Consider the following 72,089-nt stretch of genomic DNA (forward strand, 5'->3'; position numbering starts at 1 on the left):
TCGCAGCTACAGTATAAGGGCAATGTAAATTATGAATATGTAGCTTTTTGGTGTTGTCAACAAGATTGTATTCGATCACACGTACTCCACATTCAAACATTTAGAAAACAACGTATATAGGCTGAAAACGCGATCGGTATTTCATCTAAACTAAATGTTGTCATTCTTTTGGTTATGTTGTAACAATTCGCCCTTAGCAACTCAATCAAGGGGAAAAGGTACAATACGCTAAAAAAAAAGGGAATGGGCGGATCTGCGAGTTCTGGTGTTAACTCTCTGCTCAAATGGTCGTAAAAGAAAAACACACAGTCGATATGCGGAAACCCAAATGTTATTATATTAAATCAAATTCAATGCATCTGCAAGCCCCCAAAATGAACACATACACAAAAAAATCAAACCCACTCAAAACGAAGTATAATCCCCGGATCCTGACAGTCCCCAAAGTCTTTGCAGTCCCCCAAAACAAAAGTAAATGACTGCACGTGCACGCGCCCCCCACTCCCCCCAAAAGCCGGCAAACAGCTGACCGACCAGGCGGAAACGTGGCGAGGCGCCGCGTTCAATCCCCGCGCTACTTCACCCTAGTCCGGTAGGTGCTGGGCCAGTTCACAGTGTTCCTGCGCAGTCTTCGTATTAGTGATCCCGCCCGTTGGTATAAATCCAAAATAGAAACAGTCGCCGGATTGCTGCCGTTCTGAATCCGCTCACAAGCCTGTCAGCGCGCTCCAAACAAAAACAAACCTTGCGTCACCTCGCCCTCGTCACCTTTTATAACCCGTGACACGTACAAATAATAACAATAATAATTATAATACAGGACAACACATGATCCCAACTCAATACAAGTGCTGTCATTTACTTTTGTTTGGAGGGACTGCAAAGACTTTGGGGACTGTCGGGATCCGGGGATTATACTTCGTTTTGAGTGGGTTTGATTGTTTGTAGTGTATGTGTTCATTTTGGGGGCTTCAGATGCATTGAATTTGATTTAATAATAACATTTGGGTTTCTGCATATCGACTGTGTGTTTTTCTTTTACGACCATTTGAGCAGAGAGTTAACACCAGAACTCGCAGATCCGCCCGTTCCCTTTTTTATTAGCGTATTATACCTTTTCCCCTTGATTGAGTTGCTAAGGGCAAATTGTTACAACATAACCAAAAGAATGACAACATTTAGTTTAGATGAAATACCGATCGCGTTTTCAGCCTATATACTGTACGTTGTTTTCTAAATGTTTGAATGTGGAGTACGTGTGATCGAATACAATATTGTTGACAACACCAAAAAGCTACATAAAAATGCTACCCTTATCCTGTAGCTGCGAGCGTGGAGTGGCACTATATGACATTGCGTAATCACTGCCAGAAAGCAGGTCGAAGTACATCCGCCCCGGAGCGGGCGGCTCCAGAATCCTACATAGCGGAGTTATTTCCCCACAGACCCCCGATGGCAATGGCGGAGCCGCAAATCGCCATATTAAAAGTCATTGTAGCGGCACAATTTTTTTCAAGCTGTTATTTTAAGGTACAATTGTTACATAATGTTACTTTAAATACCTCAAACTGAAGGGGGCGCTAAAAGGGAAAAACTACATAATGGGGCTTTAAAAACAGCCAACATGACAATGCAGAAAAGTTTTATTGTTATTAAAAACAAAACAAAATACATCAGAGTTTACAAAAACACTCACTCAGTCTCACCCACTGACCTGCAGTGGAATACGTGCTCCGGGTTTTGGATCATAGTTATGTGCAAAAAGTGTTTCACACACACAAAAACAAAAAAAACATTTCCAGGCAAAATATTTCTGTTTTTAAATGCCTAAATTAACATTTTGATAGAACATTAAAGACATCGGTAAATATCCGTCCTGTGAATCGAGAAGCTTTTATCTAAATGAGGAACCCATCAACGTGTTCATCTGTCAAACAGAACAGGCATGACGCAAGTTAATCTGCCACAGTTTATTTTCTGCAATAGTAAAAAAATAAAAAACGCCATTTTCTTTTATTTGAGGGAACCAATGTGACGTAAATTTCGGAGTCGGCTCTTAAAAGCTTCTGGCTGCTGTTAACGAAGTCGACGGCGCCAGAGAGAAAGTTAATCAGCCGAGAAGAAGAAGTCTTGATGTGTAGGAAAATGTCCTTTAGCGTTGCGTCACGTATCACGTGAAAGGTCGTCGAGAAGCCTCCGCTCGCTGCTAGCTTGACTGCTAACAACAGCCATGTCTGTTGTTTATTCAAGATGAGAATTTGTAGGGGCGTGGCCTGAAGGGACTGGCGGCTAACATTAGCCATTATGCTAATGCCAGCTGCCAGAAACAAACGTTGATGAATCATCGTGCATTTTGAGGTCCAGGGCACTCATTATTGGTGTCCCTCTTTGGGGGACCATGAAAGTCCATAAAGTTCCATAACAACATTTTGGGGGTTTCTTTGGCTCCAATAACAAACAACGATAACGAAAGGTCTCCTCCTTAAAGAAGCACGTGCAGAGCCAAAACTACAACCGATGCAAAGACAGAATACAGTTCACTGTAACCACGGCAACAAACAGGAAGTGACCACATCAATGTAGTGCAAAACCATAACGACGGGCCTGTTGGCAATGGGCTAATACGAGAAGGTTTTTGGCTGAGAATGCAAAAAGGCATAAAAAGAAATAAAAACGTCCGCTTGATGTTTAGAGACCAAAGAGTTCTGAACCCAAAACATTCATCACACTCAAAAAAATGAAAAGCAGCTCAACAACCTCATTCTACAGAAAGCGTCTGTATTCCATATAGACTTTGGGCCGAAGTGTTCGCACACACACACACACACACACACACACACACACACACACACACACACACACACACACACACACACACACACACACACACACACACTCAGGCTGAGTTCGGGCACCAGCTGGTCTCTGGGTAGAGGAGGCAGTGCACCGTCTTGAACCTGCAGGAGAGGACGGGAGGAGTATCAGAGGTGTACGGTATTGACTTCCCAGAATGCAGTGCAGTGTGAGGAGCACCAGGAGGGCCACATTACTCCCATCAGGGTCTCATTCATTACCTCGTGGGGTCATCAGCCAATGAAAACCCTCCAACAATGCTGACCACATTTCTTCTGTTCTCGAAGCCTCCAAAGCTTAGAGTGACCTGTTGAGAGCGTACAGCCATCAGTTTCAGTGGAGAGAAACAACAACAACAACAACATTTAGGATTACACTTTCTATATGATCGCACCAGGAGCAATTAACTATCTACATATTTTACTGAAAAGGATGACAGACCAACATTACAGTTGCTTTCATTGCAAAAATCACATATACCATGCTTCCTCATCAATAAATAATGTTTACATGCTGCACACACACACGCACACACACCCACACCCACACACACACACACACACACACACACACACCCACACACACACACACACACACACACACACCTGCTCCAGCACAGTGTCGGTGGGCAGCTTCTGCAGCTTCTCCAGGTGGGAGTGGAAGAGGTGTGTGTGCGTCAGGGTGACCTCCAGCAGCGCTTCGATGATGTAGCCGATGGTGCAGTCGTCCGGTAGTCGGATCTTTTCGGCCGTGCTGATGAAATTACCCAAACTGAAACCAAAGGAAAGCGTTTCAGCCGACAAGGCGTGTTTCCACATTACCGGCAGCCATTTTTTAAACTTACTATCTTTCAAAGTAAGTGAAATATGTCATTTTTAGTAAAAACCTTTTTTCTTTGTTCGTTATTTTAAGCACTACGTGTCGATCTACACTGTAGATTCTACAGTGTGTCAACATTTATAAATAGATGGTGAGGAACCAGAGGCCAACCACAGGTTCTGCAGAGTGAAGTGCCTTAGAACAGTCTGGTTGTATAGAAGTCTATGCTTCATGTGTTAAAGCTGCATTCTCTCTCCTGACCACCAGGGGGCGACTCCTCTGGTTGTATAGAAGTCTATGCTTCATGTGTTAAAGCGGCATTCTCTCTCCTGACTACCAGGGGCGACTCCTCTGGTTGTATAGAAGTCTATATAATGACTACTTCTCTCTTGATGTATTCCCTCAGTAAACATGAGTTTATGTCTCAGTCTCTAGTTTCAATTCTTCTATACAGCATGATGTCATCATTTAGTACATTGTGGTCATTTAGAGATACACGGACCATAAAGCAGGGGATGCTTTAGGGGCGGGGCTAGTGAGAATGATCTGAGGGTTATCTGACAGCTTAAAGTGGCTCTAGCTGTCCATATAAAGTTAGTACTTCAGTGCTCCAGGAGGTACGACAGGTGAGTCCATGACCTACCTGGCCCACGGGCTCATTTTCAGCGCCAGGCCTCTGCTGATACAGAAACCTGCTCCACCTGTGGCAAACCAGAACTTGACGGACACCTGAAACGAGACCGCCAGATGTGGAATAGTCATTTTCCTTCTTCACAGTTTTCAGTCCGACCCCCCTGGAGCCTGGATGTGTGTGCGTCAGCCAGTGGAGCCAGAACCTCCCGATCAAAGAGGGAGGCAGACTGACCGATCCGTCACTCTTGACCCTCTCTGCAGCCTCGATAGCATGGTCCAGACTGGGCCGGCCCAGGTAGACATCCTGGCTGTGGTGGTAGGAGGAGAGCAGCCCCAGCAGGCTGGGCAGGATGACGTAGTTATCGTCATCCACGTGGCAGAACCACCTGCAACACACACGGTCAGCATTGGACCTTAGTGACAGACACGCGGTCATTCTTGTCTCTTCAGACCCCTCCACACTCACTTCTTCTGAGACTCGATGAATTTATCGTACTCCACCGACATCTTGCAGCACAGGGCCTGGCGGGTGTGAGCCGCCGAGCAGTTGGTGTTGATGAGGTTCACTCCTGGTGGAGAGATGATGGAGCACAGTTCAGCTCCATGGGCATACGACCCGGTAGCGGCTGATACAGGCGTTAACATTCATTCTTATCCTATCGGAACTTTCTCCGACAAGCGGCCGGCTTCTTACCCGTTCTCGTCTGCAGCTCCTTGTCCTCGCCGTCGGTAAATATGAACGTCTGAAACGGACAAAGACGCGACTGTGAGAAGGTGCCAGCGTATGTTCACGCTCTCCTTCCATCGCCACCTCTCATGGAGGAGCAAAGACGACACAACAAGCACCGGAAAAAGAGATATAAAAGAGATGGGGAAAGAGCACTTCGGCTAGCAGGCGCGGCGTGGAAAACTTGATCAAACGAGTGGTGAATAGTTAGCGTCACACTTTGACCTCAGTTAGCGTCACATACTTTGACCTCAGTTAGCGTCACATACTTTGACCTCAGTTAGCATTACATACTTTGACCTCAGTTAGCGTCACATACTTTGACCTCAGTTAGCGTCACATACTTTGACCTCAGTTAGCATCACATACTTTGACCTCAGTTAGCGTCACATACTTTGACCTCAGTTAGCGTCACATACTTTGACCTCAGTTAGCGTCACATACTTTGACCTCAGTTAGCTTCACATACTTTGACCTCAGTTAGCGTCACACTTTGACCTCAGTTAGCGTCACATACTTTGACCTCAGTTAGCATCACATACTTTGACCTCAGTTAGCGTCACATACTTTGACCTCAGTTAGCTTCACATACTTTGACCTCAGTTAGCATTACATACTTTGACCTCAGTTAGCATCACATACTTTGACCTCAGTTAGCGTCACATACTTTGACCTCAGTTAGCATCACATACTTTGACCTCAGTTAGCTTCACATACTTTGACCTCAGTTAGCGTCACATACTTTGACCTCAGTTAGCGTCACATACTTTGACCTCAGTTAGCGTCACATACTTTGACCTCAGTTAGCTTCACATACTTTGACCTCAGTTAGCGTCACACTTTGACCTCAGTTAGCGTCACATACTTTGACCTCAGTTAGCGTCACATACTTTGACCTCAGTTAGCGTCACATACTTTGACCTCAGTTAGCATCACATACTTTGACCTCAGTTAGCGTCACATACTTTGACCTCAGTTAGCGTCACATACTTTGACCTCAGTTAGCGTCACATACTTTGACCTCAGTTAGCATCACATACTTTGACCTCAGTTAGCGTCACATACTTTGACCTCAGTTAGCTTCACATACTTTGACCTCAGTTAGCATTACATACTTTGACCTCAGTTAGCATCACATACTTTGACCTCAGTTAGCGTCACATACTTTGACCTCAGTTAGCTTCACATACTTTGACCTCAGTTAGCGTCACATACTTTGACCTCAGTTAGCGTCACATACTTTGACCTCAGTTAGCGTCACACTTTGACCTCAGTTAGCATCACACTTTGACCTCAGTTAGCGTCACATACTTTTACCTCAGTTAGCGTCACATACTTTGACCTCAGTTAGCATCACATACTTTGACCTCAGTTAGCGTCACATACTTTGACCTCAGTTAGCGTCACATACTTTGACCTCAGTTAGCGTCACATACTTTGGGGCTGTGAAGTCAGAGTACAGCAGCACACAGACCTGCACGCTCGGCCTCTTCACGGCCTTTTACCATCTGTTTAACTGGGCCTTCCTTTAAATAAACAGCGGCTGCCCCTTAATGTGAACACAGCTTCTCCACACGACTGCTCCGGTGGCACAGCTACACCGGCTTGTTTAAAGCAGCGTTCCAGTTTACAGGCAGCAGTAAATTGACTTTACCGACCTAAGAGCAGTAAAATTAAAACAGCAACAGGCCTGTAAAGCCCGCCGGTGTCTCAGTAATGCTTACAGACAGCACAGACTCACAGGGGAGCCCCTAACAGCAGACCCTGAGCGAGTTGGCTGGAACTCCTCCGTCCTCTCTGACGGGTACATTTGTGGGTGAAGTGGGAGCAGAGTGCCTCTGCGGTGAGAGCTCCTCCTCTCCACACTGACGCTCTTTGTCCGGCAGTGGGAGCCGACCGGTGGCTTTTAACAGCTCTCAGTACACAGCTGGTCACGGGGCTTCCTGTGAGGTCTTTGGGACTACTTTACAACCAAAAGCCTCTCTTATATTATATATATATATATATATAAGGTAGACAGGCGGGTAGACAGGCGGGTAGACAGGCGGGTAGACAGACGGGTAGACAGGCGGGTAGACAATTCAATTCAATTCAATTCAGTTTATTTGTATAGCCCAATTTCACAAATTACAAATTTGTCTCGGAGTGCTTTACAATCTGTACACATAGACATCCCTGCCCCAAAACCTCACATCGGACCAGGAAAAACTCCCAAATAACCCTTCAGGGGAAAAAGGAAGAAACCTGGAGGAGAGCAACAGAGGAGGATCCCTCTCCAGGATGGACAGATGCAATAGATGTAATGTGTACAGAAGGACAGATTTAGAGTTAAAATACATTCAATGAATATGACAGAGTGTATGAATAGTTCATAGTAGGCATATTCCACGATGGAGACCTCCACGATCCATCAGGCAGATGGCGGTGGGGAGGAGGAGGGCGGAGTCTCAACAGTAGGCGGAGTCTCAACAGGACAGTGGCGTAGTCAGAGCAGGAATTCCACGACCCAGACCTCAATGATCCATCAGGCAGATAGGATCTATGTCGTCTCATAGGGTCCGATGACCCCATGAGACGTGAAATCAAAAGGACTCCGGGGAGAAAGCAGAGTTAGTAACGTGTGATTGAGAGATGAAAATTCATCCTTAAGGAGAGAAAAAAAGAGGAGATAGGTACTCAGTGCATCCTAAAACGTCCCCCGGCAGCTATAAGCCTATAGCAGCATATCAAGGGGCTGGACCAGGGCAAACCTGATTCAGCCCTAACTATAAGCTCTGTCAAAGAGGAAGGTCTTAAGTCTACTCTTAAACGAGGTGACTGTGTCTGCCTCCCGGACTGAAATTGGAAGCTGGTTCCATAAAAGAGGAGCTTGATAACTAAAGGCTCTGGCTCCCATTCTACTTTTTAAGACTCTAGGAACTACAAGTAGTCCCGCATTTAGTGAGCGCAGCTCTCTAGTGGGGCAATATGGTACTACAAGCTCCTTAAGATATGATGGGGCATCACCAATCAAGGCTTTGTACGTTAAGAGAAGAATTTTAAAAGTGATTCTTGATTTTACTGGGAGCCAGTGCAGAGCAGCTAGTGCAGGAGTGATGTGATCTCTTTTCTTAGTTTTAGTGAGAACACGAGCTGCAGCATTCTGGATCAACTGGAGGGACCTAAGAGACTTATTAGAGCAGCCTGATAATAAGGAGTTGCAGTAATCCAGTCTCAAGTAACGAACGCGTGAACCAATTTTTCTGCAAATTTTGAGACAAGATGTGCCTGATTTTTGAAATATTACGTAGATGAAAGAATGCAGTCCTTGAGATTTGCTTTACGTGGGAGTTAAAGGACAAGTCCCGATCAAAGATAACGCCAAGATTCTTTACAGTGGTGTTGGATGCCAGGGCAATGCCGTCTACAGAATCCACATCACCAGATAATTGATCTCTGAGGTGCTCAGGGCCGATTAAAATTACTTGGTTTTGTCTGAGTTTAACATCAAGAAATTGCAGGTCATCCATGTTTTTATGTCTTTAAGACATGCTTGAATTTTACCGAGTTGGTTGCTCTCCTCTGGTTTTATCGATAAATATAGTTGAGTATCATCTGCATAACAATGAAAGTTTATGGAGTGTTTCCTGATAATATTGCCCAAAGGAAGCATGTATAAGGTAAATAAAATTGGTCCAAGCACAGAACCTTGTGGAACTCCGTGATTAACGTTAGTGGTTATCGAGGCGTCATCGTTTACAAATACAAACTGAGATCGATCTGATAAATAGGATTTAAACCAAATTAGTGCCGTGCCTGAAATGCCAATCGACTGCTCCAGTCTCTGTAACAGGATGTCATGGTCAATGGTGTCGAATGCAGCACTAAGGTCTAACAAGACCAGGACAGAGAGGAGTCCTTTATCTGCTGCCATTAAGAGGTCATTTGTAATTTTCACCAGTGCTGTCTCGGTGCTGTGGTGTTTTCTAAATCCTGATTGAAATTTCTCAAATAAACTATTATGATGTAGAAAGTCGCACAACTGATTTGCGACCACTTTCTCAAGGATCTTGGAGAGGAAGGTGAGGTTAGAGATCGGTCTGTAGTTAGCCAACACCTCTGGATCCAGAGTGGGCTTCTTCAGGAGAGGTTTAATAACAGCCACTTTGAAGGAGTGTGGTACGTGGCCTGTTAGCAGAGACACATTGATAATATCTAATAGAGAGCCGCCAATTAAAGGCAAAACGTCTTTAAGCAGCCTCGTCGGGATGGGGTCCAAGAGACAGGTAGACGTGTTCGAAGTAGAAACCGTTGAAGATAATTGGTCACGGTTGATGGGAGAAAAGCCCTCCAAATATACACCAGGGCATACAGCGGTTTCCAAGGCCATTCCACTTGAGGACAGATTGGCACTGGTTATGGGCAAGAGAATATTAATCTTGTCCCTAATAGTTAAAATCTTTTCATTAAAGAAGTTCATAAAGTCATTACCACTGAGGTTTATAGGAATGCTCGGCTCCACAGAGCTGTGACTCTCTGTCAGCCTGGCTACAGTGCTGAAGAGAAACCTGGGGTTGTTTTTATTTTTCTATTACTGATGAGTAATAGGCTGCTCTGGCATTACGGAGGGCCTTCTTATATGTTTTAAGACTATCTCGCCAAACTAAGCGGGATTCTTCGAGATTAGTTGAACGCCATATGCTCAAGCTTTCGTGACGCTTGCTTCAGTTTGCGGGTCTGAGGGTTATACCAGGAGCAAACCTCCTCTTCCTCACTGTCTTCTTCTTCAGAGGGCTATCGAGTCCAGTGTCATTCTCAGAGAGCCTATGGCACTGTCAACAAGATGATCAATCTGGGACGGACTAAAGTTAGACCAGGAGTCCTCTGTTATATTGAGACGTGGTATCGAATCAAAAACAGAAGGAATCGCTTCTTTAAATTTAGCTACAGCACTGTCAGTTAGACATCTGGTGTAGAAACTTTTGACTAACGGAGTACACTCCGTAGTATAAATTCAAAAGTTATGAGGTTGTGGTCTGACAGAAGAGGATTCTGTGGGAAGACGTTCAAATGCTCAATGTCAACGCCATAAGTAAGAACAAGATCAAGCGTGTGGCCAAAGCTGTGAGTGGGTTTCTGTACTCTCTGACAGAAGCCAATCGAGTCCAACAAGGAGATGAATGCAGCACTAAGGCAATCATTATCAACATCCACATGGATATTAAAATCTCCAACAATAATAACTTTATCGGTTTTAAGAACCAAACTTGATATAAATTCTGAGAATTCAGATATAAACTCTGAATATGGACCTGGTGGCGGTACAGAATCACAAATCGAATTGGCTGTAGTGTTTTCCAGGTTGGATGTGAAAGACTAAGAACAAGGCTTTCAAATGAGGTGTAGTGTAATTTTGGTTGAGGATTAATTAATAGGCTCGATTCAAAGATGGCTGCTACTCCACCTCCTCGACCGGTGCCTCGAGGAATGTGAGTATTAATATGACTTGGAGGAGTCGATTCATTCAGGCAGACATATTCTTCATGGCTCAGCCAGGTTTCAGTTAGGCAACATAAATCAATGTGATTATCTGATATTAAATCATTTACTAACACAGCTTTAGATGACAGAGATCTAATATTTAGGAGACCACATTTAATAGTCCTGTTTTGTTGCACTGCTGAAATAATGGTGTTAACTTGTATAAGGTTATTGTGTACGACTCCTCTTCTGCTTACTTTTGATTTATTTATTTGAAGTGGCCGTGGGACAGACACAGTCTCTACTCTAAAGTCATGGGTGGGTAACTGCTCGAATGGAAGAGCAGAGAAGGGTGTTAAACTACAACTCTGCTCCCGGTTCCTGATCTGAACCCTGGGTTGTCATAGATTAAGTCCGTGATCAACTTGGTCATATTCGCAGAAATGAGACGCTCCGTCCAAAGTGGGATGGATGCCGTCTCTCCTCATCAGATCAGGTTTTCCCCAGAAAGTCTTCCAGTTGTCTACGTAGCCCACATTATTCGCTGGGCACCACCTCGACAGCCAGCGGTTGAAAGACGACATTCGGCTATACAATTCGTCAGTCAGCAAATTTGGGAGAGGGCCAGAGAAAATTACAGTGTCCGACAATGTCTTGGCATAAGCACACACCGATTCCACATTAATTTTAGTGACTTCCGACCGACGGGCTCAGGCGTCATTACCACCGGCGTGTATTACAATCTGACTGTATCTCCGCTTATCCTTAACCAGCAGTTTCAAACAAGACTCCACGTCGCCCGCTCTGGCCCCCGGGAGGCACACGACTGGTCCGCGGCTTCGCTATTTTCACGTTCCTGACTATAGAGCTCCCGATAACCAGGGTGTGTTCCTCAGCGGGTGTGTCGCTGAGCAGGGAAAACTGGTTCAAACGTGAAGTGGTTGGTGCACAGCGGCTTCTGTGTAGACTTACTACTCCTGCGAACAGTTACCCACGATCCCGGCTGTTCGGGCACCACCGGGAACAGCTAGCAGCTGACTGTAGCTCAGCCCGACTACGGGAGAGGCGGGCTAACTAGCATAGCTGTCTGAGCTCGATATATATATCTAACCCACTTAGACCTGCCTCCAACCTAGCAAATAAACTACACTTGTTGCATGTATCGTTAGACAGGCGGGTAGACAGGCGGGTAGACAGGCGGGTAGACAGGCGGGTAGACAGCGGGTAGACAGGCGGGTAGACAGGCGGGTAGACAGGCGGGTAGACAGGCGGGTAGACAGCGGGTAGACAGGCGGGTAGACAGGCGGGTAGACAGGCGGGTAGACAGGCGGGTAGACAGGCGGGTAGACAGGCGGGTAGACAGGCGGGTAGACAGGCGGGTAGACAGGCGGGTAGACAGGCGGGTAGACAGGCGGGTAGACAGGCGGGTAGACAGGCGGGTAGACAGGCGGGTAGACAGGCGGGTAGACAGACGGGTAGACAGGCGGGTAGACAGGCGGGTAGACAGACGGGTAGACAGGCGGGTAGACAGGCGGGTAGACAGGCGGGTAGACAGACGGGTAGACAGGCGGGTAGACAGGCGGGTAGACAGGCGGGTAGACAGGCGGGTAGACAGGCGGGTAGACAGACGGGTAGACAGGCGGGTAGACAGGCGGGTAGACAGGCGGGTAGACAGGCGGGTAGACAGGCGGGTAGACAGGCGGGTAGACAGACGGTAGACAGGCGGGTAGACAGGCGGGTAGACAGACGGGTAGACAGGCGGGTAGACAGGCGGGTAGACAGGCGGGTAGACAGACGGGTAGACAGGCGGGTAGACAGGCGGGTAGACAGACGGGTAGACAGGCGGGTAGACAGGCGGGTAGACAGGCGGGTAGACAGGCGGGTAGACAGACGGGTAGACAGGCGGGTAGACAGGCGGGTAGACAGACGGGTAGACAGACGGTAGACAGGCGGGTAGACAGGCGGGTAGACAGGCGGGTAGACAGACGGGTAGACAGGCGGGTAGACAGGCGGGTAGACAGGCGGGTAGACAGGCGGGTAGACAGGCGGGTAGACAGGCGGGTAGACAGGCGGGTAGACAGGCGGGTAGACAGGCGGGTAGACAGACGGGTAGACAGACGGGTAGACAGGCGGGTAGACAGGCGGGTAGACAGGCGGGTAGACAGGCGGGTAGACAGGCGGGTAGACAGGCGGGTAGACAGGCGGGTAGACAGGCGGGTAGACAGGCGGGTAGACAGGCGGGTAGACAGGCGGGTAGACAGGCGGGTAGACAGGCGGGTAGACAGACGGGTAGACAGGCAGGTAGACAGGGGGTAGACAGGCGGGTAGACAATTCCTCCACCTCCCATAACTTTGAAGCAGCGTCCAAAGAAACGCACTCGTGAACTCTCCTCACCTGCTCCTTGTGTCTGGAGACCCAGGTCTGGATCAGCAGCTCCAGTCTGGACTTGTGGTACTTCCTGGTCGTCTTCACGGCAATAAAAATGTCCTTGAAGTCCAACGGTTTCCGGGACCTATAGCCTGAAGGTCCACCGGCCTTCCCTGTAGGGGGGGTAGCTCCTCTTCCAGGGCCCATGCCCCTCTTGGGACTAAGGGCATCAGGCCCGGTGCCTTCAGTCCGACTCAGCTCCGCACGGACAGACGCTCCTGGAACCCCGACCCGGTGCTGCAGGCCCGCCCGTGCCCGTCTGGCTTGGGGGCGGGGCTGGGGCAGGTCCACCTGGCGCGCCGGAGGCTGGAGGGCCGGGATGAGCAGGAGCAGGAGGCCGCAGAACGCCAGGGAGAACAGGAAGCAGAACTTGTTGACGCCCACCGGAGCTATGTGCATCCTGATTGGCCGACGGAGGCGGTGCATCAGCCTCCAGGGCTGCGGGCGCTTCCGACACCACGCTGACCCATCCTCACATCACACGGGGTCCTGCACAGACAACATCAACATGTACTCAACGGTATTCACCTTTATACCTTTTCTCTCTCTCGTCAACGTATGTTGTTTTGAGGAAACCGTTTAGATGAAGGAGAACTCATCACTAAACATATGAGCAATGTGACCATGCCCCCAGGCTCCTACGCTGACATACTAAAGGTGTGGTCAGAGAAGAATTCTTCTTCTTGGGTTTTTCTTGGAAAACTCATTGATCTCCAGTAGAACAAAAACACTGATAAACAAACGCTGCATTGTCAAAGTTTCTTCAGCTGGCCTTAAGACTGACAGTTGAACTGTTTTTAAAGGGTACCTGTAGTGCAAAACAATATGTAGCCAGATCAAAAGATAATGTGTTTCTAAAGGTTATTCATGCACTGACGGTCCAGTATTCAATAACAATACGTAGTTTAGGCTGTTCAAAGTCCTCAACTCCGACATGCAACATTGCACTGGAGCTTGAATATGTCGCGGGTGGTGTGACGTCAAATCGTTGAGAGATCGACAGCCAGCCACAGCGGATGTGTTCAGAAACCAATGTAAACAACATCGAGCGCTCGCAAACAAATGCTGAGAGATTGAGAATATGGACGATGAAAGATTGTCTGATTCAGCAACTGGATACTTGTTTGAACCTTTAAAAGCAGACTATCCCCATTTAGTGAATTGTGACAGCGATGATAGCGATGATTCAGATGAAGTTGATGCCGAAGGACCGCCGGTCCAGATGCTTCACCGTGCGGACCGTGCACGCAAGTCGGCGGACGTTTGGTGCAGTTGTGGGAAATGTGTGCCACAAAAAACAGACAGAGAGTGCATTTGTTGTAAAGAGCACGAACTTATGTCCGATGATATAGTGTCATTAGACCTCATCTGCTTCACACAAAAGCGTGAGCTTGATAGCTACATCGCGCATACGCCAGCGCTGGAGATGTCTTTCATTGATGCAATGTTCGGCCGACATGTTCGGGGGTGCTAGTGACTTTTCTTTGCTCCGTCCGTCCCGATGCGCGCAAACCGGTGTCGGAGCTCCGCGGCACACGAGACGGCGGGCAGAGGACTGTCAACGCAACACGTAGAGACAGAAATGACGTGCTGCTGCTGTAATGTGGCGCTATAGAGAAAGTGACAGGGGGGCGGCCCAATTTTTTTTAATGTCATGCGATCTACCAATACTACGCCGCGATCGACTGGCAGGTCGCCGCGATCGACGTATTGAGCACCCCTGATATAGATTGTGTAATTCTTGAGGCCACCGATCTATCCCAAGAAGCAACGCGTGTAGAAGTGGCTCCGGATTGGCTGAATTCCTTTCAACGACTCAACGTCATAGTTAGCTTTGAGCTGGAGTAAATAACTAGCAAAATGGCAGCGCCCACGGACTCGGAATGTTGACAAAGAAATGTAAATCCTCGGGCTATGCGTGACTTGTTGACAATAGCGGTGGGGTAAATATGATTTATTTGATGCGCCGAATGGATGTAGCACGTTGTTGTTTTGCACTACAGGTACCCTTTAAGGAGAGCAAATGTCCTGGAGCTGACCTCTGACCTCCACGTAGAACAATGATGGGAAGAGAAAGCTAAGAGCAATTACTTATTATAATACAACACGTGAACACAGCTCCAACGCATGTTGAGAATACCTGCGCCAGAATGACATCATGATGATAGTATCCTATTGTAAAGAACACACACACTTGTATCCCATAGTAAAGATTACACACACACACTTTTATCCCATAGTAAAGACTAGTCATACACACACACACACACTTTTATCCCATAGTTAAGACTAGTCACACACACACACTTGTATCCCATAGTTAAGACTAGTCACAGTCACACACACACACACACACACACTTTTATCCCATAGTTAAGCCTAGTCACAGTCACACACACACACAGTTTTATCCCATAGTAAAGACTAGTCACAGTCACACACAGTTTTATCCCAGACTAGTCACACACACACACTTTTATCCCATAGTTAAGACTCGTCACAGTCACACACACACACACTTTTATCCCAGAGTAAAGACTAGTCACACACACACTTTTATCCCAGAGTAAAGACTAGTCACACACACACACACACACACCCACCCACACACACACACAATGCTACTTCCGTTTAACTATACATACATCGGAGATGAACTTCTTCGTCCTCAATGTTACATCCCGGTTAGTTTAATTCTGTATTTAACAGTAAAGACTAGTCTCTCACACACAAACACACACATCCCGGTTAGTTTAATTTTGTATTTATATTTATATTCACATTTGGTCACCGCGTGTAATAAACAGTGACTACTGAGAGAAGTGAAGTTTCCATTAAACAAAGTTCTGCTTGTTCATTGAACTCAACGCCACGGCGGTGTGGAGAGCCGCGGTTTGACTCATCGCAGCTTCACGCTGGAGCTCCGCGGGATGCAGACGCCTCTGAACCGGAGGGCTCTGCGTGGAGTCCCGGGACCGGAGGGCAGCACTCACCGCGGCACCGAGGACACATTCCACCTCCTTCCCTCAGTATGGTGAGGAGGCGCGGAGCGTCAACCGGACTGGAAGCCCGTCTCGGTGGGGTGCGAACCGGGCTCAAAGGCACCGGATCCAGCGCGCGACTCGTCGTCCTTCTTCTTCTTGCTCCGACGTGACTTTACGGTACCGATAGTTATCTGGATGCTCTTCTGTCCTCTCGAGTCGGACTTCTTTAGGTGTTAAGAAAGTTCTGTGGGAGTCCTGAAGGCTCCAGCTCGAGCTACACAGAGAGCGAGACCACTTCTAGGTAACCAAACATTCCACAGACCACGAAAACCACCTCGCAAAGCTGTCCGCCATGACACAGTTGCTGTTCCGGTAGAGTCCTTCAAAATAAAAGATTAATGTAAGCCATGCATCGTCAGCAGGGGGTAAAGCAGGATGAGCTGGGGACATGCGTGGGATTTTCAGATGTAGGTTAAATAAAAGAAAATAGCAACCATTTGTAAAATGTGTAAAAAGCTAAAATAATTTCATCACATTGCTATATGTTTTCTGTCTTTATTATGATTGAAAAAAACAACAACACAATTATTAATGACACATATTCCAGTCAGCGTAATGAATTATGCCACATGCTATTAACAGCCATGTGCACCTGATCACGTTTGGTAATCGTTTACACATGAGACGTCACTCAACTTTTCATGTTAAAATGCGCTGCTTTTATCTTTACAACCCTAACTTACAGTTGGTGGAGCTGACTCCCGTCAACTTGATGCAGCTCTCAATCGCAGCATGATTGTTTGTTTCGGAAGTCTTCCAGTTGAAGCTCAGCGCCCTCTGCTGGTCGACACGATGCTTTGTTACTCAAACTGACTGAGGGTCCATCCGAAGTCTCTGTTCGACATGCACAGTGCTGCTGCTCGCCATGTTGGTGCCCTCAGCATAATTCCTTCATGATGCCCCCCTGAGATAGGAAAGTGACCCACGGCGAGCGTTGTCGACGGCGCCTAATATTTCTAGACTGAAATAATATCGGCATTATAATTATTATAACTGAGGATTTTTTTAGTTGCCTATTTTGTGGTGCCCCCTCAGGACTTGGTGCCCTACGCGCAGCGCGTAGTGCGCGTTATGGGAGCTGCGGCGCTGTACATGCATATTTATACAGCATGTTGGAGTCCAGACCCTTCATATCCTTTCCCACTGATTAGGCATCCCTTCACAAGCACTAACACGAACAACAAATATGTAATTTCCTATTATAAACCCACTGGACGGATCCTGGCGTGTCATTACATTTACAACCATCACCAGCCATCCAGTGCTGCCGACAGCTCATTTAATTGTCTAATGTGTTTGTCCTAATGTTCAGCACCGTCAATATATTTATGTTAATTTAATTTAAGCAATAAAAGGGGACAGAAATATACCGAAAAGTACTAATTTTAAGATTGCATAAGATTTTGGTTAGGAAGTTTGACCTCAGTGATTCTAAAACTCATACTCTGGCCCTGGTGCTGCGTGTTACTGTAATCAATCAGAGAGAGAGAGACAGACACAGATGAGTCCCCATGTCTCCGTTTATTATTCATCAAACACATTACCTTCCACATACACTGACCAACATACTCGTTGTTTCGAGGCTTTTCTTTTCTCCTGCAGTCTTTTGGCCTCCGGATGCAAATGAACCGAAACGCTTTGTCAAAAAACTAACTATGATTACTTCCATGGATCTTAACCTTGTTGAACTCTTACTGGGTTTGGCAACCAGATGGTCATTTGTTCAAAATGTTGCACATTGTAATTTTTAAAATCAAAGTGAAGATATGTTGGTCCTGAGGTCACACTTATGTCCCCAGCTATATTATTTCCTTACACTTCTGAAACAACTAGTAATTCCAAACAATTCACTTATTATTTTAGGCTTAATACATCATTTCAGTTCTTGTTTACCACATCGATTCACACACAGTGAGCACAGGGAAGTTACAGAGAACCAGACTGTGCTGCTCTCTATATAACACTGAGTCAATACATACATTTGATTCATAAACTCTAGTTTGATAAACTAGAGTTTATAGTAAAATGAAGAAAAAAAACAAATGGGATATGCGGATCAAATACTTGGAGGAATGATTTTTCTCTGTAGTCACATTACAAATATTGCACAATGTTGAATCACGGCCTGACAACTCCACATTATTTAATGTCATGGAAAACTGCACTTGACACGCTGCACGGGCAGCAACTTAAAGGATGATTCTAGTTTATCTCTGGTTTTTATTTTAGTGACTCCAGAGGTGCAGTTGAGGAAACACCGGGACTAGTTACAACAATAGTGTGACCATCCTCTGATGACAGCTGCGCTCATAATGTGCATTTTCATGAGCAGGATGAATCTTCAAAGGTTTTTACACTGCCTAACTGTTCCAAACTGGACATATGCACCAGCTCGGTGTCACGCTACGCTGTCACGTGTCACGCTACGCTGTCAACGCTACGCTGTCACGCTACGCTGTCACGCTACGCTGTCAACGTTACGCTGTCACGCTACGCTGTCACGTGTCGTGTCACGTTACGTTGCCTTAACATTGTCACGTTACGGTCTCACGTCACGGTGTCACGCTACGTTGTCACGTTACGGTGTCACATTTCATTGTCACATTACGTTGTCTTAACACTGTCACGTAATGTTGCCACTGGCTGTCACGTTGTTCTTAAACCTGGGTGAGTGAGGTGCCGCCGTAGTAAGAGCTGTTTGTCTTCTCCTTTAAACCAGAGTTGTCTACCATGACACAGACCTCGGCCAATACATGTGGTAATGTCGGTCTCTGAAGGAGAGCAGAGCAGATGTTATGAGAGCAGAGGAGAGCGCGGAGCACAATGACGGGACTGTGTCACAGCAAGAGGACCTCCAGCGTGGGTACAGCTTGGCACGTGTGCACTGGAAAAACCCTCCACAAGCACCACATTGTAGCACAAACACAATACGAGTTTCACAAATGACCACTAGAGGGCGACAGAGGGCTGCACTTGGGCTCATGCACACGCACACACACACACACACACCGACACATACACAAAAGAGAGGAGGGTAGGGGACTCCGCTGTCTCGTGCTGGAGGGGCTGGTCACTCGTCCAATCGTCCATCCAGGATGCTCTCGAATGAGAAGGGGAAGAACTTCAAGCCCTGGCCCGTGTAGAACTTGTTCTGGAACTCCACCCTGAGAGAGGACAGCGGTGGTGAGAACCGGGGCTGAATAAGCACGGTTCAATATTTCAACACCCAATGAAAATGGATGGCCGAGTCAGTGTCTCAGGTTGAATGTTATCAGGCTGAAGAGAGGAAGATAGAGTGATGTTTTTCCACGTTGGACCTTCTCCCCCCGCCCAGGTAGCATGACTCAAGGTGTCAGGTGTTTAGCAGTGTGGTCAGTGGTGAGCAGGCCCGTCTTTCATCAGGGCCTGTTGTTTTTGACAAATAAATGACTTTTAAAAACTCTTCTTGTTTGCCTACAGTTCGAGTTGAGCTTTCAAACCTTGACTTCATTTTATTTTGTGCTGCAATTTTTATTATTATTTCTATTTATTTGGTATTTTTTTGCTGAGATCTGGATCCTAGAACAAGTAAGGCATTGTTTGTACTCTGTATACAGTCTCAGTTTGATGGAGAGGAACCCACAGGAACCATCAGGAACCCAGAGGAACCCACAGGAACCTCTACAGGAGGTACCACAGAGTTCTGGCTCACTAGAGGAGGTACCACAGAGTTCTGGCTCACTAGAGGAGGTACCACAGAGTTCTGGTTCACTAGGGGAGGTACCACAGAGTACTGGTTCACTAGGGGAGGTACCACAAAGTACTGGTTCACGAGAGGAGGTACCACAGAGTACTGGTTCACTAGAGGAGGTACCACAGAGTACTGGTTCACTAGAGGAGGTACCACAGAGTACTGGTTAACTACAGGAGGTACCACAGAGTACTGGTTAACTACAGGAGGTACCACAGAGTACTGGTTAACTACAGGAGGTACCACAGAGTACTGGTTCACTAGGGGAGGTACCACAGAGTACTGGTTCACTAGGGGAGGTACCACAGAGTACTGGTTAACTACAGGAGGTACCACAAAGTACTGGTTCACTAGGGGAGGTACCACAGAGTACTGGTTCACTAGGGGAGGTACCACAGAGTACTGGTTCCCTCCAGCAGACGTCTTGTTTCCATGTGTTTCTGGGGTCTGAGGTTCTGAGCTGCTGATGAATCATAAATCAAGTACTTGGCCGCATGGATTGGACCGAAATATATTCATCAAGTTATTAATAATCCAAGTGGAACTCTTTCCACATGCAGGAACACACATGTTCTAGCAGACTGGAGGCTTACTGTCGAGCTAGCAGGACACCACGCCTTTTCAAACCCTTGATAAGGAAGCGGAGAGGAACCATGAGTAGAGAGAGACCGTAGCGACGAACCGTAAGTAGACAGGGACCGTAAGTACAAAGGAACCATAAATAGAAAAGAACCGTGAGTAGAAAGGAACCGCGAGTAGAGAAGAACCGCGAGTAGAAAGGAAGGTCGGGACCGTCAACAACTCGTGAATTCTCGGGAGCAGAAGCTCAGAGTGGATGTTCATCTGCTTCCTGGCCTCTGAGCCGAAGGGAGTGCCCAGGAATGTCTCCCAGTTGTGGCAAATATTTGGCCTGCCAGAAGGCAGCGCTCGAAAAGAGGAAAGAAATGAGAACCCCTCTCATCTCACCTGACACACACCAAACGTCACGGACTCTGGTGTGTGTGTGTGTGTGGGTACCTCATCATCATCATGTGTGCGTGAAGAGTGGACGGCAGAGCGGAGTCTTTCACTTTGAACATGAGTATTTCCATTCGCTCGCCTCTGTGAAAAAATCCTGCACTCCTCCTTCTGAGCCTTAGCGGCGAGCTGTGGAGCCGCCACGCCCAGTACCACCACGGCCTGGTTCTGTGGGCCCACTAGAGGCTCACTCATGGACCAATGAGAGACGAGATAGAACCACTAAGCTTACTTCTGTTTGTGTCCCTTGGGCTTGAGTGTTACACCCGACTAATACTACATTATTTTGAGTGATTTTGATGAATAAATCCTCTTTGAGCGTTGGTGATTCTTTGTATTTTCTTCTCTCCACTCGGTCTCATTGGTTTGGATGAAATCATTCCTGCTCTGATTCTGTCAAACCTCTCTGAGGAAACGTCCCTTGACTAAAGCATTACCTCTAGAATCGATCATTCTTATGCTTCTACCGTGCTTTAGTAATGCATAGATAATTCTATTTCTATTCATAATTCATCTGTTCATTTCTCTTGTTTGTGTACGTCTTTCTAAGGCACTTTAAAACCTGAAAAGTGCCACATAAATGAAGTTATGATGCATTATTATTACCGGGAATGTAAACCTTTACATTTAAAGATTTTAGATTTAAAAAATAAGGGGGTTCAGTAAATCCCGACAGCAGCTTGTCTCCGAGGTTTTCAAAGGTGTGTTGTGTAACGGAGGGCAGACTGGACACTCCACTGACTCACTGTCGCCCTCTACAGGTGCACGTGGTATTACAAGACGCTAGCTGGATATCTCTGTTACATGATACATAAACGTATTCAACAGTCAACACTGTAAGTTTTGTTAGTTTAGTGACTCAGTCTGTACACCTGCTGCCATGAAAAGCAGCCGAGGGCAACTTCTAAGGATACCCTCCAGGTATTACTTTGAGTTATTGTTGTTATACTACATTTCATTTAGCTGACGCTTTTTTTCAAAGCAACTCGCATTCATAAACCGTAGACACAGCTGCAGGGAGCAATTCAGGTTTAAGTGTCTTGCTCAAGGACACATTGACTAGGACGGGGACTGAATTATAAGGATCTCCTGGAGGTATTACTGCGAGTTATTGTTGTTGCCTCCACTTGTTTCAGGTTCTGCAGCGGCTGATTTGTAGGTGAGCCAATCTTTAGCTTTCCAATTGACTGGCTGTATTACTGTCCTGTGGTTCAGCAGCCTGGCCCATGGCCAAGCTCTGTGCAACAACACCTCCAGTCTGCCCATGTGTGAGGCAGAAAGGTTGCACAACACACACTGCAGCAGCAGGTTTCTTGGAAGAACAGAGCTGTCTGGATCAGAGACAGCTGGGCTCATAATGAGCAAGGTGGTCGGACTGCCTTCCACCGGTTCACAGAAACAGCGCTCAGATGTTCTCTCCCTGTCTTGGTCTGTCTCATAACCACGATGATGAAGGGATGCCGCAAATGTTTCAACGCCAGGCAACAGACCAGGCCTCTGAGTAGGGTCAGTCCTTTAATTCAACCCTCATATATCACATCAGTGTGTGTTTGTGCAGTGATGAAGGGTCTTAGAAGTGGGACAAATAAATGCGAATTTTTCCGGGGTTGGAAGTTCAGCAGGGGGATCCGTGGACCAGGCGGGAAAGTACCGAACCCGCAATGTTAGTACTAAAACAGATTTAAGGAGACACCAGTTCCTTTTAACTAAAACAACAGGAAAGCAACCAGGCATCCATCAGGCCGGCCGACGGGGAGAGTGGCTGTAAGGTCAAATAAAAGAGTCGAGGCCATCGCTGGGACGATAAGCAGAGAGCCAGGTGCGAAGAGAACAAGGGTCCTGCGTGGTCATCTTAGGCTTTTACAACCGGTGACCCTCTGTCTGAACTCACTCAGGGGCCCCACGTCGACACGAGATGTAAACATTGCACCTCTTGTGATATTCAAATGAAGACCCGTTTTAATTGTGTTTTCTGAGCCCATAGCCTAACCATATGGGCCCAAGGTGATGGTACTGCGGAGTGAATAAACACAAGCCTGAATGAATGTATGTTAACCTGCCTGTAGATCAATGTTCTTTCATATTATAATGTAATCTATGTCTCCCATATGTTCTGTATCCTTACCCAAGGTTATAGTGTGTTCTGGGTCACCGCCCAGGTGAAGTCTCACAAGGTCTGGAAGGAGCTGTAAAGAGGGTACTTCCCCCTAAGAGCCTGAGAGATTAGATGAGACACCCGGAGAAGAGTCACAAAGGTGACCAAGCTCACTTAAATCGGCTAAGACAACGGTCCTCCTCTTTGATGGGGAGCCAAAGAGTCTCCCCGGAACCTCTCAGGATAAGGGGGGGGGGGGGTGACCCCCATCAGCACCCAGAGGGGGACGTATGTCCGGTAAAAGTAGGATGAGCCAGAGGGTATAAAAGGGGACGAACAAGAGGAGCAAAAGGTTGGCTTCAGGCTTCCGTGAGAGAACTCGACTTGTACTTTGTTTATTTCTTCTTCCTGTTTTTGAATAAAATACTTGCTGCCTTGCAGTTTTAAAACTTTACACTCGGTTTGTGGACCTACTTTTTTTGTGACGCCTATTTCTTCACCTGTCGATCCACCCGAGGAGGCCGAGGCAGAGACCCGAGACCAGACCGTGCAGCCCCCGAGGTGAGTCTGAGCTACGTCCGCACGGCCACACCTACTGACCTCAGTTACCCAGGGCACATACTGATTCCTCACACACCTCCACTGACATTTTGTACTGAAGAGAGATATCGCTGCAGCTGGTAGACCTCCGGCTCTCGGCCGAACCGTGGTTGGTTCCGGGACCGAGAGAGGGACTCGTAACTCTCGAGTCCTCGTCGCGGAGTTTGTCCTAAAAATAAAATATTAATAAGTCCGAGTGTCTCCCGCCAACCGCTCTCCGAGCCTTGTACCCTCGAGTGTGTTGGGGTGAGACCAGATAATTGAATACCCAGTGTTTCTCTCCACGGAGATCGTTCCGACATCATCCCGGGTGTCGCGCCGAGCAGAGCAGCCTCCGCTGTCGATGTGCACGCGCGTCACTCATCAGGCCCGAACGGTCGCAGAATCAGATAGAGGGAGTTTTTGATCTCCGCCTCCCTCCCCCTTAGCACGGTCTTCGCCCTCGCTCGAGCTCCTCGTTCCCCCTCGACGAGCAAGGCGAGGATACCGTGGCCGGGGTGACCGTCAGACGAGAGGTCGGGCATCGTGACCCGTGTCCTCTCCGGAGCTCAGGTTGTCAGCGCGCGGTGAAGCTCTGTGCCTGTGCGTCGCCGACGTGCTTTTACGACAGTTTTCTGCACTTCTGTCCTTTAGAGCACGCTTATTCCCTCACAATAAAGTTACCGGTGTGAGCCGACTCGCACCTCAAACCTTCCCCCCCCCCGCTCCCCTCCCTTCCCCACACACGAGAATAAGCGGCGTCGCTTTTCTTTCCTCCTCCACCCGAGGCGATCGAATCGTTGCGCACGTCTTAACAAGGGACACCAGACACCGAGGGGATGTCAGAAGCTTTGTGCATCTGACGACTGGATTTCATTCCTTATCGTCACGGTTCTAGTCCTCAATGATTCTTCCTCCTTTGGTGTCTTTGCTACCTCTGACTTGCATCACCACCATGCACACTCCACTAGCAATCATTATATTCTATGATCTTCATCTGAATTGCACAGTACACTAAAGCCACTCTGATCCGACTCAGATAAACACTCCGAGCACTCGGCTCTGAACCAAAGCTCCTCCATCACTGCCCAATTCTGGTAAAGTATCATAAGAGTGGTTGGAATGACCTCATGAAATATGTGAGCTGGTGTTAAGAATAAATTAAAACCCATCCTCAGCACTGGGAGCAGAGGGCTGCTGGAAGCACTTCCACTTGAGGACCCAGGGATTGAACCAGCAACCTTGTGGATTGAGGGTGACCTATTGAGCCCGGAGAACGGACCAATCAGAGACCACCGAGGAGCTACTGGCAGCCGGGGGTGTGGCTTAGGTGTGGGAGACAACTTTAAACTGCGTTTTGAATTCGGCATTATAGATCTTGCAGTAACCAATTAAAATAATGGATGATTTACAAATTTACGTGACATGGAAGCTTTTTGAATATAGATGGAAAATATCACTTTGTCTCATTCTGTCATTGTGTGTATTATTAATTTGCCTGCACATGCAGCACCTCTTTGGTTTGTAATACAAATGTTATGAATATTACTTCTTACAGTCAGCTGTATAAATGAATGAGGATCAGTAATATACTTCAGTAATGTTGTATTTTATATGAATGAATGTGTCATAAAACCCATTTATTCGACCATCACATACTGAAATCCAATATATGATTATGTAATGTTAAAATAAATAACAGCAAGTTACTGTAGTTTCAGCTGCCACAATTTGTCCCTTATTTTACGGTGAAATTGTTTAGAGTGTCGTGAGAAATGTAAATGTAGTTCATTTTATTTTCTGATGGGCCAAACCTTTCGAGTCCCTCTTCCTCGCAGCTACCTTTTTTAACCCGATACCGAACAGTCTCTGACCGCGGGGCTCGTAACCACTGGAGCCGTACAGTAATGAGCTCCGTCCTAAACGGGATGTTTCCCTCTTGAGATCCTGAACATGGATCATGCATCACTCTCACAACTCCTCCTCCTCCTCCTCATGGCGTGTGCAGCCGCACTACACCGGTGTCCACGGCTGAAAACAGTGTTACTGTGTAAAGAATGTGCTAATTAACAGGATTCACGATCACAGCTGAGTCGAATGACTCCAGACAGCCGTTAATACATATCTATATATACAGTACCGTTCAAAAGTTTGGGATCACTTAGAAATGTCCTTATTTTTCAAAGAAAAGCATTGTTTTTTTCAATGAAGATAACATTAAATCAATCAGAAATACCCTCTATACATTGTTAATGTGGTAATTGACTATTCTAGGTGGAAACGTCTTGTTTTTAATGAAATATCTCCATAGGTGTATAGAGGCCCATTTCCAGCAACTATCACTCCAGTGTTCTAATGGTGCATTGTGTTTGCTAATCGCCTTAGAAGACTAATGGATGATTAGAAAACCCTTGAAAACCCTTGTGCAATTATGTTAGCACAGCTGAAAACTGTTTTGCTGATGAGAGAAGCTATAAAACTGGCCTTCCTTTGAGCTAGTTGATTATCTGGAGCATCACATTTGTGGGTTCGATAAGACTCTCAAAATGGCCAGAAAAAAAGAAGTTTCATGTGAAACTCGCCAGTCTATTCTTGTTCTTAGAAATGAAGGCTATTCCATGCGAGAAATTGCAAAGAAACTGAAAATGTCCTACAGCGGTGTGTACTACTCCCTTCAGAGAACAGAACAAACGGGCTCTAACCAGAGCAGAAAGAGAAGTGGGAGGCCCCGGTGCACAACTCAGCAAGAAGACAAGTACATTAGAGTCTCTAGTTTGAGAAATAGACGCCTCACAGGTCCTCAACTGGCAGCTTCTTTAAATGGTACCCGCAAAACGCCAGTGTCAACGTCGACAGTGAAGAGGCGACTCCGGGATGCTGGCCTTCTAGGCAGAGTGGCAAAGAAAAAGCCATATCTGAGACTGGCCAATGAAAAGAAAAGATTGGTATGGGCAAAAGAACACAGGCATTGGACAGAGGAAGATTGGAAAAAGGTGTTATGGACAGATGAATCCAAGTTTGAGGTGTTTGGATCACACAGAAGAACATTTGTGAGACGCAGAACAGGTGAAAAGATGCTGGAAGTGTGCCTGACACCATCTGTCAAGCATGGTGGAGGTCATGTGATGGTCTGGGGCTGCTTTGGTGCTGGTAAAGTGGGAGATTTGTACCAGGTAAAAGGGATTTTAAATAAGGAAGGCTATCACTCCATTTTGCAATGCCATGCCATACCCTGTGGGCAGCGCTTGATTGGAGCCAATGTCCTCCTCCAACAGGACAATGACCCAAAGCACACCTCCACATTGTGCAAGAACTATTTAGGGAAGAAGCAGGCAGCTGGTATGCTGTCTGTAATGGAGTGGCCAGCACAGTCACCAGATCTCAACCCCATTGAGCTGTTGTGGGAGCAGCTTGACCGTATGGTCCGCAAGAAGTGCCCATCAAGCCAATCCAACTTGTGGCAGGTGCTTCAGGAAGCGTGGGGTGAAATTTCAACAGATTACCTCAACAAATTAACAGCTAGAATGCCAAAGGTCTGCAATGCTGTAATTGCTGCAAAAGGAGCATTCTTTGACGAAAGCAAAGTTTGAAGAAAAAAAATTAATACTTCAAATACAAATCATTATTTCTAACCTTGTCAATGTCTTGACTATATTTTCTATACATTTTGCAACTCATTTGATAAATAAAAGTGTGAGTTTTCATGGAAAACACAAAATTGTCTGGGTGATCCCAAACTTTTGAACGGTAGTGTATATGAAGTATAATTACTGCTTGGCTCTAACAATGCCTGCGTGTCAGTGGAGTTTACTGGATCAGCAGGATGGGGGTGGTGCCAGGAGGCGATGGAGCTGCAGGGTGGGGAGGTTATCTGAAGGCCTGTGCGCTCTCAGTTTGGTGAAGCACTCTCCGGGTCTGGAATGTTTCATTTCGATAGCATTCCTCGCGTGTGCACGTAGACGAGAATAACGGCAGCTGTGGCTTTGGAGACGCTCGGTTCAGGAGGTGAGCGATGAGGCAGGCGGCTGTGTGCATGTTTTACATTAACACGGTGTTCATGCAGCCGGCATGGGAGCGACCTGCTGCAGGCGAGTGTGAGCATGTGCACATATCGCAAATACGCACATATATTATGCATTGTGTGTGTGTGTGTGTGTGTCTAACCAGTGCAGGCGCAGGGCGTGCAGGAAGGCCGACAGCCCCTCCATGATGAGCAGGATGGCAACAGTGAGGGTGGCGAAGGCCCCAAAGATGATGGACAGGACAAAGAAGCCGCCGCCGCTCCGGGAGGACAGACCCAGGTGCATCACCATGGTCCACAGCACCTCTGACAGCTCTACACACACACACACACACGCACACACACACACAGTGTTATGGCAACAGCAAGGTTCTCACATGTCAAGTATCTTGGAGTTCACTGTTATTAAATCGATGTTTCTATAGAGCGTTGCAGGGTTGAGGTCCTTCAGAAGGCCAACGCGGAAGTTAACTTAAAATATAGAAGGGTCTTTATCGGCAACCTGTTGTGTGTTTGTGTGTGTTTGTTTTGGGTCGTGTGTGCTGTGTGTGGTTGTGTGTGCAGGCTTTGACTCACGTGCATGAGCCAGGCTGAGGGCCCAGAGACGCAGGTAGGAGGCCGTGTTGGAGATGCAGCCCAGACAGTACTCTATGGTGTGGATGGCCTGGTGGACAGCGACGTCCCCAAAGTCAAACTGTGGAAAGACAAGATGGTTGGCACACACTGTGAAGTGTGTGTGTGTGTGCTTTTACATGTAGAGGCATTGAGCTGATGAGAGTTATTATAACTCCACGGTTACATGCAGGGAATCAAGCACCTGTCAGGGGCTCAGGACCCTTTAATCACTGCAGCCTCGCTCAAGGAACCCCAAAACACTGGATCCTACACTTCCCATAATGCAACTCACCAGCATCTCTCACTAGACCCTCCCTCCGTCCTTCAGAAACCACACCCGTGTGTTTCTCGTATCCCAACTCAGAGCTCAGTACCTGGTTCATGTCACAAAGAGCCCCCAGAGCCACAGGAAGCCACAGGAAACCGGTTTCATGACAACGACGGCAAGGAAATTGACTTTGACTTATGAAAGCGGGGGAAAGCACCTCCCAGGATATTGATTATTTCGTCTGCAGAATCAGGATGAATATTGCCGACGGGAGTGAGCTGAAGGAGTTTGTGTTTACTGCACCAGCAAACAGGGCAGGAACATTCTCCTGAGGCTGAAATCATTTTCTGGTGTTACGGACACGTCATCACAACTTATCAGCTGAAGCGTGTCAAACAAAGCTTTTCCACTTCCCACTCAGACGATTATCAACAGCCAGTAATAACAACTGTACAGTCAGCATGGCATGAACCGTGGAAACGACTTTATCTGAATGAGCGGCCGCTGTGACCTTTGACCCTTCGGGCCTTCGGCTTGGACCGGGCTCATATGGATTCCCCTTCTTTCTTCTTTGTTTCCCTCGCGTGATCACAGCGCCGTGACTTGTTTGTGTGTCGTGAAGGCAACAGAGTTCCTCCGATCTCTCCTTCCTGGAACAAGACGAGCCTTTCCTGTATGAAGTGGGCTGGGAGGGGGGTGACATGGGAGCCTATTGCTCCGACGGGCTCTTGTTGGGTTTGGCTTTGCGCTGGCCCGGTTTCCTCTTTCCATGCTTTTCTTTTGTCCTTGGAGTTCATGCAGGCAGCGCTCATTGTTTCCATTCAAAGGGTCTCCGACATGAGCGGCTAAAGAAAACAGCGCTGGCTAACACGCCGTCCTGTCCAGAAGAGGCCGGGGGCTCCGATCAGAAACGTTGTGGACGAACAGCTGAGCAGAGAGAGTTCCGGACCTCAGACGAGTGATGAAGCTAACAGCTTCTAGCATCCGCACAGTTCTTTTCGACTGATTTGCCAAAGTTCAACTCAAACATCCACCCTGTCACTTCTGTTTGTAAACAAACAAGATGGCGACCCCAAACCACCGGACTCAAGGCCGACGATCCGAAGAGTGGCGTCTCGGTGACTACGACCGCACCTTAGAATGCAGTGCAGGGTTCTGACTCCTCGTGGCCGTCAGTGTTGACCTTGTGAGTGTTTCTCTATAATCTGACAGTGTCTCAAAAGGCAAAAACACGAGCGAACACTAGCTACCACTGTTTCTTTAGTTCTAGACTCATTACGTCTCTCAGCAATCTCTTTTTGTGAGTGTATCTGCCAAAAATCCAAATGTATTAAAACTAAATGTCAAGAATTTCAAGGCTACTTCGTGCAGCGGTTCAACCGAGTCGGCCTCGTTTCCACATTTGACTCCAATGAAAAAACTGCACCGACGGACACTGACGGAACTGTTGCAGCTCCGCAGTTCAGAACTTTAATAACGAGTAACAGACGAGATACAGACGCCCGGTGCTGGAGAGAGAGATGGACTTCACAGGAGCACAGGAGGCTGACAGAGGACAGTAGGACCACCACCACAACCAACTCTACTGCGATACACACAAACAGACACGTACAGACATGCAGACAAGGAGATACCAAAACTCTGGTTCTTACCGGCTCTTCCTCTGGGTGCTTGAAAGTAAGCAAAAGGTCAAAGGTTAGTGTCAGAATTCAGAAACCGCACCCATCCATCAGTCTACATCAGGGGTGGGCAAACTTTTTGACTTGCGGGCCACAATCGGTTCTAAAATCTGACAGAGGAGCATTTGGACACACAATGTAATTTATTAAACCTGGATATTGCGTCTGATTTTTATACATTTCAATTGAAGGTGAAAAGTTAAAGAAATCAATATTTACTGGAAAAAGATCAATGGAAGCACTTTCAACATTCAAAACATATTATTACCCAACGAAATAATCAAGCTCAATAATTTCTAATTGTTTTAAACCCCACAAAATAATGGACGGATTGTCTCAGCTCTCTATATAATGAGGCACAATTGTCCTCAGGTTCAAGTGGAAAGAGAAAATATGGCCCTAAAGCTGAAAATTTAAGTTCGATTTTTAAAAATTCTTCATATCTCTTCTGAAAATACACCTTTACTCATGTGGACGAACTGTTTCTGTTTTTGAAATTGGTTTACCAAAGGTCATAGGTTCACAAAAGCAGTGAAATATCTGAATACAATGATAGATACATGTAAATAAATGTGGAAAACTACATTTTGTATTATCTTTTTTTGAGTCACATTCACCAAAATGATAAACATGGGACTGAGAAATTATACTGCAGATAAAGCTTCATGTGGTGTGTGCAAATAAAAAATGACCATTACATTTTTTCTTCTTCAAATAAATATGTATTGTACATCAATAAATAAAAATATCTACATTATATATACATGTTGAGAAATAGAAAACAAGTGTTGCCAGACTATTTACAATATGGCTTCACTATAATAACATCATGTCATCGTGTCACGAGACGTCTCTGCTGGCCGGGCAGGTGGAGCTGCAGGCGCTGGTGAATCCTCTCTGTAAAATACAATACTAGTCAGCACTGCGCACACCTTACGGACACCGTGACGGGACACGTAACGATGTAAAGACTCTTACCCGGTCCAAGTGGACCTCTTGTGGCTGCGTGTTCCTCCTCGTGGCTCTGCAGCTCCTCCAGGCTCCGCGCTGCTCGCCAAAATCACTGCGGCTGTTTCTAAATGAGCCTCACCTGTGTGATGGGCGGGTCCCTTGTGATTTACTGAGTGTTCATTGGTTGTTCTTTTCGCAAAATGTTGACAGACAAACGGATTGACAAATCATGGTGAAGGGTTTTGTGTGACGAGTACTTTCCGCGCCAACGCACACCGGAAGTAAACAAAGCTGCGATTTGGACAAGTTCGGCGGGCCGGATTAAAAAGCCTAACGGGCCGGATGTGGCCCGCGGGCCGTAGTTTGCCCATGTCTGGTCTACATCCTACTATAGCAGGTTATGAGATTTCTCGAGGTTCTGGGACCGGCCCTAGTAAAGATGTTGCGTGTCAGGTCTGGGTCATTTTGTTGGGTTCCCTTTTGCTTATTTGTGATTTAATGAAACATCTCTCTCTTTCACTCGTGTCACATAATATACATTAAATTATTATTTGCATAAGCCTGCTGAGCTCACAGTCAATAATGGATGAAATAAAGGTAAATTAAACGTCTCATGGTTTTCATATCTCTCATGTGAGATCTCTTTGGTCCGGTCGGGTTGGATCTTAAGAATCTGTTTTCTAGTTCATACGATAATCCCTCGTCGTATGTATGATTTGTGAGATCTCTGCCTTACACGAGCTTCAGCTGAACTTCAGAATGTGTTTGTGTGAGTTTGAGCCCCTCCAACTCTAAAGCGATCTTATCCAGCACAACTACATCTGAACATGTTTACATTCACAAATGAGCAGCGCTGCCAGAAACCAGTAGTTACAAGGTCACAGGTCAGTATGTGTCTGTGTCAGGGTACACAATCAGAGAACAGGAGAGGAGACCAGCATCCACCAATTCATCTGGATGTGTGTCCACTCTGACATTATGCAATATTAAATGACAGACGCCTGTTGTCATGGCCAAATGGAATATCATGCAGTCTTATAGCATTACGGTTATGTAATGTGTTATCGCTACGTAGTTGTACTATGCAGGAGACCTGGGAGACACTGGGCCTCTGAGTCACTCGGAGAAGAAAAAAAAAAACTGGCTGGAATTTTGAGAAATTCCAGCCGGCGGTTCTCATGAACACCACCTCGCTGTTTATGTCTCTGAAATGGAAAATCCATCTCTTATCTGCGCTTTGCCCACCCCGTCCTCGCCTCTGGCTCTCTGGCACATGAAGGCACAAGAGATTTACATTTAGAAATGTTTTGATTGGACGCTCTCTGCAGCTGCTGAACTCAAAGCCGTCATGTTCAGAACACGAATCTATCATCAAACCACAATTGTTATGGAGAAGTAACGTCTACCTGAGCAGAGAACGATGTCCCTCTCTCTGCTCTGACGTGCTCATCACTGATTGGCTAATGGCCGACCCGCTCAGTTCCTCTTCGCATCAACACCGCTAGCTGCCAGCTGACGACTGAGCCGCCTCCATGTTGAGAGCCATGTGGAGGCAATGGGAATGCTCTGAATTGTGTATCAAGCACCTTGAACTATCGTCCTCATTTAACTAATAGTATTGATCATAACACAACGTTAACTACTCAGACGTTTGAGAGGCGTGGCCACCCCGTGTCAAATGCATAAAGGTGCAATCTTAAATCCCGGAGCTATCAGAATCAGAGGTGATGCAACAATTGGTGGATGTTTGAGCACTTTGCTGCATTTTAATGTGCACACAAAAAGGCCCAATGCTGAGAGAGATGTCATTTTGTATTTCACATGTATAAAGCAACTATCAAAGGGATTCGTATGATGAGCTAACCATAATTATCTTGTCCGTCCTTCACTCGTGACATTTAGAGGAAGCTAGACAGCATTTAACAGTGAAGCATATTTCATGCTCTCACCTCATCTCCTTCCTCTGAGTGCTGGGAGAGGTGGTCGTGGTCCACGATGCCGGTCTCATCCTCGGTGGGCCCGTTGCCCACTCGCACCCCTCCGAACTTCTGTTTGCCCTGTTGGGTGAGCCCGGAGCATGATGAGGACACGCCTGTTTGCTCTAAAGACTGCTCTAGATTCTCTGCAGGGGTTTCTTCCCTTTTCTGGGACTAGACACAGAAGCCACAAACGCTGTGTCCATTAAAGCACGCCTTGGGAAGAACGCTTTCTTCTTCATTTGTTTGTTTGTTTACAGCAACAGGGCACCCGGTACAGTGAGTCCATGCCTCAAATGAAAGACTTCCACCACTTGTGACACACAACGCTGCTCACTGGTCGAGTTGAAGCTCAACAAACACAAATTAAGATTTTTTTTGTACAGCTTGTAACTGCAAAACTTTAATTCTGGTCTAAATTTGACACTGAAACACTTCCTGTGGGCTCATCGAGGGACCAGCAGCATCCTGATCCGGTCTAGTAGTGAACTGCTACTTCATGCTCAGACAGTAACTATGAGCTGTGTCATCCTAGAGAATGGTTGTTAACAAAAACTAAATAAAAAGGAAACCTTTGCAGAGAACAATGCTGCAGCAGGGTTGAGCGTAGTGGTCGTAAAGTTGAAAGTCACGTGACTTTATCAGTGGCTGAGATGTAAGAAAAGCTCATGAACTTTGGGCCGTCTTCGTAGCCGAGTGTTGAGGGCTCAACTAAATAAAATAAATATACACTTTTATTAATCCCCAAGGGGAAATTAGTTCTCTGCATTTAACCCATCCTTAGTTATTAAGGAGCAGTGGGCTGCAGTGAAGCGCCCGGGAAGCAACTGGGGGTTCAGTGCCTTGCTCAAGGACACTTCGACTTGCAACTAATGGGGAGAGCGGGGATCGAACCCACAACATTGCGGTTGCAGGACGGCCCTCTTACCCCACTGAGCTACAACCTTCGGACCGTCACTAGGACCGTGAATAGGTGCCAAAACTGACTGAGTTTATCTGTCGGACTCTAGAACACGGTAAAGACGAGCATAACTTTTTAAGTTGGGACTGATCTCTGGTCGAATGTGACTACAGTTCGTTGAGCTTTCAGACAACCAGTGAGAGCAAAGAGCTCCAGGCTCATATATCAGGTATTCACATTGTTTTGATATCAAGAATTCTGTCCTCAACAAGAGGATACAAGTTGCATATGGTGACTGTTCGGGTGCCCTAAGTCCAAATTTCCCGCCAAAATAAAAGCGTTTCCAAGGCAGGCTTCAAGCATATTTCATGGCGACACAACCAACCACAGAACACGATACAATGTGCATTGAAATGAAGAATAGAAGTGAGAGAAAACAAAACACAGGTTAAAAGGTGGCAGTAAGGTTACAGGTGGGATCAGATCCACATACCAGGTGCAGCTTCCACAGGTGCTGTTTGCGAAGCATCATCGTTTTCACAATCAGCATACAGGGTACACATGCAAGGGCAATCATCACCAACAAAATCTGGATCCCCATCTACAGATTCAAACAGAGAGAGGTTAGCAGGGTGCCGGTGAGGATGCTGATTCCCTCACTCAGGCCTCGCTCGCTCCGCTGCCACTTCTTTGTCTCCGGTTCCCCCAAATACAAGCTGTCCTGATCAAAGACACCATAGATGATCTGACTCATGTGGGAACCCTGAGGAAACAGGGTTGATTCTAACTAGCTGTTACAAGGTGAGTAAAAGAATGTTCTCTGTGGTTTCAACAACATACAATGTACATAACCGGATGAATTATTAAATATCTATTCCAGCTCTCACAGCACACTGACCCCTTGAAACCTGCACATTGACATTGGATGTTGTCAATTGTTGCTTTTTATATATGATTATATATCTGCATCTATTTTTTTGACCCACCCATAATAATAATTTGATGTGACTTCTTCTACCTTTGTTTGTTTGTTATCGTTGAGAATTCAATTCCTTGTATGTCTTCACATATTTGGTAAATAAAGCTGATTCTGATTCATCTGACAACAGAAACACCCACTGAATGGACGTGGTAGCATACAACTAACTCGCTCACTAACTAACTCACTCACTAACTTACTCACTAATTAACTCACTACCCAACTAACTAACTACCTAACTCACTCACTAACTCACTAACTAACTCACTAATTAACTCACTCACTAACTAATTACTTAACTAACTAACTAACTCACTAACTCACTAATTTACTAGCTCACTAACTAACTCACTCACTAACTCACTAATTTACTAGCTCACTAACTAACTCACTCACTAACTCACCAATTCACTAGCTCACTAACTAACTCTCTGGGCTGGGCGACAGCGTAACAACTACCTCAGTGTGCTGTTGATTGGTTGATGACGCACCAACAGCAAATCAATCACACTCCAGGAGCCAAACTATCTCTAACCAATCATAAGAAGAGCTGCCGTGTCACATGTCAGGCGGAGCTGGTTGAGCTGCTGAACCTGCTGCTGTTCCATCATCAGCGGATAAGAACGTCACACAACAGCAGTCACAACCAGCTGAAGGGTCCACGCTGCTGTGGTCAACCAGGTCAACCAGGTCAACAGCAGCTGGCTCTCGACCTGGCAGGTGAGATTCACAACTTAGACCAAACTAGGAAGACGGGCTGGAGTAGAGCCAGAAAACAGAGTTCACGATGAGCTGCTGTACACCTCACTACCAGGTGCAACGACACTAATGCATGAGTGAGGGGCGGTAGGGGGAGGAGCACCTGTCCCCTGTAGAGGGGCTTGTTGCTGGTGTCGCTGTAGTTGAAGAGACACATGTTGATGAAGTGGATGAGCAGGCTGGGCGCGTCCTTGGAGGTGAAGACGTCGTAGGCCGCCCACTTGTAGAACACCAGCAGGGCGAGGTAGCCGAACAGGCTCGCCATGAAGACGATCTCTGGGATGAAGCCCAGGAAGATGTTCAGCGGCTTCTTGAAGTACCTGCAGCGACATTCAGGCAGCAACACAAACAAAGCAGATCTTATAACCACGATGGAGAATCCTTCTGCTTGTGCTCGCCTGCAGTGAGAATAACTGCTTCACCACACTCTATCAGGGTTATTGTGTCCATATAGATTGAAATAATACCTTTGTTATCCTTGGGGGCAATGTGGGCGTAAGAAAACAAACAATCTCTGGCCTCTCCTCTCCTGCCTCTATACGTTCCTCTCCTTGCCTCCTCATATGTCCCTCCCTCCGTCCCTACGCTCAATCAATGTCCCCCTATCTGTATAGGTAAACTAACACTTAACAATTGTAAGAATTAGTGGAATTATTTAGTGATGGGAAGTCAGATTTGAAAATGTTCAGCCCAAAAACTGTCGCAAGAAAATCCAAGAAAATTATCTGCTTGTTTCATACCACCCACCGGTACACGTTTTTGGCAATTTAGATATTGGTAATATGTTAAAAACCTGTAAACATTCATGCTCAAACCATGAAGTATTATGAACAGAACACGTTTGTGTACCAATTGCATGCCAATCAATGGCCTTTCAGAGTAGTTTTAGGGCCTCTGTAGTCAGATAGTCCTCAAATAGCTTCTGTTTTGTGACTTTCCTGGGTTTGAACTCATCTCTCAAGCTTTCTTTTTTCATTCTTCTCACCGTTACTTCCACTTTCTGTGCAAACAAATGAGCTAAACAGTGACCAGAAGTGTGCCCAGTATTTCAGGACCGCTCCTGCCTGTGGAGAGTGAGACGTGAAAGGTGTTCACTTCCTGCAGTGCTGCTCAGTGACCTACGTACAGGTGGTTGAAGAGACTGAGAGACACTCCGAACAGCATGTGGATGACGCCCAGGATCACAGACATCTTCATCTTGAAGGAGTTGAGGAAGGTCAGCTTGTTGGTGGCAACGTTCCAGATCTGCAGAGGTCACACAAGGTCAAGGGTTTGACAACGTGTTGTTCGTGAGCCGTCTATAAAATGTTGCATGATGGTAACTAACGTAAACCAAATAAGTCTCTGCTCCTTTGAGTTCATTATTTTGGTGATTCAGCCGACTGGCTCATACAGACTCTGATCTGTAAAAACAGCTCTCAGATATACATTTTAATTTTACATTTTATTATCCAATCATCAAACCAACCATCCAACCATACATCCATCCAACCAGCCAACTATCCATCCAACAAACCATCCAACCATCCATCCGTCCGTCCATCCAACCATCCAACCAACTATCCATCCAACCATCGAACCAACCATCCAACTATCCATCCAACCAACTATCCATCCAACCAACCATCAAACCAACCATCCATCCAACCATCCATTCAACCATCCAACCAACCATCCAACTATCCATCCAAACAACTATCCATCCAACCAACCATACATCCAACCAACTATCCATCCAACCATCCATCCATTTATCCAATCATCCAACCAACCATCCATCCAACCAACCAACCATCTAACTATCCATCCAACCATCCATCCAACCAACTATCCATCCAACCAACCATCCATCCAACCAACTATCCATCCAACCATCAATCCATCCATCTATCCATCCAACCAAACATCCAACTATCCATCCAACCAACCATTCATCCATCCAACCATCCATCCATCTAACCATCCAACCAACCAACCATCCATTCATCCATCCAACTGTCCATTCATCCACTCAACCATTCATATATACATCCAACCATCCATCTAACCATCCATCCAACCAACCATACAGCCATTCATCCATCCATCCATCCAACCAACCATCCATCTAACTATCCATCCAACCATCCAACCAACTATCCATCCATCCAACTATCCATCCATCCAACCATCAATCCATCCAACCAAACATCCATCCATCTAACCAACCATCCATCCAACCATTCATCCATCCAACCATCCATCCAACCAACCATCCATTCATCCATCCAACCATCCATCCATCTAACCAACTGTCCATTCATCCACTCAACCATTCATATATACATCCAACCATACATCCAACCATCCATCCAACCAACCATCCGTCCAACCAACCATACAGCCATTCATCCATCCATCCAACCAACCATCCATCTAACTATCCATCCAACCATCCAGCCAACTATCCATCCAACCAACCATCCATCCAACCAACTATCCATCCATCCAACCATCAATCCATCTATCCATCCAACCAAACATCCAACCAACCATCCATCCAAACATCCATCCATCTAACCAACCAACCATCCATCCAACTATCCATCCAACCAACCATTCATCCATCCAACCATGAATCCATCCATCAATCCAACCAAACATCCAACCATCCATCCAACCATCCATCCAGCTAACCAACCATCCATCCATCCAACCATTCATCCATCCATCTAACCATCCATCCAACCATCTGTCCAACCAACCATTCATCCATCCATCCAACCATCCATCCAAACATCCATCCATCTAACCAACTGTCCATTCATCCACTCAACCATTCCTATATACATCCAACCATCCATCCAACTATTCATCCATCCAACTATCCATCTAACCATCCATCCAACCAACCATCCAAACAACCATCTGTCCAACCAACCATACAGCCATTCATCCATCCATCCAACCAACCATCCATCCAAACATCCATCTAACCAACTGTCCATTCATATTTACATCCAACCATCCATCCAACTATTCATCCATCCAACCATCCATCTAACCATCTAACCAACCATCCAACCAACCAACCATCCGTCCAACCAACCAACCATACAGCCATTCATCCAACCATCCATCCAACTATTCATCCATCTTACCATCCATCCCTCCTACCATTCAACCAACCAACCGTCCATCCAACCAACCATACACCTATCTATCCATCCAACCATCCATTCAACCAACCATCCATTCAAGCATCCATCCATCCAACCATCCATCCAACCAACTCTCCATCCAACCAACCATCCAACCAACTATCTACTAACGTCGTCCATCCAACCAACCATAAACCTATCCAGCCAACCATCCATTCATCCATCCAACCAACCAACCAACCAACCATCCAACCACCCATCCAAGCATCCATCCATCCAAGCATCCAACCATCAAACCAACTACCTACTAACGTCGTCCATCCAACCAACCATACACCTATCCATCCAACCATCCATTCATCCAACCAACCAACCAACCATCCATTCAAGCATCCATCCAACCAACCATTCATCCATCCAACCATCCATCCAAACATCCATCCATCTAACCAACTGTCCATTCATCCACTCAACCATTCATATATACATCCAACCATCCATCCAACTATTCATCCATCCAACCATCCATCTAACCATCCATCCAACCATCCATCCAACCAACCATCCAGCCAACCATCCAACCAATCATGCATCCAAACATCCATCCATCTAACCAAATCCAACCATCCATCCAACTATTCATCCATCTATCTATCCATCCAACCATCCATTCAACCAACCATCCATTTAACCATCCATCCAACCAACCATCCATCCAAGCATCCATCCATCCAACCAACTATCCATCCAACCAACTATCTACTAACGTCGTCCATCCAACCAACCATACACCTATCCATCTATCTATCCATCCAACCATCCATTCACCCAACCATCCATCCAACCATCCATCCAACCAACCATCCATCCATCCAACCAACTATCCATCCAACCAACTATCTATCCAATCAACCATCCATCTAACCATCCATCCAACCAACCATCCGTCCAACCAACCATCCAGCCAACCATCCAACCAACCATCCATCTAACCAACCGTCCACTCATCCACTCAACCATTCATATATACATCCAACCATCCATCCAACTATTCATCCATCCAACCATCCTTCTAACCATCCATCCCTCCTACCATTCAACCAACCAACCAACCATCCAACCAACCATACACCTATCCATCTATCTATCCATTCAACCAACCACCCATTTAACCATCCATCCAACCATCCAACCAACCAACCATCCATCCAACCAACTATCTACTAACGTCGTCCATTCAACCAACCATACACCTATCCATCTATCTATCCATCCAACCATCCATTCACCCAACCATCCAACCAACCATCCATCCAACCAACTATCCATCCAACTATCTATCCACTCAACCATCCATCTAACCATCCATCCAACCATTCATCCATCCAACCAACTATCCATCCATCCATCCAACTAACCATCCAACCAACCATCCGTCCAACCAACCATCCAACCAACCAATTCTATCCATCTTTCCATCTATCTATCTATCTATCCATCTATCTTTTCTAGGGAGTGTACATATTTTACCGGGTCAATTCCGAGTGGATACGGCCCGTTGAATACACCAGGAACCGCCGGGTCCAACTGCAGAACTTTATTGGAATTGAGTGTCTCAAACCTAGGACAGATCCACAGGAAATGAATCCATGTTTTAAAAAGGAAGCAGATTGTAAACAACCACCAGCAATACAGTTTAGACACATCGAGTATCGTAGTGCGATGACGCAGTTTGTCGCCAGCGTGGCCTTCAGGGTCTTTTCCACGCAGTGGAACAATTTTAAATACAACACAGTGCATTATTTGAATAACAGTTCATCCATGAACCCAGTTCTCCGTTGGCTAGCATGCCACCCGCACTGTGACAGCACCTGGCTCTGATCGCCAATATATGGCTCCTAATTACCCAAAGTCGAGCATTTTGTTTATGCTAAGCTAGGCTAACTCCAGCCCTGTTCCTAACGCACAGACATGTCCTCAGATGTGATTAATTTTCTCAGAAAGACACCAAACATACGCATTTCCCAAAATGTTGAACTATTCCTTTCATATCTCATTTTGACAAATTGCATTGGCACATATTTACAAAAACGTATGCGTGGTGCTGAACTTCATCTATCATATATGTAGTAAACCTAAAAAATCCTGAGTGACATTCAAAGACGTGGGTCATCTCAGACTCACGTCCAGTTGGCTCCTTTGGGGCCAAACATGGACCTGACGCTCCACCCAGAGCCGAACATGTTGAGCGACTTGGAGAAGCAGTCGTTGTAAATGATTCCAGTGTATATGGAGAAGATCCCCATCAGCAGGATGATGTAGCGCCCAGCAAACACCATGTTGAACATCTACGGACACACACAGCAGCTCATAGATACGCGTCTGTCTCCTCGCGAGCCTCTTAGTACACTCAGGGCTTGTTGACGTCTCGGTGTACCTCGTTGTCGCTCTTCTGAGCCGCGAGGCGACTCTCCCGGATCACCAGGTAGAGGGCGACGCAGGTCATCAGCGCGCCGTGACCCATGTCGCCAAACATCACCGCGAACAGGAAGGGGAAGGTGATGATGGTGTACGGAGCTGGAGCAGAACACATCACATCAGAGGAATCACACAAAAAGACTGACATGTGCTCCACAAAGAAGGATACCCGGGCTGCGTGTGGAGGCTTCAGGTTTTTGTCTGCAGGAAGGTCATCAGTGTTTGAAGGTGAGAAAAGATGAGGCGCAAGAGCTGTTTTCATCTATAACGTCGTCCCAACTTTAAAGCTTATTTATTTTAGCCCTCAAAGCTAACCAACAATATTCTTGTGACCGATAAGGTCTTCCATTATTTGAATCTCGCATTTGCACACCTGCAGATCATGCTCATTGTTGACATCCTATAAAAACAATACGAAATGTTATTTCTTTTGCGTGTCAAGTCCTTTACGCACGAAACATCTTTACGAACTCTAGTTTGTTTCTGTGCTGATATTTTCAAATAGAACACCGAGATATTACGACCGGACCTGGATTGATCTCCCGGTAGTTGCCGATGCCGTAGGCGTCCACGATGTTCTGGAAGCCCGACGTGAACTTGTTGGTCTTATTGAAGGTCGGGGGAGTTTGCTTCGTCTGCATCCTGTTGAGAATGGACGGCACCGTGGAGCCGCTCCTCTCCTGTCCAATAACACACAACCGCAGGACGTCTGTTATTATGATTCAAGTCCAACTCAAATGTATGTAGACATGTTTGGTGTTTGGCTTTGCTGTACTTTACAACTCTCTGCAATGATACCGCCCACTATTGTTCTCCAATGGAGACGCATTTGTACCGACTGGTAATGATGCTCCTGTACTTTGATTGGTTGAACATAATACAGTTTAGTGCAGGAACTATTATTATTATGTTAACAAAAGGTGCTCCTAAAACCCAGAAATGAATTTTTCTGTGTTTAACACAAACTGAGCAGGTTTTGTTCGGTGCTATCCTCTCGTGCATTTGGAAGCTTTTACGTGTCTAAATAAAGGTGACTGCTAAGAAGTGTCTAAAGAAAACGACCAACACTAGAACACAAGTTTATCTTCGTGGTGACTGGGGTGTAGTTTGAAAATAAAATGACAGATTATGTTGCTGAACGAGGCTTCCTAGCGTCCACTTTGTGAGTTTAATACAGACTTAATGTGCGTTTCTCGTGCAAGTAGATCCCATAAGCAAAGCCAACGTACGGAGGCGAGTGGTTGCGATGGATGCGAATTCGCCTCTTTCGCATCAAGTTGAAATATTTAAACTTTGCGCCCGACGCCGAGTGGCGAAAGCCAATCAGCGATGAGCTGCTCCTCCGTTGGTGAATCTAACTGCTGCTCTAGTGGAGCTGGAAGAGACATTCAGACTAGAGGTGAAAGACACTGAGCTGTGTGAACCTACGGGTGATATCATGTATAAATACTAGTGCTGTGAAAAATAACGCGTTAACTCAGTTAATCCAATTACAGGTTTAACTAGTTTTTTTTTTTTTTACGCATTTAACGCATGCGCAGAATGAGCTTCCAATCCGTCTGTTGTTGGTCGTCGGGACGAAAAAAAAGTCACTTGCAAAATGAGCTTCCAATACACCACTTCAATCTGAACTCTGTCCGCTCTCATGCAGACGGTCTGTTCATCGGTAATGATCCTTCCGCAGGTTCACCTACGGAAACCTTGTTACGACTTTTACTTCCTGTAGATCAGGGTCTCAACACGCCGATCGCGACCTGCCAGTCGATCGCGCGTAGTGTTGGTAGATCGCATGACATTAAAGAGATTGGCCCGCCCCTGACATGTTCTCTAGAGCACGCCTTTGTTCTTTTATTAAACTAAACGCCTGTTGTTGATCGTATCTCCACAGCAGCATGTCATCTCTGTCTCTACGCTGCGTTAACACTTATCGATCTCCGTCTGGCTCGCCACAGAGCTCCGTGCGCGCATCGGGACCGAGCAAAAAAAGTCACTTATCAATCTGTCCACCTTTAGATTGTATCATGGTGGAGTTAATGGTTGACAAACAAGAGAAAATGCTCTGTTTAACCCTCCTGTTACCTTTACATTTACTAACATATTTTACCCTCGGGTCAATTTGACCCCAGCAATTAAAACCTCCAGAAAATTATTAGAATTAATATTGCTTCCCAAGTTTAAGTGTGAGGTACTTTATGTTTGTTTGTTGACTACCTAAATAGCCCTTTAAATAAATAAAAAGTTGATATTTCTTCTATGTTTGACACAGTGAAAACAGCCTGGGGTCAAATTGACCCCAAAGAACACCGACATTAAACATTGAATGGGGTCAAATTGACCCGAAAAGTAACAGGAGGGTTAAACATTCTGTTTAGGATGAAGATGTATTAATGTTCCATATGGAAGAAAACTGCTAAATAACTGCTGAGTTGCAGCACCATTGTATAGAAGAATGTATAAATGTATATATCCGTCTTTTGTCATAAATCTCTATGTTCTCACAAAATATACCGAGAATATCGGTAATATGTGATTAATCATGATTAATCCACAAAAACCTGTGATTAATCCGATTAAAAATTTTAATCGTTTCACAGCCCTAATAAATACATATATGATATTAATGTTATGAACCCAAACACGAGGGCGTTACATGTTCAGACGTTTGTGGGATGTCCTCAACACGCATGAAGCAGAACTAGTGGTTAGTTCTTCATGGTGGATGAAGGAGATGATAACTGTTTCCACGGAGAAAAGCCACAGAGATAAGCCCCGCCCCCTCTAAGGCGCGAATGAAGCGAAAAGCCACAAATAGCCAAGCTGGTAAACTCGTAACGCTTTTGGTGTGAACGCGGCTTCAGAGGTCCTCTCTACAGGACTCAGACTGAAGTCACTCTCCCTGCGTGTGTTGCTATGTCAGGTCCTCTGTGCTCTGTTGACACAGCGTGTGCACGTCAGCGCCGAAACAATATTTACTTCATCACAGAATAAGAAAAGCCAATACTAGTGTAAGAGTCTCATAATATAGCTCTGTCTAGCAGCATTTAGCCCACTGTAGCTGTGAAGCAGAGCTACAGAGAGCTTTCAGTGGAGGGAAACACACGGGTAACGGTTTCCCATCACATCACTGCAGCACAACACAAACAAGGACACACAGTACACAACCAGAGCGAGGAGCACACTCACCGTCCCTCTGCGCAGAGCAAACTGGATGGAGTCCAGGTCCGAGACGGGGCACCACACCTCAGCGATCAGACACTTCTGCGTGACGTCGATGTTGCACAGGTTGAGCGTGTGGTAGATGGCCTTCATCTTCCTCACCTTGATGAACCACACACGCATGGTCTTGGAGGCGGCCTGCAGCACTCGCTGACGGTGGTCCTCGGTTTGGTTCAGCACCTGCAGCAGTGGCAGCGTGGGGACATTTGTTTCAGACTGCAGATCCTGGTCCAGGCAACACGGGATATTTGTTCTGGAAAGTATTTTATTTGAATATATATATTTTTTTTATTGAACTGAAATGTGTTTCTCTACTTTCCATCTGTGTATTGTCATGTTTTTGTCATATGAACAATTAGGAATGTGTGAAGTGAACATGTTGACGAATGGTAGAGTTCTGCCTGATGGATCATGGAGGTCTGGATCGTGGTCCATGCCTACTACCAACTATTCATAATTTCTGTCACTCATTGAATGTGTTGTAACTCTGTAATGATTCCTTCTGGTCACATGACATCTATTGTTCATCTGGTCACATGACATCTATTGTTCTGTCCATCCTGGAGAGGGATCCTCCTCTGTTGCTCTCCTGAAGGGTTCTTCACTTTTTACCCTGTGAAAGGGTTTTTTCTATTTCTTGGGAGTTTTTCCTGATCCGATGTGAGGTCAAAGGTCAGGGATGTCTATGTGTACAGATTGTAAAGCCCTCTGAGGCAAATGTGTATTTTGTGATAATGGGCTATACAAAATAAACTGAATTGAATTGAGTTTAGGGCTGCGACAATGAATAAATAAAATCAATAAAAATCAATTATTAAGAGTTGGCAACGAATTCCATCTTTTAAAATCCGATTAATCGATTAATCGAAAAAATAACCAACAGATTAATGGATTATTAAAATAATCGGCAGTAGAGTCTGATTGATTTGACTCGGGTCCTGTTTCTAGACAGGAATCAGCTCTTCTGAGTAAACCTAAAAGGCTCTTGAGTAGTGGCTTGTAGAGCTTTGTGATTGGCCGGCAGGTGGAGACCCGAGCAGCCCTCTCAAGTAGAACGAGGACTTTTCTTTCCAGGCTGAATAAGGGCAAACTTTATAGAACCACAACACTACGAGACAGGACGAAGGTCCCTCACAGAGAAGAACTAATGCGCAAGAAAACAGCCGTCGACACGGCGAGGGCTTCTGTGGCTTCATCGGAAGATACATTTTCAAAAGGAAAGCTGAACATCCTGTTGTGTGACGTTTCTGCCCGATTCCTAATTGTTCAGCGAGCAGCGGTAGAACAAAGAGTTCAAAGACCCATTTAAAATAATTATTAACTACAAATAGAACTGCTCTGCGGACTAAACCAGAAGCAGAAGCTTCACCATCTCTATAACTCTCACGGTCACTTTTTTTCACATTTTAAACCTTTTGGCAGATTTCTGTGTGTGAGGTGAGGGAAGCGTACCATCTGGAGGTCGTCGATACGACTGTTGACTCCGGCCAGCATCTCCTTCCTCTCCAGGGGGGTCTCTGGACACGGGTACAGGGAGGCGCGGAACCTGGGAGACATCACCCACAAACGGCGTCAACCACATTGTCGTCTTCAGCGTATGAGCGTGTTTCCTGAGGTCACCGTGAACACCAAAGTAGAGTCAACGTGGACGCCTGTGCCACATTTGAGGAAATTCCCTCAAAGCGTTCCCGAGATTTTGCGTTACCGAAAATAGGAGGGACGTAAGGTCAGAGTGACCTTGACCTCAGACCACCAGACAGATGGAGGACGGACAACCCCAAAAACATATAATGCTTCCGTCCACAAAAAAGGTCAAAACCAAAGCAGCAAGTAATGAAATGTCCAAGACAATGCAGAGCAGCGGCCACAATGTTCTAGTCAGTGCGTTTACATGCATTCGAATAACTGGCTTAGTCGGACTGAAATCGAATTATCCGTTTCATGTAAACACCTTTGTGCGACTATGTGCGGTCCGACTACGATCCGATTAACACCCCTGGATAACTCGATCCGATCCGGTTGATAATTCGACTATCGCGGCATGTAACGGTGAATTGGATTAGGAACTGGACTTTGCGTCTTTGCGCATGCTTGAGATCCCGCCGCCCTCCTCCCCCCTCCCTCCCATGTCGTGACCCGGAAGTCGAAAGAGACGATAAGTTGTCACTGCCAGGAGCCTGGCCGGCAGAAAACAAACAAACAGTACCGCTGCTAACCATGTTGGTGCCCTAAGCATAACTCCTTCATGATGCCCCCCTGAGATAGGAAAGTGACCCACGGCGATCGTTGTCGACAGGGGGGGGGGTGCTAGTGAGAGTGTGCTCATCTGTGTGCGCGGATGTGTCGGCGCATCACGGCAGAGCGATGCGACCCGAGAAGTGTTAACGGGGGGGGAGGGGGGGGAGGGTGCTGAGCGATTCAATATATTTCTTGTTCTGCCTGTTTTGTGATATACATGCCTAAAAGGCGCCTAATATTTCTAGACTGAAATAATATCGGCATTATAATTATTATAACTATGAGGATTTTTTTAGTTGACTATTTTGTGGAGCCCCCTCAGGACTTGGTGCCCTACGCGCAGCGCGTAGTGCGCGTTATGGGAGCGGCGCTGCAAACAACGCCTGGAGCACACAAGAGCCACCACACATCTCTGGACCGAAGAGCAGACAGAATTTATGCTTAATGTATTGAAGGAGTTGAACATACTAAAGTTCATGGTTCTTTCTCGAAATGTTGATGTTGTTGGTTGTTGTTGGTGGTGGTGAAGAGGTCAAGCGGAAATGGCTGTATCACCACGAGTTGTAATGAAAACAGCGCCACCTATCGTATCGGATATGACATGCTTTCGGCCAATGATTCGAATTACTCACTGCCATGTATATTGGGATAATAGCAGATGACCCAAAAGATAGCATAGTCCGACTAAAGCAAGATTCGAATTATACCATCATGTAAACGCACTGAGTGTCTACGATGACTCCTTGTTCCCTTGTTTCCTAGTCTGGGTAAATGGTGGCCGGATACAGTCCCGCCCATTCCCAAAAACGGCAGAGCTCTAAAAGTGAAATGTGTGATGATGTCATCGGGCATGAAGAGACGATGCATTGGGAGAGATGTCCTGCACGTTCTGTCGTCTACTCTTTGACTCCTCTGGTTTGTGGCCTTGAGGAGAGGAGCTCATGTTCACTATTGTTGACTAAACATTCCTCGGGTTTGGAAGTAACACACTGTATTGGTTCCCCTTTAATGTTAACATATGACATCTATTGTTCTGTCCATCCTGGAGAGGGATCCTCCTCTCTTGCTCTCCTGAAGGGTTCTTCACTTTTTTCCCCTGAAAGGGTTTTTTCTATTTCTTGTGAGTCGTTCCTGATCCGATGTGAGGTCAAAGGTCAGGGATGTCAATGTGTACAGATTGTAAAGCCCTCTGAAGGGAGTTTGTAACTTGTGATATTGGGCTATACAAAATAAACTGAATTGAATTGAATTGAATTAACTTGCATTGCCATGTCCAGGATTATATCACGTAATTTCAGATTAAATTTAACGGTGACCACACAAGGCCAAACCACCTAGATGAGATGAGAAGAGAAGTTCCTCTGTAACACCCACCCCTCACAGATCTTCTTCACCCTGTTCTTCAGCTGGTCACCTTGGAAGAAGATGATGAACACAGACTTGTGGACTTGGTCTCCCTGTGGAAAGAAAAGGCGCTTTAAGAAAACGTACAGAACCCACAGCAGGGTGTCTGTTTCTAATATAAGTAAACAATATAAATGATGGCACTGTGTGGGCTTCTTTCTCGTCTGTGTGTGTTATCTGTGCGGACCGTGGCGGGGTCCTCCAGAGGGTCCTCGATCTCTGCCTTCCTCAGGAAGACGTTCCCGCGACACACTCTCCACAGCATCCTCTCGAAGGTCGGGATCCGCTCCCTGCCGATCACTCCGGCCACGAAGCTGCACAGACCAAAGCAGACGAGCTCAGAAAGAGGAGAGGTGCAGCCAAAGGTTGCTAATGCTAATTTAGTAGCTACAGGTCCTTTACCCAGCAGCCATTGCAAGGTGAACACAGGTGTAGTCAGTAGTTATTGTACTGCACAGTTACGGTGACCGTCTTCTTACACTCGTATTTTAAGTGTAATTTATGAACCAGAAAAGAGATAGAACGCACAATAAACAAGTTAAATTAAAACGCTTCTATGGATATCCGGCTAATACCCTTATCGTGAATTATTTTGTCCCCAATAATTGTGCAGTGAAAATGTGACATACTGACAGCCCTCTGGCAATATGACTGATTTTTCCAAATTAATCCCTGTAACAGTTTAGCTCCACGCCTTCCTTTTTATAATAGTTGTTTTCATCCTGTCACACCATCTCGTCAATCCAACTCCCCTCACCTGCCTCTGATCACTCCCTCGTTAGCCCCTCATTTCCTTCACCTGGTCCTCACGCCCTTCTCACCTGCAGCCCATCCCCTCATTAGTCCCTCATTTAGCTCCCTCACTTCCACTTGTCCTCTGCCAGATTGTCTTGTGTTTTCGTGCCAAGTTCTCCAGCGTTATTAGAGTATATTCCTGACCTGCCTGTTCTGACCTTGCCTGCCTGCCCTGACCTCTGATTCTCTGCCCCGCCCCTTTTTGGACTTGTTTGCTTCTTCGACTGATCTCCCGGTTTTGACCCAGCCTGTTTCCAACCAAAGACAGTATTCTTTGTTACTCCTGTCTGAGTCTTGCTTTTGGGTCCACTCTAATAGCGCCGTGACAAATCCCTAAATAATTAGTCCAAAAAACAACAACTTTGACACCAAAATATGTATTCAAGAGCAACGTGTCTCGTGCAGATCGTATAGTGATCATGTGCGTTCACCCCAGTCTGAGCGGGGTCCCACGGCCCCCCTCACTGCCCTCCATCAGGGACGAAGACTCCTCCAGCAGGTTGGGATCCTCCATCTACAAAGACATTATGAGAGAGATATCTAGTTTCCATCAGCTATTGTGTGTGCACGTCTGAGAGGGAGGAACAAGCAAAACCTCATCAAAGAACTGCTGTGTGTGACGGAGGATGTGCTTGAGCTCAGTCAGCTCCAGGAAATTCTTCTTTAGGGCCTCCTGGTTGGTGTTGATTTCTTTCAGCTCATTCTCCAGCTTCTCAAAGGTGGCCTGCGGGTCACAAACAACAGCATCAACACACAATACACACACTCTCGTTCATCGTCACAGACGTGTAGACACAAGTGTGTCCATTCGATGCTCATGTTCTTGTATTCTTAACCACGATGTACAGAAATACTTGTGTTTCTACTGTGTGTCCAGTATGTGTGTAAATACTCAGCCAATAGAGCTGATTCTGATGGGGAGCACACAATTCATCAGAATCCAGCTTGTATTAAAGGGTGGATGGGTTGGAGGGGTCACACAGGATCCAGATAGTCATCTTAGTTTAGTTTGCCAGTTAGAAGAAGTGTAATTATTTAAAATAAACATACTCATTTGAACCCAAAACACATTTTCCTGAACCTAACCAACATATTGTTCTGCTTAAGCCAAAAAACTGAGTAAACCTACGTCAGAAGTATACTACTATAAGGCCGTCCCTTAGGCCAAAGCTGTTTACAGTTCAAAGGGTATTGACCAATCACAACTTAGGTGTTAATGGAATATGACAAGTGAATCAGGTAATCTCTCAACAACAATGATTAGATGATGAGTGATGGTGATTACCTCGAGGTCGATCATGTCCCTGGGGAAAGGCACCTCTGGATTCTCTCCCGTGTCAATAGTTGGGATGATCGCTTTCTTGATCTCCTTCTCCACAAACCCTGTTCAGCAGAGAGGAGAGGCAACGTCAACGTCAACATCACAGTCGATCACTTTAACCTGCTGACAATACACTTTAATTACTATCTTATATATATATATTTTGTCTTCCTCTGTATATTTATTAATATTTTCATTGTATTTTGTGTTTTATTTTTATCTTTTATTAAACCTCTAATGTGTACCCGCTGCTGTGATCCTGACATTTCCCCATTGTGGGACTAATAAAGGAATATCTAATCTTATTTGATCTAATCTTATTTTATCTAATTTGATCTAATCTAATCTAATTTTCTATGTCCTCCTCCACATGTCCATCATGTGAACCAGTCCGAGGTATTACATTTTATTTTTGTTAGTTTTTTAAGGATTACATATTTATTATATCTTTACTGTTGGTTACTTATCTATTATACTTTGTTGGAGCTATTTATTTATTTATTGACGAGTAGTATTGTTTAATCATTCAGCTTGTTTGTTTATTGAGGTTTAGATGTTTTGAAAAATTAGAATAGCTTTTGTTGTATTAGTTTTTAGTTTAGTTTAATTCATTGTTGTTGTTTAGATATATTTTGTCTTTTGATTGTTAATTTGTTCACTAATGGGGAACACTGGTTATATGTATGTAGGAGTAGACAGGTACAGGACTAGCATGCACCTGGGTTATGTGTAGGAGTAGACAGGTACAGGACCAGCATGCACCTGGGTTATGTATAGGAGTAGACGGGTACAGGACCAGCATGCACCTGGGTTATGTGTAGGAGTAGACAGGTACAGGACCAGCATGCACCTGGGTTATGTATAGGAGTAGACAGGTACAGGACCAGCATGCACCTGGGTTATGTATAGGAGTAGACAGGTACAGGACCAGCATGCACCTGGGTTATGTGTAGGAGTAGACAGGTACAGGACCAGCATGCACCTGGGTTATGAGTAGGAGTAGACAGGTACAGGACCAGCATGCACCTGGGTTATGTATAGGAGTAGACAGGTACAGGACCAGCATACACCTGGGTTATATGTAGGAGTAGACAGGTAAAGGACCAGCATGCACCTGGGTTATGTATAGGAGTAGACAGGTACAGGACCAGCATACACCTGGGTTATATGTAGGAGTAGACAGGTAAAGGACCAGCATGCACCTGGGTTATGTATAGGAGTAGACAGGTACAGGACCAGCATGCACCTGGGTTATGTGTAGGAGTAGACAGGTACAGGACCAGCATGCACCTGGGTTATGAGTAGGAGTAGACAGGTAAAGGACCAGCATGCACCTGGGTTATGTATAGGAGTAGATAGGTACAGGACCAGCATGCACCTGGGTTATATGTAGGAGCAGACAGGTAAAGGACCAGCATGCACCTGGGTTATGTATAGGAGTAGACAGGTACAGGACCAGCATGCACCTGGGTTATATGTAGGTACGCTGTGCCTGCGGCCTGAGGCTAAAACCCCCTCGTGACTCACTCAGTTTCCGGTCCATCTCTTCACATCTTCGCACTTCATTCACAAACTTGCGCTGGAACACGTTCACGTCTGGATTCAGCTGCGGGCGGGAAAAAAAAGTAAATAAGAGAATTATGGAAATACAGCCACAACTCCAACACCACAAGTCTTCCGGGGCCTCTCGTGTTCCCCTGCTTTCATTGGATTCTGTCTGCTCTCCCCACATGAGTATACTCACGTCTCTGAACTGGACCATGCCCAGCTCTCCCAGCTCACTGACGCAGCAGTAGGCCGCCTCCGACTGGAGGAAGAGCTGCGCCAGGGTCATCTCCTCGCTGCGGAACAGTTCCCCCATGACGAGAGGCAAAGCTTCACCTCGACTAGAAGGAAGAAACACTGCACCTGTGGGGCAGCGAGAGACACACAACTAGGACATCAACCTTTTGGTTCCATGTTATTCAATACATGCTAGAACAACGTACTGTGCTGCAGGCACGTGCACAGACATGTTGGGGTTCAGGTGCTCAACCCCCCAAAAAAGGGCACCCATCGCCAAAATGATTAATCTATTGATCACTGTCACTTGAAGTTAGCAAGTAATTGGTTGCTACGCAACACCTGAAACACATTGTTTCGTGAGACATGAGAGCTCAACAAAATGACATGTTTTCTATTAACAATTACAATTTATTTTCATTTACAAAATGATAGGAGCGAAAAAATCCATTAATAAACTTGCAAGGAGGGGGGGGGCTGCGTGAGGAGGAGAAGGAGGGATTGGCTCGTGAGCCCCCGCCGCACTTATTAATGAAGAAAAATTAATTAATGAAGAAAAAATGTGTCTCCAGCAGAAGGGCCACTTTTCTCATCCAGGGCAAAAGGGGAGGAGCTTGAGCACCACTAGGGGTCTATCTGTGCACATGCCTGCTGTGCTGTTACAACTACACTACAGTACCGTGCAGAATGACATCCTGTACAGAGTACCACACTGTCGTTGTGTTTGGGTATCAAGTGACGGACGAATGACAGCAACTTCACTAAATCACAACTCCTTTCTCGCACTTGGCTCTTCATTTCCATTAGAGTAGTCTGTACTGACCAGAACTTCTACTACGTCGGTCTGTTGTTGTTGTTTTTGCCCCTCAGAAACAAGCCACACACTCGCTTGTTCCAGCTCATCAAATATTTGGCTTGATCGGAAAAAATAGTTGTCTTGATCAATCAATAATAAAAAGCCCTCTCAATAGCAAGGCCTCAGAAAGGAGAGGCTCCAGCATGGGGGGGGGGACTACAGGGTAGTTCAGAGGAAAGGTAGGTACATCGAGTAAATATGTCATCAGTAAACATATTATTGGTGTCAGGGTCTGGAGTTTATGAGTCATGTGACCTGTTTTATTTTGAAGTTCCCGTCTCTCGTGTCCTCTGTTTCCCGTCACTTCCTGTCCCTGTGATGGTCTGCTCTGTCCATGATTGGTTCCACCTGTGTCCAATCACCTGCAACGTGTATTTAAACCCTGTTTTTCCTCAAATCGTGTTGTTGTTTTGTACTAAATTAATAAGATTGAAGTTAAAGTTTGGGTCCTGTCTCTCTCGCTCGCTCTCTCTCTGGCTACAACAGTTGTGACAGAACAATCTTCTTAAGTCATATAAAATAACAGGTCAACAATGCATGACCTAAACAGCACGAACCAACGATGAGACAAACGGGGTTTAAGTTCACAGCGAAGGCACAGGTGACTGCACACAGGACTGCACACAGGACTGCACAGGACTGCACACAGGACTGCACACAGGACTACAGGATAAAGGACTACATCTGCGCCTTCCTCCCTTCCTCCATGGACCCGCTGCAGTTTGCTTATCGCCCAAACAGATCCACGGATGATGCTGTCTCCCAGGTACTGCACACCACACTCTCTCATCTGGACAGCCAGAGGGGGGGCTATGTCAGACTGCTGTTCATTGATTATAGTTCAGCTTTCAACACCATAGTCCCCTCCAGACTGGCCGGCAAGCTGATTGAGCTGGGACTGAACACCCCCCTGTGTGCTTGGATCCTGGACTTCCTGACCGCCCACAGGCCACAGGTGGTCAGGGTGGGCAGACACACCTCCAAACCCTCACCCTGAACACAGGATCCCCAGGTTCGTCCTCAGCCCCTACTGTACTCCCTGTACACACATGACTGTGTGGCCAGGTTCAGCTCCACACCATCATCAAGTTTCGGATGACACAGTGGTGGTGGGCCTGATCTCCGACAACGACGAGAAGGCCTACCTGGAGGAAGTTGCTGATCTGTCATCTGGTGCCAGGACAACAGCCTCATCATGAATGTCACCAAAACTAAGGCTGAGGAGGGACAACAACAGAGACGGCTCACCACTGGGGATTAACGGGACTACTGTGGAGGAGGGTGAGTGGGAGTCCTGACATGGTCATCAGGATCTGACATGGTCAACAGACACTCTGGTGAGAAAGGCAAGGCAGCGCCTCTACCACCTCAGGCAGCTGAGGAAATTTAAAGTTTCCCAGAGGATCCTTCAGTCCTTCCTCTCTACTGTAGAGCGTCGAAGCATCACAGCCTGGTTTGGAAACTGGCTCCGCCAGGACAGGAAGGCTCTGCAGAGAGTAGTGCACTGTCTATTGGACTCCCCACCCTGCAGGACTTGTACATCAGGAGGTGCAGAACCAGAGCCGGCAGGATCATGAAGGATCCTCACCACCCCAACAACAGACTGTTTCAGCTGCTGCAGGCAGGCAGGCCTCGTAGTCACGCTGCAAGAACAGAGAGACTGAGACGGGTTTCTTTCCTCAGGCCATCAGGATTGTGAACCCGACCTCCCAGGACCCCCACACCCCACAACATGCCTCACACACACACACACACACACACACACACCTGTAAATATTGTGTTGTTTTTTATTTGTAAATAGTGTGTACTTGTTGCCCTTGCACATTCCTGCTGAGCATTGCCACTTTCATTTCACTGCACACCCTGTGTGTGTATGTGACAAATAAAACATCTTGAATCTTGAATCTTGAATCTTGAACCAATCAGGGACAGGAAATGACAAGGACTTCAAAATAAAACAGGAAACAAGACACTAAAACTTTAGATGCTGACAATTGGAATATTTTACAATAAGTGTTGCAGACATTCAACGTGGAAAATCTCGGGTCAGATAATATAAATTAGAAATATTTAACATTTCATAATCCATAAAAAAATATATATATGTATTACATATACAAACCAATATATATGCTAGTAATCAGACAGCAGCCAGATTTGAATGTACAAACATGACTCATGAGCTTCTGTGCAGCATACAAGATGACGCTAAAGCTAAATGAATGAAAGGCGCTGATTGGTCGAGGATGGATGGGCCTGCATCACGACAGCTCGCGCACCACCAGCGGCCTGTAGCCTGAATACAGGGCTTCTAAACAACAAGCGGACAGACAGCCTCGTTATATTAAACATGTCTGCTTCTTTGTTTGAGTTGTCTTGTCTTTAAAGCGAGATAACGCGCGCGAGAATTCATATAGCCGCTGACGTCACAGCATCCTCTGCGGCTCTGCCCTTCACTGCTCAAGGGCGCCATGACGGGTGCGCGCGAGCATCTGCCACCTCCTCTCACACACGGCAAAAGACCCTATTCATGATTTATAACGACACGCTATTATTATATTTATGCCCTTTTCTGCCCCCCCCCCCCCATGCATTAGCTAGTAATGGGCCCGTCCGAATCCAGGCCCATCACTAGAATAAGGTGCAGGTGGACTCGTTTCCAGGCTTCGGAGCACCTTTAGGTGACGACTCGGTTCATGTGGCAAACACACATTTAATTACACATTATTTACACACATGTAGAGACCTGACGTCACGGGAAGAAGCAGCTGTCAGTGACACATTACCGACGTCGAAATATATCAGCCCATACGTCTGAATATTATGATTCGTATAAATATGGTGGATAATAATCTCTTCCTGACTCTAAGTGTGAGACACGGAGCGGCTTCGTGTTGCACGAAGACATCCTGCTCGTTGACTCACCTGTGTAGGATGCAGCTGCTCAGCTCTATGCGGCCTGAATCTCTGCTGGATGCTGAAGTCCTGCGCGGTGCATCAAAGGGAGATGCGCTATTCCGGAAATGAGCCCCCGACGATTTCAAAATAATGGCTTGGTGTATTTACGCGTACTTTAAAACGACAACGAAAGTAAATGTATTTCAAATGAATCAGATTCGTTTGCTAAATAAAGACGGAATAATGATTGTCGTTTGATAACGAAAATCACAACCAGAAGTTTATTTAATTTAATTTTTTTATCCGTGAATTTGATTTGTGTGATCCAGGATTAAAGATGTCCGCAGCAGCAATGACATGGTGACTTAACTGGACCATTCAATCCACACTGCACATATGTATACATAAAAAGGGTTAATTTAATTTAATTATTAAAAGGAGTTTGCACACACAGCAGTTATTAGTAGTCTTTCCGAAATTTCCTCAATTTAAAAGTGTTTTTATTTTCTCTGAACCACAGAGGGTGTCATATAACGTAAAGACTGTAAAGCCCTTTTTAGGATATTTTTTCGTTCTGATTTGTGATAGACTCTCCATCACCACATATAGAGGCCCCCCCAAATAAGAAATATAAATAAAGACAACAAGTGACATCTATATATTTTATACATTATTTAATCCACGTTCGACATGCTCATGTGGATCATGTGTCGTGATAGAAAGCTCCTGAACAGATATCACATTGTATTCCTGACACTTAATCTTGATTTTATGTTTGACTGTTAAATTGTGATAAAGCCCTGTCAGGCTTCTGGGAGCTGGGAGTCTTTTGTAACTCCCCCCTGATGGCAGCGAGATGAAGAAGTCTGAAGGATTAACAAAGCACTGGACACAAGGTTGTAATATTATGAAGAAAGATTTTACAAATCAGGGAAGTTATCATCTTTCATCACAACATCCAGCAGAAACATCAGCATCAGGATGATAACAGTATGTCAATGTAATTTAAATAGTGATTTTCTATAGTTTACCAAACACTCAATGCCATTTTCCAACACATTTACCCGTTCACACACAAACACACACACACACCAGTGTTTCTCAAACTTTCTCTGTCACGCCCCTTTGTAGGAAGAAAGATGTTCACGCTCCACCACCAACACAATTGTAACAAAATGGCCCATGCTGATTGTTAATTGAATTAAAAATGTTGCTTCTCTATCTGTGCTTTTACAAATAATAGAAGAAAAAAAAATGGAATCACTTTCAAATAAACCAGATTGCTCCATCAGACAAAAAAATGCAAATAAAATTATATCTGTGCAAAAAAAGAACTAATATTTGGCTTATTGTATCTGCAATTAACCTGTTTTGCACTGAATATATTTTCAAGATAAGTGAAAAAACTACATACATTTAAATATTTGGCAATAAAAAGTTTCACTGAGTTTTACACTAAATATTTTTTTTAAACAACAATAATCTGCAAACTGTGCAAAACTAAATGATTTCCGATGAGTGTAACGTTGAATCATCATTCGTGGCTGCAATGATCCGGTTCAGGCATTTGGCCTCACGTTCATTATTGACTTAGTTCTATGTCCGTGTACTTTATACTTTTGTAAATATGTGAATTTGAAATAAATAAAATTAAATCTGCATTTCCCTGCGCCCCCACCTGTAATACCTCCACCCCACAGTTTGAGAACTATACTTAAGGGTTCAGTGTGTCGCTCAAGGGCACTTTAACATGGAGGACTCGGGGACTGAAGCAGGACGCCCTCCTGATTCCTAGTCGACCGCTTCGCCTCCTGCGCGGTCGACTAAGAATCAGGCGGGCACAACGTAAACGACGGCTGAAAGACAACAGAGCAGCAACGTGTACGTCACATGTAACATGTGAACAAGACCGTGCACCCAGTGTGTTTAGGTATATTTGACACTGGTGATATTTAACAAACAGTGTAGTATATAATGCTGTTTTGGGCCTATAGCTCCTCCCAGAGGGGGGGCGTCTGACCGGGTTGTGTGACGGTCTGCAGTGAGTCCTGAATGGAGGGCATGCTGCCACCCATCATTCTCTCTGTAGTCCTGACTGTCCGTTGGAATCCGTTCCTTCATTGCGGCGTGGAGTTGGATCAGCAGGTTGAACTTCCTGAGCCGGCGCAGGAAGTTCAACCCTCTGCGAATCCTTTGTTATAATGGATATAAAATATGGCGTTCCCATTATGGAGTAATGTACCGGGGATATGTGTGATTGTCCTCGCTGAATGACGTAGTATTGCTTCATTGTTCCTTTAAGGGCCACGCCAGTCAGACATGTCAGAATGGTAACTCTCTGAGGGTTCATCACTACTCTCTTCACATCATCATTCAATCCATTGTTATATAGAAATATTGATCAAAGCACCTTTTGCTGTATGCCATTAAGAAGTCGTGTTGTTGGGAGCCTGTACGACATTGAACTCTGATTATTATGCACAAACTTCGGCCTTATTACACCTCATTTCTTATTACCACCTAAATTCAAGTGCTACCGAAAACCACTCCTCTCAGCGCCTCTAGAGTAAGGTCTACCAGATGTGGTGGAATAGTCCACAAGTGGCCAAGTGTTGAGTCAGTCCTAACACGATCCTGTAGAAGTTTTCCTCTTGCAAAGAGCCACAGCGGAGCTGCGCCCCCTCTGCGTTGGTGCAGGGTTCAAACCAGGACGCTGGCCAGGTGCCAGCAAGCAATTTTACAGGCATGGAACTCCCGTAATGTACATAAATTACTGCGGCAGACTTGTTTGAGAAACAACTTTTATAGCTTTCAGCTCATTCCGGGGTGCCATGTGGTTTCCATATACATGCTGAGGTAGAAGTGTGTGCTCGCTGTGCAGCGGAGAGCAGAGCTCGCCATTGAGATGAATGTGAAGGGAAATTCCAAGGTAATGACTGGAAGGTGCTCTTTGGAAAACGGCTTCAGAAGATCGACTCTTTCAGTAAAATTTTATTCAGTTTCTTTTATTTAGCCCAATATCACAAATTACGAATTATCCTCAGAGGGCTTTACAATCTGTACACATACGACATCCCTGACCTTGGATCTCACATCGGATCAGGAACAACTCCCAAAAAATAAAACGTTCGCAGAAAAAAGGTAAGAACCCTTCAGGAGAGCAACAGAGGAGGATCCCTCTCCAGGATGGACAGAACAATAGATGTTATGAGACCAGAAGGAATAATAGATGTAATTTGACCAGATGAACAATAGATGTCATATGACCAGATGAACAATATGTCATGTGACCAGATGAACAATAGATGTCATGTGACCAGATGAACAGAGTTACCTTTAAAAAAAAAAAATTTATCGAAGTTTAAGCTTTTTTTAATTACACAATATTTTCTTACTGGCTCTCATGGGGGGGGGGGGGGGGAATGCACCTTTTTGTTGGATCTTGTATAAATAATAATAATATAAAAACGTGGGGCCTTAATTATGAAGTGATTTCCTTTGCCTAAGATAGATAGATAGATAGATAGATAGATAGATATATACTTTATTAATCCCCAAGGGGAAATTTGTCGTGACAGTAGCAGCAACACACAAGAATAAAAACAAAACACAAAATATAAGAAACAGGGATGAAAGATATAGAAGTATACAAGTAAAATAAAAGTAAAATACAAAACTAAATATATATGTAAATAAATATACAACACACATGCATACACAACACACAACAACACTGACAGATCAAATACAAAAAATATTAAATATAGACAGAGTGCAAAAAGCAAAGTGTGTGTATGAGTGCAGAGCAAATGAAATGAAATGTGTGTGTATGTGTGTAGTGCAAACAAATGAGATGTGTGAAGTGCAGATCAACACTATGATCTGGCAAGAGGTGAACTGTTATAGAGCCTCATAGCCGCCGGCAGGAATGTTCTCCTGTATCTGTCCTTGTGGCAAGATCTGTTGATATGTGTCGGGACCAAACATCCCCAACTGAGAAGCCTTTGCTTTATATCAGATGCACTTTTGATGTAAAATTAATGTTGTGGAGTTTTCGTTCTCTTTACCAAAGTTTCTTTCAATGAATATTCAAAAGACTTTTCTCTCCTGCAGCCGTTGGATCGTGACTCTTAGCTTCTAAAGACACTTCCTGTCTGTGGGGTTGCATCTCCCCCCCCCAAAAAATACAAGGATACAAAATCCAGGCGAGCTCACCAAAGGTTCCGAAACCGGCTCGATTGAGTCTAGATCCAGGATGAAAAGGTCAAAAACCGGCTCATCTGAACACTGCATGTCACATTTTGGCATTAGTTGCATGCCAATTGGATAAAAATGGACCGTGCTATGGTAAAAAAGAAGATGTTGACCTTTCCCTGACCTTGACCTTGACCTTTGACCCGATTGATCCCAAAATCTAATCAAATGGTCCCCGGATAATAACCAATCATCCCACCAAATTTCATGCGATTCAAGAAGATTTTGACCTTTTCATGACCTTGACCTCTGACCCGATCGATCCCAAAATCTAATCAAATGGTCACCGGATAATAACCAATCATCCCACCAAATTTCATGCGATTCGGTTTAAAACTTTTTTTGTTATGCGAGGAACACGCATACAAATAAATAAATAAATAAATAAATACACGGCGATCAAAACATAACCTTCCGCATTTTCAATGCGAAGGTAATAATAATAATAAGAAGAAGAAGAAGAAGAAGAAGAACAAATATAAAAAAACACATAAGGTGGTAGAAGAATATACAGTATTAACTACAGTTTAAAAAAACAGGTTATCAATATAAAAAAGGAGAGGGCAGAGGTTAATACATACATAGGCTAGTGCTGAGTGCTGCTCCTAGCTTGTAAAAAGAAAGAGGGGAAATGGGAGCTATATGGGGATATTGCACATTTTGAGAGGTGGGGGAAGGTTATGTGGGGATATTGCACAGATTGGATCAGGGCAATTAGGTGAAAGTTGTATTTTTATTGCTTTCACACAAAATACACCAGACCTGCCATGACACCTTGTTTTGAAATGTCCATCCTGAAAAAATAAACAATGTTAATAGCTCTGTGATCAATGTAAATGTATTTGAGTTGACCATCTCTTTTACTGTTTTCCTAAAAGGGTGAACAAAGTAAATATGTTGTCCCTTTAGTTGATCACGTCCTATAGTTATTATACTGTTGCAACATTATCAACAGGTAGAATGGATGTTATATTGTGTTTTAAGGGTATTTAAATGTTCAGGAGAACTGAGCTGATGCAACAGGACCCATGACAGGAATGTGCGAACATATTTAAAGATTTTAAATAATCTTGTAGAGTATGTGTGTTGACGACGAAGCCCGAGCTGAAGGTATGTAACGGCAATGGGAACAACAGCTGGACAAACATAATGCTACCTTGAGGTACCAGCGTTCCTCATCAATGGAAGGCGTTGCCATGGAGATCACGCCAACACCATGCGCTGGTTAAGCAGATAAACAGAGGCTCAGAAAGCAGTCGGAGCTCCACATACAGACATCTTTGTGCTCGCTAAAAGGGAATAACTTGCATCATCTTGTTGCTTCTTCAGGGCCCTTTCACATTCCTGGTGTCGTTCATTATGAATCAGTAAAGTGCTTTCTGAGCAGACGGGGGAAAGGAGTGGAAACGGGAACACATTCCTCCCTCCGCTGTGCCCGAGCTTGTACACAACGAGTTCTCCGAGATGACTCCTCCGGCCATGCTGATGGGACACGGCTACACCGAGGGGGTGTGTCACTGAATCATCGCGGGGCTGGACCTACACACTGGAGGTGGGCTCTCCCTGTTGTGTGTGTGTTGTGTGTGTGTGTGTGTGTTTAGGGAGGAGATAGGGAGGAGTTTGAAGAGAGAGGGGGAGAGTCCCATGGAAAATAAAGTGGGTGGAGAGGAAAAACCCTGCCAGCTGTAGAGCTTGACTGGAGGGTTTCTCCACTTAGTGTGGCATTCACATCCCAACGCTCATGTGGTAACATCCAGCATCACTTCACTGGCCTGACTCCAGGGATTTCAAGTAGACAGGGCGGACAGGCAGAGAGAGAGAGAGAGAGAGAGCATACATGCTGGAGAGAGCTACGTCGGTTTTGAAGTAGGAGGGGAAGAGAGAAGTCCAGAGAATAGAAGAAAGTGAAGAAGCAGGTGAGAAAGTAAAGTGTCGAAGAGAAAAGTCGATCAGCTGCCCGCACACAACGAATCCACCGACATGGCCGCCATGGAAGCTCTGGAGTCCACCAGCGCCCAGCTGGAGCCTCACACCCTCACCGAGATCTCCGACGACGAGGTCAACCTGCCGCCCTCGGATGACGAAGACGACGCCGCCGCCTTCGCCGCCGCCAAGAAAGAGCCGTCCACTGCGGGGACGGAGGGCGACGCCACCGCCGCCTCGTCCGCGGCGGCGGCGGACAAGCCGGACCAGCAGGTGAACGGGGTCATGGTGCTGACTCTGCTCGACAAGATCATCGGGGCCGTGGACCAGATCCAGCAGACCCAGAGCGGGCTGGAGGCCCGGCAGCAGGACATGGAGCGCTCGGTGTACAGCATCCAGAGCGAGCTCTCCAAGCTGTCCAAGAACCACAGCATCACGTCCAACAGCGTCAACAAGATGATGGAGAAGGTGCGCAAGGTGAGCGTCAACGTCAAGACGGTGCGCGCCACCCTGGAGAAGCAAGGGGGCCAGATCAAGAAGCTGGAGAACAACGAGGCGGAGCTGCTCAAGAGACGCAACTTCAAAGTCATGATCTACCAGGTATGAATACGCTCATCCACGTGCAGGTATGACTCGTCTGTTCGAGGCTGGGGATGCAAATGATGCAGCACCTATTGGTTGAGGGATGGGTGTGGTCCACCGGGGAAAACACAAGCCCAAAAACACCTGGTGGAGAATGGTGCTGCTGGTTGTTTAACATGTTTAATACAAGCGAGCAGGAAGATGTGTTTGATTCTTAATTTGCTGGTCCAGAGGATTTCAGGGAGGGGTCAAAGGTCACCTCAAAGCTTAGCTGGCAGCTTGTACTAAATCTCCTCCCTCTATTAAAAAACATGGCACTTTTATTAAATAAAGTATTTCCAATGACAACCAATAGAGAGTTACTCTTCACTTCTCATTTGGGAAACGAGGGTTTTGAATAAGTTCAGTTGAGTTAGTTTAGTGTCTTTGTGGCGTCGACCTCACCCGACCTCCTGCTTGTGATCGGTCTCCAGGCAGAAAGGACACGCCTTCCCAATGTAGACGTGCATCCACTCCTATGGAAACATCTCCGGGAACATTACTCACACTTATTTCATCTAAAAAAAAAAAAACCTCGTCTTCCAGTCGTTTTCCAGTTTGGCATGAGCTGCATTTTCCAAGTTGGAAGTAGTAACTAAATGCAAAAAAACATGAAGCGTGATGCCGCTGTGGCTCCGGGATGGACGCACACACAGACAGTCTGCCTCGAGCCCACAGGCACCATTCATTATGTTCAGCGGCCGCGGGTCGGTGGCTGACTCCCCCCCCACAGATGTTTCTCTGCCCCACCCCAAATCTGGTTCAGTATCCACTCGATATTTTCCTGAGCACACTATATATAGGACTAAAGAAATACAAGAATAATGCCGGCTGCACAAATCAGACGCAATCCATTCATAATGTAATTCTACTCTTTCCTCTTTCCAAACAACGACGGAGCACCACGAGCGCGCCTCAAAGGCCCGACGTTTTATTTGAAGAGAGACGCCTTCAGTCTTTCTCTTGAAAAGGGGGCGGAGGGCAGCCCTGTGTCTTTTTTTAGCTGCTGTGAGGCTGCTGTGTGATGTGTAATAGCTTGCAGCTTTTTTTGCACAGTGGCGCGAGAACATTCAGAGTTTCCACCCTTGACTCAGACATCAGGGCCTGGACCTCTCTCTCTCTCTCTCGCTCTCTCTTTCCAGCAGCAGAGCTCCATCTTAAGCTCGCCACGTGCTCTGACCGTGAGCGCTCATGAGTTCATTCTAGCATGTACAATAGAGGTTGGCGTCCCCGTCCTGGCGTGCCAGCACATAACGATGTGCAGGCCACAGGTCACAGCGAGAAAGAATCCCAATCTCCGTCATCATCACCTGGGAAGGAATCTGACGACTGAACTGTCTCTAATAAATCAACATTTTAGTTGGTGTCTAATAAAGTCTCTTAGTCGAGGTTTGCAACTTTCCAGAGCGATCCAATAGAGTCGCCGCGCGGTGGGATTTGTGCTTGCGTTGGCCAACTTTGGGCCCCGTGGCAACATGGACTCCCCCTAACATGCCACATCTCTGCCTCTCTAACAAGAAACACCAGCTCAGGTTGTGGCTGCCAGCGATGACGCAATGTCACATTCATCTTCATTTAAAACAAAACAAAAAGAAGCACAATGCGTTGTTCTGTTTTCTATTCTCGGTGCTCGGTGTTGTTTCTTCGAGGGCAGATTCTTTCAAGATCAGCTATAGCCCCCCCCCCCAACTGTAACTCTGTTTACTTGGCTACGTGTGCAGTGTGTTAACATGGAAATACTTTGAAGGCCTTTGAAAGGATTTATCAGGACTCTTGAACAATCACATCAGGGCCACTCACAACGAGAATGTGAACACGGTGGAAGTGCACATGCATCAACAGTTGTAGAAGCAGGGGAGGGGGGGGGGGCCTATATGTTGAACTAATGTTCGTTACGCTAGTAGATTCTATCTTCAATAAAGGTTTCATTGAACAGCGAGCGTCTTCATCTGCAGAAGTTAAAGTAGAAGGAAACAGAAAAGCACAGGTCCTGTGGAAACTACTACCTGACTTCTTAAAAACCATATGTGTCATTCCTATGGTGCAGAACCACCAGTATCCGCAGAAACGATGACATCTGTGATGTCATCAGCATTGGGAGAGATGTTGGAGACCCTGAGAGCACCGGCTCTGACTACAAGCTGCAACACTACAGTAGAGTAACAAGGTTTAGTCCAAGGTTACATGGTTTTCATTTAACTGGTAATATTAAAGAATGCACAATATAGTTCCACTCCTAGGATCTACTCATTGACAGTGCTGACATTTCCATATGAGGTCAGCATCCACCTTACTCCTGTTTACTGGGGCTTCAGGAGCTAGTACGAGTCTATTTGCTGGTTTTAGTCACATTTAATTTAGCAGAACACACCGACTTCTAATCTTTTCCAGACATTTATCCAACATGCTTTTCTCCCTTTCCAGTCTGTGCCGGGTGGGGGGAACGAGTTTAGATCCAGACCCCCCCCCCCCCCCCCCCCCGGTCTCTGCTCCGGGTGTCTGTGCCATGAGCAGAAGCCTCATCCTGGAGCTCTGGAAACACCCTGTTACTGTTAACCGTTACATCGGGTCAGCTCACACAGGGCGGACGCAGCGCCGCCGGCTTTGTAGTCCAGAACGGGGTGTTTAATCCCCCCCCCCCCCACCCCCATAGGAAGCTTCTGTAAAACGTGTTTTATATGCATACATATATACATATATATATATATGTATATATGTATATTTATATACATATATAAATATATTTATATATATATACATATAAATATAAATATTTATATATATATATATATATATGTATGCATTTAAAACAAGTTTTATAGAAGCTTCCTGATGACCTGTAACACATGCTTGGATGTGTTTCTCCCTGATTACTCTTCTTTTTTTCCATGGTGGGAATGTTTGACCTGAGATGAGTCAGATCTCATTTCATTGTGGCTCATCAGGATCAGTGTGTCAGTGTCACGCAAATCAAAAGCACCTTGCAAACAATATCCCATAATGCCTTTGGCATACCGGACCAGCTCATGTATGATGTGTGAAGTCAGCGGCAGCTGTCAGCACAACTGTTGGAAGTGACTCCTTGTTCGCATGAGCAGCTGTCCTCCTTGTGTGTGCGTGTGTGTGTGTGTGTGTGTGTGTGTGTGTGTGTGTGTGTGTGTGTGTGTGTGTTTACGTTATCTAAGCCATGATCATCCAGTGAGCCTCATACCTCATTATGTGCATCCCTGCTGCCAGAGAGCAGAGCACTACACTTACCGGGGATCCGACCTGGAATGTGATGGCTCCGCCACAGTGTGTGCACGTGAGAGTGCACGAGAGACATGAAAATACTCGGCGATCAAAAGCTGCACTAGTACCGGAACAATGGATCCCAGCGTCAGAGAGGGCAACGCCGTAAAGAAAGACCCTGGACATCCTCTCTGTGATGGCTGTGCGTATGAATGTGTGTGTAGACAGTCTAGTCCAGTGGTTCTCAACTTTTTTTCATGTACCTCATGAAAAATATTTTTTCAGCCAAGTACCCCCTAACCAGCTATAAAAAAAGATGTAACACACAGCGCTGTGCCACCAGCGTCTGATTTAATATAGAATATATGAAAAATCTGTTTCTGATCTTACACTTTACTTTTTAAAGGATTTTTTAATGGATGCTAATTTTAAATATATTTAAAAGAAATAGCACCTACTCCCTGGAGTGCCTTCACGTACCCCCAGGTACTGCTCTATGGTATAAACACAGACCCCGCTGCCCTATTAATGCCTAAATAAAGTAATTGTGATTGTTGCTTCAGCTGCTACAACGTGAGCGAAGCGTAGCACGCATGAGAACTCCATTCACTAGTTTGCTCGTCCTCTCCGTGGCAGACCTGAAGCATGACTCTGCATCATCTCCATCTTTCTATCCGTTCATTGCATGATGCTCGTCTGTTTATTGGCTTGACGCATACTTCAAAGCCCCCCGGTACCTGCAGCCTGTTTGCTCCTCCACCCTGAGCCCCACTGCCGACCGTCGGCTCTGTGGTGAGAATGTGTGACCGATTGACCCGAGGACGTTCCTCCATCGCTCTGAGAAAGGAGGAATAATATACGTGGGCGAGCCAGAGCAAAAGATAAACTTTACGGGAGGAGATGCACAGGGAGTGGACGGGTGTGCTGCGATGAAGAGCAGGGACCATATTTAGACAGCTGATTCATAGCACAGGCATCCCCGGCTCTCCTCCTCCTCCTCCTCCTCCTCCTCCTCCCTGGTAACCCGCCCTGTTCCTCCCTCTCCACTTTGCTCCTCCATGCACCAGAGTTATTCAGTCCACACCGTGTCCTCCTCTCCCCGCCCCGCCCTGCACACCGTGCCCTGCTCCCTCGCCCCTGCGACTCCCCTCTCTCTCCTCTTCCTGCATTCTTTGGAATCCAAGTAGAGCTGATATAAGATATATGTCTGTGATGCATTTAAAATCTGAAATATGATGGGTGTCCAATCAGCTGAACTATAGCGAGGAAGTCACGGTGATCTTTGAAGGAGTGTTTCAGTCGTTTTGATGGTTAGCGATGGCCTGAGGAAGGAACTCTCATCCTCTTGATCGAGGTAAATAGCCTCCATTGTACTTGTTGTTGCTGCTGCTCTTTGATAAGAACCACACCAGCAGTTATTGACACATTTCAGAGAAAAATCGACTTATTTCCATCACATTAAACCAGCAGATCCATTCAAAGAGCCCAAGTGGTGCGCACCACTTTGTGAAAGGTCAAAGGTCAGAGCGAGGGCATCAACCTCTGAGGCTGCGTTATTTTACTGCGATCAGCAGATCCTCTCACAGAGGTCACTTCTCTTTTCTTTGGTCGACTTTCACATGTGAATTTGTCCTTGTTAACCGTCTCGGGACGCGCTGACCTTAAAGGAGACAAACACAGGACCTTCACCCAGGGAACTGCTGTTCATGTCCTGCATGAAACCAAAAGTCAAGTTAACGATGACTACTTAACAAACATACTTTTCTTTACTGCGGGGCTTTTTCTTTTACAAGCTCTATTACCGCTCAGCAAAGTGCCTAAAATACAAATATAAAAGTCATTTTTTAATTTTTGTACCACAGCTTCATTCTTTCACTTCTCCTGACATCAATGAACGTCTCACAAACAATCTCACAAACAATCCGTCGGAATAAATAAGCTCATCTTTCTTTCTCTTTCATGATCACAGCTTTGTCCAAATGAGTTTCAAATGCTCCGTTGCCCTCACAGGAAACACATCTGCAGCGCTGTATGGTCTCATTTTACCAAGCAGCCCGCGAGCAGTACGAGTCCCTGTCAGGAACCGCATGTGAATTAATCAAGAGCGAGTCCATTCTTCTCACACCGGTCGTTCCAGGTCCATAAATGGACATGAGAGGCAGAAATGTTCCACGCTCGGCTTGCAGGCCTGTAGCTTTGTTTCGGCTGAGCGCAGGGCTTTTCGGTGGAGTGTTTCTGGCTCGGGGTCAGTACTGTAGGTGAGGGAGGTGTGGAGGTCCATCTGACGAGAGCTTGTTGGCAGAATGGGGAGGATAAAGGAGACACAGAGGGAGGATGAAGGAGACAGAGAGGGAGGATGAAGGAGACAGAGAGGGATGTTGCAGTTGGGCTTATGGAGACGGAGAAAGAGATGGAGGGAGAGAGGAGAGAGAGACGTCTATAAATAGCAACTATCACATACTTGTTTGATTGTGAGAAGGAAAGGGCCTTTACAGAGAGTGTTCCTGTTTGCTTTTGAAGATCCGAGGCCCGGGCCTGGTCCAGTGGTGCGGACGCTCAGCAGCCACAACATCGGCTTGTTTGTGAAAGCGTGACGTTCAGACGTTTGTCATCCGGGTATCGAGCCGCCGGCCTGCAGCTGACTGCACGTCTAAAGGGTCTTTTTACTTTTCAAACTTGTTGTCTCCACCTTCAACTCAAGGTCCAAACAGACTAAAGGTTTATCCTAGTAACCCCAGACATCTGTAAACACACTGTAAAGGCCTACCATCGGTGAGGGGGCTCTTCAAGTGCATGTTCCTCTCACTGGATGCCGGCTCCAGGGACACTGAGAGGCATGTTGGCTGGACAGACAGATATTTGAGCCCAACCTGTAGTGGTTGCTGCTTCTTATTGTTATTTTGACTCCATCTCCCTGGATCCAGCTGCTCTTCTGACAACGATAAACACTCTCCAGTTCTCATAGAGCTGATCACATTGCAGCATCTACGCCAGTGGTTCTCAAATGGGGGTACGTGAGGCCCTCTAGGGGGTACGTGAAGGCCCTAGGGGGTATGTGAAGACCCTAGGGGGTACGTGAGGGTCCTCTAGGTCTAGGGGGTGAGTGAAGGCCCTAGGAGGTACGTGAAGGCCCTTAGGGGGTACGTGAAGGCCCTCTAGTCTAGGGGGTACGTGAAGGCCCTTAGGGGGTACGTGAAAGCCCTTAGGGGGTACGTGAAGGCCCTCTAGTCTAGGGGGTACGTGAAGGCCCTCTAGTCTAGGGGGTACGAGAAGGCCCTTAGGGGGTACGTGAAGGCCCTCTAGTCTAGGGGGTACGAGAAGGCCCTTAGGGGGTACGTGAAGGCCCTCTAGTCTAGGGGGTATGTGAAGGCCCTTAGGGGGTACGTGAAGGCCCTCTAGTCTAGGGGGTACGAGAAGGCCCTTAGGGGGTACGTGAAGGCCCTCTAGTCTAGGGGGTACGTGAAGGCCCTCTAGTCTAGGGGGTACGAGAAGGCCCTTAGGGGGTACGTGAAGGCCCTCTAGTCTAGGGGGTACGTGAAGGCCCTTAGGGGGTACGTGAAGGCCCTCTAGTCTAGGGGGTACGAGAAGGCCCTCTAGTCTAGGGGGTACATGAAAGCCCTTAGGGGGTACGTGAAGGCCATCTATAGTCTAGGGGGTACGTGAAGGCCCTCTAGTCTTGGGGGTACGTGAAGGCCCTTAGGGGGTACGTGAAGGCCCTCTAGTCTAGGGGGTACGTGAAGGCCCTTAGGGGGTACGTGAAGGCCCTCTAGTCTAGGGGGTACGAGAAGGCCCTTAGGGGGTACGTGAAGGCCCTCTAGTCTAGGGGGTACGAGAAGGCCCTTAGGGGGTACGTGAAGGCCCTCTAGTCTAGGGGGTACGTGAAGGCCCTCTAGTCTAGGGGGTACGAGAAGGCCCTTAGGGGGTACGTAAAGGCCCTCTATAGTCTAGGGGGTACATGAAGGCCCTCTAGTCTAGGGGGTACATGAAAGCCCTCTAGTCTAGGGGGTACGAGAAGGCCCTTAGGGGGTACGTGAAGGCCCTCTAGTCTAGGGGGTACGTGAAGGCCCTTAGGGGGTACGTAAAGGCCCTCTATAGTCTAGGGGGTACGTGGAGGCCCTCTAGAAAGAAAAAAAGCCTTTGAAAATAGTTATTTAATAAATATTCAATAAAATATAAGTATAAGTTCATAAACTGAATTGTATATATTATATATTATATGCAAAATGTTGCGTATTTCATCTTATTTTAAACCCAAAATGCTGGTCAGGGGGTACTCAGCTGAAAAGAATATTTCACAGGGGGTACACTGATCTACGCTAACCTCTTCCAAGACGTTGGCTCTCCTTGTTGCGTCACACACACTTAGACCACGCCCCCTCTAGTTGCCCGCAGCTTCTTTACAGGCTCCTGATTGGTCGGACAGTCACTTTCCTGAGCGCTTCGAAACGCTTAAAAAAACGTGAGTGTGTGTGTGTGCATCCGTAAAAAAATTGAATATCAATTAATTAAAGACCTCCAATTAGAATTGGGGAGGTGAAGATATGTGGTCCCCTTTGTATGTTCTTGTGGTTATTACTCAATCGCTACTTTATCAATGTAAAATAACGCATCATGAAAGACCTTAAGTGAAGCACAAAAGGAACATTTCACACTTCAAGGTTTAAAAAACAAAACACCATCGTCATTGTGTTGCCGTGGTGATGTGGGTCACATGTCCTCACGCTGCCCATCCAGAGAGATTTTATCTTTCACATCCTTGCCTCACTTCAATTATTAGTTTTATTACATTAGTCGGATCTTTCCACATGAGTCAGATGACAATGACTCACAGTCCAGAGATGTGGCATCAGAAAACATGAGTTTGTTTCCTCATGTGATAACTCATCTGACTCTAGCTCTCAGTCCTCTGAGGAACAGAGGTACATTTGTGAGAAGTCACCAATCTAACCAAAATCTAAAATGATATAATCTCACATCATGATACTAATATACTATTAACATATTGCAGAGTCCTAGCTTCATGTGATGTGCTGTTGACAGGTCGTGCTCACGCTGCTCTGTGAGATCAGACTGAATAATTCTGAAGTCAAGGTGTTTCCATCACCTGGTCTTCACTGGCAGACGGAGTCTGCTTCGTCGTCATGGAGATAATGTGTGATACAAGTTTTAGAGCTAGTTCAAAGCTCTGAAAGGACATTTAAGAGTAAACCTTGAGCTAACGGAGAGATAATATTACTTACCTTCATCGTGTGGACACTCACTCCCTGAGGACCCATTCCCCATATTAGCTTTAACAGTTTAAGGTTGTGTTCACGACCTTTGCCCCCAAGGGCAAGTGTCAGTGTGAGTTTTGGTGAGTAAAAGCAACAGAAGCTCCGGTGACCTCATCCCTTCATCCCTTCATCCCTCTCCTAGAGGAGAGGAAGACCGGAGAGCAGCAGAGGAAGAAACCACTTCTTCTTCTTCTGCAGCTCATAAATCTGTCCATAAACACCGACCCCCTCCATTGGTGTTGGAAAGAGTAACACAGGGTGGCCATGGCAACCACCACCGCCACCCCTCCAGTGAGAGTCCCAAGTCAAGCATGTGGACCTGTGCATAGACCCAGAGAGACCCAGAGAGACCCAGAGAGACCCAGAGAGACCCAGAGAGGGCCAAGGAGAGTCAGAGATGGCCATATAAGGCTAGAGAGGGCCAGATAGGACCAGAGAGAACCCAGAGAGACCCAGAGAAGGCCAGAGATAGGATCAAAGAGACCCAAAGAGGGCTAGAGAGACCCAGAGAGGGCCAGAGAGGAAGGATGCAGGGCTGCCAAGCTTTAGTTGCTCGTCCCATCTTCATCAACTCTTCGTCGTAGAAACTTTAGGGTTTGCAAGTCAAGTTTAGATTTCTAAATAGACAGCTCATCTTACTTAAAGTTGTTTTTGCCGTTAGATGGTACAACGCATCCAAAGTATCGCTCAAGAGAAGGAGTCCTTAATGATGGGGTCTGTGTTTTCCCTCTATAAGAACTGTGTCTGCTCCTACATGAAAGTACATGATCAGAATACCGTGAACCAAAGAATGTCGTAAAAGCATCTTCCCGTGATCGTCGACAATGGCAAGCTGTGTCTTGCAGCGGTGAGAAGGAGCTGCCTCACACACACGCGTCTGCAGCCTTGGAAACACTTCAAGAAATCCTTATTTGTGTGTGTCATCCTCACAAAGCTCTTCTGTCAGAGCAGAGAAGAGGTCCATGCAAACTGTTGTGGCCCCTGAACACACACAAAGAGCGAGAGACCCTCTTGCGAAGGGATCACTCAAGCTGCGACGCCACATCGGACCAGGGGGAGGGGGGGGGGGGGGAAACGGACCCGTTCCTACTCCCACCCCTCCTTTACTGCTAGCGCCCTTGCTC

At 46.1% G+C, this 72,089-nt stretch overlaps 3 protein-coding genes across 5 annotated transcripts in view; 1 reads left to right on the plus strand and 2 right to left on the minus strand.

Annotated features, from left to right (window-relative positions):
* Positions 1-1,625: 1,625 nt before the first annotated feature.
* rfng (RFNG O-fucosylpeptide 3-beta-N-acetylglucosaminyltransferase) lies at positions 1,626-16,232 on the minus strand. 2 transcript variants are annotated; one of them, XM_056429304.1, is made up of 10 exons: positions 15,914-16,232; positions 12,888-13,409; positions 5,000-5,048; positions 4,772-4,874; positions 4,538-4,691; positions 4,316-4,401; positions 3,459-3,624; positions 3,075-3,160; positions 2,886-2,957; positions 1,626-2,811 (listed from the first exon to the last, which is right to left on the minus strand). In XM_056429304.1, the coding sequence occupies exons 2-9, from the start codon at positions 13,344-13,346 to the stop codon at positions 2,897-2,899; spliced, it is 1,164 nt and encodes a 387-aa protein (XP_056285279.1). In that variant the 5' UTR covers positions 13,347-13,409; positions 15,914-16,232; the 3' UTR covers positions 1,626-2,811; positions 2,886-2,896. The 2 variants fall into 2 exon arrangements, with proteins under 2 accessions (XP_056285279.1, XP_056285278.1); XM_056429303.1 differs by having other exon boundaries at positions 1,626-2,957.
* A 1,234-nt stretch (positions 16,233-17,466) lies between these two features.
* On the minus strand, positions 17,467-55,768 carry LOC130203277 (V-type proton ATPase 116 kDa subunit a 1-like). 2 transcript variants are annotated; one of them, XM_056429296.1, is made up of 22 exons: positions 55,691-55,768; positions 51,871-52,034; positions 51,654-51,732; positions 50,091-50,188; positions 49,401-49,529; positions 49,237-49,319; positions 48,198-48,324; positions 47,981-48,063; positions 45,821-45,914; positions 44,336-44,548; positions 41,682-41,832; positions 41,112-41,251; positions 40,859-41,022; positions 40,205-40,295; positions 36,661-36,779; positions 35,638-35,854; positions 34,290-34,397; positions 32,869-32,976; positions 29,942-29,959; positions 27,983-28,100; positions 27,550-27,721; positions 17,467-19,128 (listed from the first exon to the last, which is right to left on the minus strand). In XM_056429296.1, the coding sequence occupies exons 2-22, from the start codon at positions 51,985-51,987 to the stop codon at positions 19,035-19,037; spliced, it is 2,523 nt and encodes an 840-aa protein (XP_056285271.1). In that variant the 5' UTR covers positions 51,988-52,034; positions 55,691-55,768; the 3' UTR covers positions 17,467-19,034. The 2 variants fall into 2 exon arrangements, with proteins under 2 accessions (XP_056285271.1, XP_056285270.1); XM_056429295.1 differs by having other exon boundaries at positions 32,869-33,069.
* Positions 55,769-61,607: 5,839 nt separating this feature from the next.
* Positions 61,608-72,089, plus strand: part of LOC130203281 (caveolae-associated protein 1-like) — a 22,749-nt gene continuing 12,267 nt past the window's right edge. Inside the window, exon 1 of the mRNA XM_056429302.1 lies at positions 61,608-62,440. Within this exon, the coding sequence (XP_056285277.1) occupies positions 61,898-62,440 (543 nt within the window). The 5' untranslated portion in view covers positions 61,608-61,897. The remainder of the gene's footprint in view (positions 62,441-72,089) is intronic.

The sequence above is a fragment of the Pseudoliparis swirei genome, chromosome 13 (assembly GCF_029220125.1).
Source record: "Pseudoliparis swirei isolate HS2019 ecotype Mariana Trench chromosome 13, NWPU_hadal_v1, whole genome shotgun sequence".
In the NCBI taxonomy this organism is placed as follows: Eukaryota; Metazoa; Chordata; class Actinopteri; order Perciformes; family Liparidae; genus Pseudoliparis; species Pseudoliparis swirei.

Coding starts and splice junctions, on each gene's coding strand:
- rfng (XM_056429304.1), bottom strand. CDS start 13,346: ATGCACCGCCTCCGTCGGCCAATCAGGATGCACATAGCTCCGGTGGGC. Junction 4,402..4,537: donor GGGTCAAGAGTGACGGATCG/GTCAGTCTGCCT, acceptor GTCTCGTTTCAG/GTGTCCGTCAAGTTCTGGTT. Junction 2,958..3,074: donor TTGGCTGATGACCCCACGAG/GTAATGAATGAG, acceptor CCTCTCCTGCAG/GTTCAAGACGGTGCACTGCC.
- LOC130203277 (XM_056429295.1), bottom strand. CDS start 51,987: ATGGGGGAACTGTTCCGCAGCGAGGAGATGACCCTGGCGCAGCTCTTC. Junction 50,189..51,653: donor AGAGATGGACCGGAAACTGA/GTGAGTCACGAG, acceptor TCTGCTGAACAG/GGTTTGTGGAGAAGGAGATC. Junction 19,129..27,549: donor CACGCCCTGCGCCTGCACTG/GTTAGACACACA, acceptor GTCCTCTCTCAG/GGTGGAGTTCCAGAACAAGT.